Here is a 63,959-nt window from a genome sequence, read left to right as displayed (position 1 = left end):
ATATATATATATATATATATATATATATATATATAGGGTTATGTTACAAGTCACCCTTTGGTGGTGTCTTTTATCAAGTCACGCCTCAAGGTGTGATTTTCACTTTTTAGTTATAACTTTGATAAAAGACACCTTCATAAAAAGTAGTTGGTGTCTTTTAACAAATGCTCATAGAGTAACTTGATAAAAGACACCTTCATAAAAGGTGTCTTCTATCATAACCCATATATATATATATACTTACTTTATATAAAGAAAGTATGTCCTCGTGAGCTTAGCTCAACTGGTAAGGACAATGCATTAATTAATAATTAAATATGCAAGGTCCGGTGTTCAAATCCCGGCCACCACAAAAAAAAAATATAAAGAAAGTATGAGATTTTGGGCTGGTTTTTTCATCATCTCAATTATACCTTTAAACAACTTTTCTATAATAATGATTGTTGTTGGTGTCATTAAAAAGATAAGTATTTAGATTATATTTTTTTTCCAGGCCACCAAAAAAAAAATATATATATAAATAAAGTATGAGATTTTGGGCTGATTTTTTCATTATCCCAATTATACCTTTAAACAACTTTTCTATAATAATGATTTTTTTTTTTTTGAAAGGCTATAATAATGATTGTTGTTGGTAACATTAAAAAGATAAGTATTTAGATCATATTTTTTTGTTATATTGTTAGTGTCATTGAAATAGATAAACATGGTAGTTTAGTTTGTTATAATTTGAAAGCAACAAACATTTATATTTTTAATTTTAAACAAAATCAAAATTTCATAAAAAAAAAAATTGTTCATAATTTTCAAATGTTAGCTCAATAAAAAGAGCAGAAAGACGGGCACACCGTCTTTTCGCTAGTACTATAAATAAAAAAAATTGACATTTGATGGATCCAACTATTTAATATATATTTCAAAACTATAGTGATGTAGAGAAAAAAAAAATTGAGAGGATCCCAATTACTAGACAAATACTACTCCCTTTATTCTTTTTTAATTGTTCTATTAAAGATTTTTTTTAGTAGCTTATTAGATGGAGCTCACACATTTAAATGTGGAGAAGTGAGGTGTCTGAGGTTCGAACCTCGGCCTCTGTATAAATTATGCAATGTCCCTACCAATTGAGTTAAGCTCACGAGGACATATTAAAGATTTTTTAAACATGCCAAGATTATTAGTAAATTTTGTTAAAAAAAAATTGAATGAAAATTTTGTTAATTTATTACCGAGCATTCACTTGTTTATCATGCATATTTTCATTTGGGTTGTACCTGGGTCAGATTTATGGCTCCCAGTCTATGTATCTCTTTTTTATTAAAAAAAAAACAATAGCGGTAATGGTCTAAAAAAATAAAAATAAAAAAATTCACTTACTAAAGACATGATGAACCCATCAAACGAAATTGGACAATTGTATCTAGGGTGCAAGAGCCAAATAAATAAATATACATATATTAGTTCGGATATCGATTTCACGCATTCAAAATCGATCACATGAAATAAATTAGAGTAAATTACACTCCTTTTCTCTTAGAGAAGTATCAATTACAATTCCCTTCTATCTTATATTAAAACATACACTCTCCTCCCTTGAAAAGTAAAAATTATACTTATATCCCCTACGAGATGGTTGAATTACCCCCTTCCTTAATAATTAAATATGCATTACACTTTAATCTATTTTAACATAAATAAATATTTTTATGATATACACTAATTTTGAACCATCATTTAAGAAAAATAAATTCATTTCATTCTTACTTAAATTTCAATGATAATTAAATTTAAATATTTTGTTATTAATTTTATAATTTATAGTATAAAATTCACTTTTAAATGACCGTACTTTACTGACTTTAGTAATTTTTCACATATTTTAATTTTATTTTGTGTTGTTAATAAAATTGTGAATAAAAATAGCGAAAAATATGCATTCAAACTTTGATTATATTAAAATAGGTCCGCAATACTATTTCACTTCGAAGTGTGTTAGATTTTTTTTTTTTGCTAGATTGTTTGAAATAAAAAAAAATTATTATGGGAGTAAAGTGTAGGTTTTAACATAAGAGGGGAGAAGAATGTAGTTCAAGTTTATCTCACGGGAGGGAAATGAAATATTTTCTAATATAAAAAAAAATTATTATGGGAGTAAAGTGTAGGTTTTAACATAAGAGGGGAGAAGAATGTAGTTCAAGTTTATCTCACGGGAGGGAAATGAAATGTTTTCTAATATATTTTGAATAAGAGGAAAAGAAAATGTATATTTTAACATAAGAGAGGAGAATAATGTAATTCAAGCATCTTTCAGTAGAGGGGAGTGTAATTTACTTTACAAATTATTATATATTTTTATTTCATATTATACTAATAATATCATTAATAATAAAGAAAATGTTATTTATAAAAAAAAATGTTGTATTCTGTTCCTTAATTTTTATATATTATTTTTCTCATTATAGTTCATATAGTTTTTTTTTTTTGACAAGATTATAGTTCATATAGTTGTTGACGGTATTTGTGTTTGAAAAAAAAATAGAATTTATGAAATAATTTTTTATTTTTTAATAGTTCATATATTTGTTTAATGGTGTTTGTGTTTAGAAAAAAATAGAATTTATGAAATGATTATTTTATTTTTTAAAAATCTCAACTTTGGATTAAGATTTTAAAAACTTTTAAAATTAAAAATAAATAAAATAAAATTTTGATTATGATTAAGATTTGAACTTACGTCCAAAAAGATTCTTTCTAACCAACTAAACTAGAAAAACATCTCTAATAATGGTATCAAAAACTTCACAACCTAAAATCCTAGCTTGGGTTGTTTGACCTCTTGGACTGACCCTAAATTCAACTGCAACAAACACATTTCATTCATCACATCCTCTCAATAGGGCAAACTAATAGCAAACAATTTTGTTTTGTGAATGAAAAAAAAACCTGGCCATGTATTTAAAGCAACATAATCCTAAACACCACCCAAGGACCTAAAAATGATGATTACACTTTATCTACTTGGACAAGAATTAGATGTCCAAAAGTCCATTAAAAAATTATCATAGAAAGCTACCAAAAAATATTGTCTAGTCCTTGTCATCACCTACTTTTCCCAAATAAATAAGCCATGTGACAATAATTTTGAGTATCCTCTTAAACTTAAGGATCATATTAGTACTTTTCAACAGAAAAAGAGGCTCATATTTGTTACAATGTAACAAAAAAAACACACAAACAATAGTAGTAGTAACAACAACAATAATAACAATGTATACTATTAGATAAAGACAACTCTATAATTAAGTACCGATTGACTACTTTTTATCGAATATTTTATTGGACAAAATTACTCTTAACAACTCAATTCTTTTTCAAGTTTAAATCTAAATTTAAGCTAAAATTATGACAAATTTGAAAACAAAACTGTCTTTCAATGAAGGTTTTACTCAAGTGGTATTTGAATTCACTTCCTCTGAAGTGTTGTTTGCTTTGTTTTCCACATATGTTTAAGCAGACCTCTAGTCATGCATTCCTTGTCTGTCAACTCAATTCCCCGGTCGTGTATTGGGGGTTGTGACAGGAAAATGGATTCTAAGAACGAACCGATAAAATCTAAGTCTCGCTAGTAGAGATTCGAATGAATTAGAATAGAATCCGATACAAAGATTGTACCAAAAAACAAAGAATCTTGTTGAAATGTTGATTCATTGCAAATGAGGCACAAGGCCAAGTTTAAATACAACCTCAAGACTAAAAGGGTAAAAAGACAGTAAAACCTCAAACTTAAAATAAGCTAATTCACTACTACTTAATTTCTGTTACAGGGGTTTTACCAATGCCTACAGTAAATTCAAAATGAGAAAATTGTCTAGAGTTCCCATACATTTAAACATATGTATCCATAGAATATGACTCACGGGTCAAGGTTTCCTCCTTTCAACCTTTTTGTTCCTTCAGATTTCTCATCAATGTTCTTCAATTCAGAATCCCTCATATGTTTACCTTTAGATAGTTCCTCAAAGCTGTTAGATTGTTCGTTCCTAGAGCTATCTTTGACTTCACTTCCCCTTTCATAAAACAAACTCCTTGTATAATCTTTGCGCTCCTGGGGCTGTTGATAATCATATGAAAAAGCCTTTGTCTCTTCTGCATATTTTCTAACTCTATCAGAAATGGTATTTGTAGTCAGCGCCATTTTAGGGAGTTCCTCAGATGAGTCTTTTTCAATATCAACTGCATCAGATTTATTATCATCCTGCTTCTCATCAACCTCATTCTGCGTAGATTTTCCATCAAGAGATTTTACTGGAATGGGTAAGGACATTCTTTGATCACAGATTTCTGCTTTGTGCTCTGGCTCTTTTTCATCATTCAAAATATCTACGTCCTCATCAGTACCCTCCAATCCCTCGCTGATGGAAGAGGTATCACTTTCACCGTCACTACTACTCTCACTCCATGATCCATCGGAACTTCTACTTCTGCTACTACTATAGCTTCCACTGTCACTTCCACTGTCGCTACTGTTACTTTCACTATCACTTCCACTAGCACTGGAGCTGCCTGCCCTACTGTCACTATAATCAAAACCTCCCTGTGGAGCAAATGTCTGATCATGAAGTCCATGTGGAGCAAATGTCTGATCATGAAACTCTTCATGGGCAGGTGTTAGGTTATGATTTTCTTCAGGCAAACTGTACAAACATATTGAATTTAAAGAGAATGAGAGGAAGAGAGAATGCAGTACTAGATTTGAATTTGATATTTAAGAAACTGATGTGAAATATACAAAGCCATGTAGCTATTAGACTATTTATACAACTAGTCAAGCTTGTATGATAAATCCATTCACAGAAAACCTTATGTGCACTGTAACGAAAAAAAAGGGTTCTAGGATAGCTTTTGAATAGCTCAATAAGCACATACATAATACACAATCAAAATAAAAAAGTGCACCTTAAATAAATTATGGGCCCAAAAAAGACACACTTGCAGTACTAGTATCCACGGTTAACTTTATGTGAAAATAAAATCGGACAGAAAAATAATAATTGTTGAGTTCTGTAAAAACTAAGCAACCTATTTAGACTTTTAACACTAGAAATAGAACTAGTTTGAACCAAGAAAGTCTTTTACAGGGCAAATGGCTGATTACAACTTCATCAATAGTTCATTTGCTTTTAAAAAATTGAAGTGTTATTGTGTTAATTGTCTTATTGTTATTGGTATTGTATATTGTGACACTGCGTAGTATAAAACTTATAGAACAGTACAGTAGAGCGGAGCAAAGGGCCACAATGGAAATTAATATTGATGGTTACTCACATCCTTCGGTCTGAACTCTGAATCAACAAGATTGCAGAACCTAGGAAATGTTACAATAAAAATGTCAAGCACAGATCTTCTCTAAATTCCAAGGACTCTAGAATCCAGGCCCTTCCACTTACTCCAGTCCTAAAATCAATCTACACCCAAGAATAGCTAATCCTATTATTTATATTCTGCCATTTCCCTTGCTTGTCCCTGATTCTATTGAGCTCCCACCACTAATCAATTCATTTAGAAGCTCCAACTAACTAAGTGCTAGGACAACTGTCAATTGCTGGGTTGTTACTGGTTAGTAACAGAAACTAACCCCCTACCATATTCCACAATAATCACCCCAATTTCACCTAGTATGCATGTTTTTGAAGGGGGTTTGTTGACGGAAATTCATAATTCTTCTCAATCAAAATGAATCGACCAACCTAGACACGAGTAATTTAACACACAGTACTTTTATTAAATAATCAAATATGTGAAGCAAAGTCCTGAGCAAAATAAAAATCATTAGTGATCATAGAAAAGATAAATGTTTCTAACATCACCGTCAAGACTTTAAAACTAAGCTTCAAAATCATTGCCCTAGCAGTTGCTTGGCATTTATACACGCTCATGCATATATTGATTGTTTCTTATTGCAAAACCCTCAAAAGTTATAAATGCGAGTGCAATATTTTGATAGACTTCCACTAGTTACCACTTACCATCTAAAAAATATATTAAGATAATTATCAGCAAATACACCATGTGTATGTTCTCATTAACACATGCCAAATGCAAGCCGTGATAAATTAACAAGAAAAAGGATAGGGATTGAGAAATTCACAAGTTGAAGACAATATTTTCAAAGACATGGTGAAAAATTTAAGAGTGTGATAACAAGTAAGGAGTGTATAACAAGTAAGGAGTGTGTGACAATACTTGTGTGGCTTGAGATTGTGTTCGGCTTCCTGTGACCGCATTTTGACAAGATTCTTAGTTGACTCTTCCAAGATACGTTGTAAGATCACTTTGCGCCAGGCACACCCAGATTCAACAGGCAAACCATTTCCATCTACACCACTTTGATGCTGTTCAAAGCTATCACATAGATCATCACCCTCAACCATGTAAATCTGAACTCCTTCCCACCAGCGTCAATAATCTGGTACGAAGAAAAAACAACCGGACTTTCAAACTACACAGAATTTCATACAAAAAGGTGAAAACATCAAACAAAAGATGGTAGATAGGAACTAACCTGCGATGGTATTCTTATATATATCTCAAATAAAAAAGTTTGTCACGTTTTTGGAAAACAATCAAATTAGGTACACCATGCAACGGTTACTTTATAATCCGATTATCATTAATATAATACTTGCAACGGTTACTTTATAATCCGATTATCATTAATATAATACTAAAAATATTTAAATCTAGATTCGGGTTCACTGTGAAGCATGTATTTGGCCGCAAATCCGCTACTAATTGAAATCCACAGTATGCACGTGTGGTGAATATTAATATTATCCTCTTTTGGGGCCACCAACCTCCACCCACGTGCGGTAAAGAGAAGGGCCGAACCCATTTTTTAGTCCATCATAAGCAACATATCTCTCGTTTACATATTTATTGCATGTTTGGATACACAATATGGTGTCAAATGTGGGTTTTTTTCTGATCAAACATGATTTTGGTAAAATTTATATTAGGTTTATATATTGGACTTAACTCATCCATACAAAACCGGCTTGTAACTTGTAAGGCAAGGGGTGCCACTCTTTATAAACTATTTTCAGACCTTATCTCCTTTCAATGTAAACCTTGGGTTTTTCCCAATACACCTCCTCACAACCTCTTTATGTTCTTGTTACTTTCAATCAGTATTGTATCGACACCAAACCTCGATTCGACTGGAATCGATTAAAAATGATTTTTTTTTAATTTACATTAGGCTAAAAAAAATTACCCTTAAGTTTTACATCAAATTTGCTTTTCAAGAGAAATGTGATGATATTAACGATATTATAAATACAGTTCTAAAACATTAGGTTTGTCATATGTAATAATAAATAAAAATTATACAAGAATAACCATTTGAACAAAACTCACTGAGAATTTTTCCCGATGACTCTCTCAAGAGTTTGAACTACCTTGTGGACTGCCTGAATGAACTCGGCCTCACGAGGATCCCTTTTTAGTGTAGCTTTAGAATTGATCCCACTGTTTTTGACATTACAGCTTCAATCATAGAAATTGTTAGGCAATACCCAAAACAATGCAACCATCTTTTATCAAGAAATTAAATAGTGCGCAGTTAAGGTGTATCAGGAAATTTAGATGCACACTGAAATTTCAAAATGGCACTAAACTAGATGAAAATTTAATATTATTCAGGAAAGAAGCAGAAAGCTTTCGGAACGTCAAAGAAGTCAATATTCAGAAACTCCATAACAGATACAGAGATTGATAGAGGAAAGAAAAATGAAAATTGAATCTATATAAGTACATTTCTTAATTGTGAATATTAGAATGCGCATCAGATATATCATATATATTTCTCTAGAGTAAGTTGAGCCAAACAAACTCTAAACAGAATAAACAGGGGCCCAAACTAAAGCCCACTGAAGCCCAAGGCTTTGCCCAAAACTAGATTCTGTCACTGACATATGCAAAGTGGTCAATAAAAATGGTAAGGAACAACGAGAGTAAGAGGGAACAAGGAAAAATGGTCGTATGCCATAGAATTATCTGGAAACACCAAATAAAATTATGTTCTCAACACATATTTGATCAAATGTTGAATGCTGCGGCGAAGCATTCTCTTACTATATGCACACACACACACACCAAATGCATCTTTTTGACATCTCAACATAACTAATTATATATTCATCATGAACATGGGACCAATAATTAAAATGATTTGGGGTAAGATAACAGTTTCTGTATTCCACAACTCAGATCAGTACCTAACTCAAATATTAGAAAAATCAGTATATAGCCATGAACATATTTGATTTAATGAAACTAGAATATTATTTGCACAAGAAGCTATTATAGCATGCTGAGATGGCCAACCTTTTATGTTAACGGGCTTGACAGCTGTAATTTTATATTTGGAGGCCGATTGAAGACAATAAGCGTCTTTATTAAGCAAATTATTATTGTGATCTTCGAGGGCATTCATCTGCATATTACAGCTACCTTCATTCCCGTTAGGATTTCTCCGATGTTTCCAGCCAAATTCTCTACAGACATAGCAGAAAATCCTTGGCATTCCGTCTTTCACATCGACACAAGCCCATTTGTAGGTGACAGCTCATTCCTCACTCCAACTTTTAACAACATTTTTCTTCCTATTCACTTGCTGAATCTGAGACATATCTCGAAGATCTTTAGAAAGCTGAGAAACCACCACCATCTGCTTGCTCTCAACATGCTCCTCTGCAAAAGATCCCCGCAATGGCACACCAATTACTGTAGTATTACCAATTGAAGTTCTCCAAGTCCAATTTCTAAATCAATCTCTTCACCAATCACAACCAAGTGATGCCTCTGTGCCTGTTGAATAGAACTCATATCATCCATTGCATAATTCATCCCTACTCCAGTGGTCGGCAGCAACATTGAGCATTACAACCCTCTCCGCAAACCTAAAATTATTCGTTTTCTGTCAATACGAATGCAACAAATAATCAATCTACCTCTTTTAGAAATCATATTAAAAAAATAAAACTCATTCACATAATAATATCAAAAGGAAAAAAGTTTGTTCCTAAACGGAAACTATGAAGCACCGACACAAACACTAGATATGACACTGATGCATCAACACACGTGGCATCGGATACACCATCAATCTGAAGTATCATTCAGCTTTATAGCATTGCTTGGCTTAATTTAGTTGGACTATCACTCTAGTAACAAATCAAAATAGTAGCATTGTCAAGGCCAATATTCCTTCTTTCAAATACATAAATGTAAACAAAAATGCACAACTTCCATCAACCCTATATTTAATGAGTACCTATTTCAATTAACAATCATTTACACCCAAAACCACAACAGAAGCTCATAATTTTTCAGCAATACACAAAGCTTAATTTCAAACTCAAATAAAGTAATGGAGTAAAAAAAAAAGTTGTGTTTTTGCCAATGACCCACAAATAATAATCAAATTTGCATAACACCCAGAAGCTTGATTTCATCATGGAGCTCAAATACCTTAAGAATTTGAAAGAAAGTGATAAACTTGAAAAACTGAAAGATTTTGAGCATCTACATCTATGTTTTGGTGTTTCGGAAATCAAAATGGAAGATTTGAAGAATGGAAAGGTGAAAGTATCATCATCACCATGTAGTGAGTGGCGCGATGGAGATTGTGTTAAGAGGTGTTCGTGTTGCATTTTGTATGGCCTTTTTTTTTGTTGGGTAAGCATCATCTCCATTAGAATTCTGCTCATCTCCCAGCGCAAAACTCTCACGTCCAACTGAATTTATTAAATTACCCATGTGTTGCTTAAGTAACGCAGCGTGAGTTAGGTCACACAGAGTTTTTTGTATAAAACTCATCAGTTAAACATGTCTAGGTTCTTTGTAAAGTGAAACATGTCTGAAGATGCACAAGATTTGGTTAAACTTCATGTTTGTTATGTAGATGTGAAAAAAATGGCTAGGTTCTTTGTAAACCTCACCGACAAGTTGGACGAGTTGAAGGCAAAACTTGACGACTTCTTTATCCATATCGGTTCAAGTCGTAGAACATGTGATGTGATAGTAAATGTGTCAGGCGTGGACTTGGGGGAGGATAAGGAAGAGGACTTCTGGAAGACCGTGTATTATCCACAACTTCTCAAAGATGACAGCGACGTTGATTACATGTTTAAGTTAATGGTTGAGAATAACACTTTACATCTTTGTGTCTGATGCGTTGAAGTGTAATATTAATGAATGTGTAATAGTCTAATGTGTTCGAATTTGTGTCCGTAATGTTGAATTTAAATGAATTTGTGTTATGTGTAATTTGGATCGTTTATGTGAGACTTTGTGATTTTGAGAATTTAAGGACAAATTGATGTAATTTGGATCGTTTATGTGTCATTATATGCGATTAAGTGATTACGCGTCATTAACGGCGAATTTGTGTAATTTGGATCGTTTATATGTGATTATGTGATTTTGAGAAAAACGATGAATTTTGGTTCCGTTATGTGATTTTTGGAATTTAAGTACAAATTTATGTAATTTGGATCGTTCATGTATCGTTAAGTGTGATTAAGTGATTACGGGTCATTACCGACGAATTTGTGTAATTTGGACTGTTTGGATCGTTTATGTGTGATTATGTGATTGTGAGAAAAAAACGATGATTTTGTGTAGTTTTGATCGTTTGCATGCGATTATGTGATTTTGTTGTTAAACCGGCGTTATTCGGTTCAACTATGAGTGTGTAAAGATTAGGGGTCATTAATGACATTGTCTACATTGAATGCACACCAGTACATCATTTAATGTTGTACTGATATATCAGAAAGCGTGAGTTAACCCATGCAGGTGTTAATCCTCAGCGTGAGTTAACTCGTTTTACACTTGCGTGACTTAAGTCACGCTGCATGAGTTGACTAACACAGAATTTTACACATGCGTTTGTTAACTCACGCAAGGGTATTTTGGTCAGTTTGGTTGGGTGGGAGTAAAACTTGTTGGGAGAAGAGCAGAATTCTCTCCATTATTCAATAAACCACCACATTGATCTGTTTAAATCGAGTTAAAGTCTTCACCATTTATGATTCTATGGTTTTCTTGTATTTCGAAAGATAAAGACACAAAAATCTTTAAAAAAATATATAATTTAATTAATGATAATGAGACTCGTGGTAGGATCTAGGAGTGGCAAAATTGATGGTTTTGATGAATATAGATTTGGATAGAAATAGATGGATAAAAAAAAATACGTTAACCCAATAAAATCCATTAAATGTATTTAAAAAAATTCAATCCAATCCATTAAAAATAAAATCCATCAAATCCATCCATTTTCATTTTTTTAATGGATGGATGTCCGATCAATCCATATATTTTTTTTAATTTCATAAAATAAAATACGTAAACGAATAATTTTTTTTATGAAAAACAACTTATCTTTATCAATTGTTTAATAACAAACGGCTTATTAAAAATAGCTTATTTTATGCAAAACAACTTTTAACGATCTCTTTTTTAAAAAAATAGTTTATTCAAAACAGCTTATCTTATGAAAAACAGCTTATTACGACCTCTTTTTAAAATACAGCTTATTTAAAACAATTTATCTTATGCGTAAGTTTTTTTTTAGGGAATCTTATGAGTAAGTTGTTTTGCATAAAATAAGTTGTTTTGAATAAGCTATTTTTTAAAAAGATATCGTAATAAGTTGTTTTGCATAAAATAAGTTTTTCTGAAGAAATAAACCATTCAAATTTTAATTTTTTAAAATTTTAATTTGTTATTTTTTTAATTGATAAAAGTGGTTTTATTCATTGGATAAAAAAATAACCAATAAAAAATGATCTATTGGATCTTTAAAATAAGTTGGATGGATTGGATCCATCATATTTTTTAATAGACGGATTGAATCTAATCCATTAAAAATTAATTATTTAACGGATAGATGAGATATATTTTATAGTGGATGGATAAGATGGATATGGATTTGATGGATCCAATTGTCACCCTAATTCACACTACATATAACGAGAATAGGGGTTTTTGGAGGAATTTGGGATGCTTTTTTTGTTTTTTTAATTATATCTTTAAACAAATTTTCTTCTAATAATGTTATATTGTTGGTGTTATTAAAAAAGATAAGAATTTTTATTATATTTGTTATAATATTGTTGTCATTGAAAAAGATAAATATGTTTTGTTGAGTTTGTTACATTTGAAATCACATATATCTATATCTATACTTTTTTTTTTTACAAAAATAAACGATATTCATTAATTCAAATTGATAAAGTACATTGAAACAATACAAATTCAAAATCACTGAAAACAAAAAGGATGAATCTGCAAACAAACTCGCAACATCTATGTTAATAGCATAAAACGACAAAGTACATGTGCATACAAATATGACTATATTCAAGTCTCTGGAATACTCATGTCTCCAGATCAACAATGTTAACGACGCCAAAGTCGTTGATCGGATCTGCACTTGCTCAAAGCAAATCTTTCAACTTGAATCAAATAATCACCGCACTAAGACGTGAAACAAAAAACACAACGTATAAAGACGGGAAATCAAAATAGAGTCGTGCAGAGACGCCGAAATCACAAAAACAAACAAAAGAAAACTGAAAATGTGTGGAAATGACTTACTCAATTAGGATAGAATGAAAAATAATTTGGATGAACGATTTTGGGTCAAAATTGACTCTAAATCAACCCTCTCCATTGGATAAGAAGAAGAGAAGGAGGCTAGTTAGAGAGTTTTTGATTTGTCTATATTTTTTTTAAGGATGATTTGTCTATATCTATACTTATAATTTAATATATATAATTTTTTATATAAAATATCGTTTGTACACGCAAATTTCTATAAAATATCGTTGATAATCTACACACGTTAACACAATAAAAAGAGCAGAATACAAACATGTTGTAATTATAATTGTTTTATCTTGGTTTTTTGGGTGTCAAACATTGATTACGTTTGAACCTTTTTAACCGGTGATATCTTATTTTTTCTTGGGAAGGGAAAAGGTAAGCAAAACCCTTGAGAATCGAGGTCCGGGAGTTGTTTTCGCTACGGGAAGGTGTTAGGCACCCATAACGACTATAGTATCCTATAGGAACCGTCTTTAATTTCTACGCGCGCGCTTTATTTTTAAATGCTATTTTGAGAATGATGTTAGGCCTAAAGGTATTCTAAGTGAAGAATTGGAGGGAGAAGAATGTTTTTGAATTTTTATTTTATTTGATTTTAAGTTTGAAAATTGGAGTTTGAAGAATGAGATTGAGAGGCCTTAAAGGCATGAGAATTTAAGAAAAGGTGAGGTGGAATTAGTTATTTTGCAAAAGGGTCAAGTATGATTAAAATTCATTGAAATTTTGATTAAGAAAATGAAAAGGGAAAATACAATGGGATTTTGGATCCCAAGGTTTATTGGAAAATTATTTGAGTGAGATTGTTCATATTTTTTGGAAAATGATTTTTCTAAGTGTAAATCCTAATCATTCATCTAAACATACAATCCTAAACATACATCCAAACATGCATATTCCAACCATATACCTAAAGTGATGTGTGTGCATGTGTCGGTGCTTGTGTCGGTGTACATCATTAGAGTCCATTGTCCTTTACATCATTGGCCTAGATACATTCTATGGTCTTGCAAGAATTTTAAAAAGCATAAGAAAAATATTACAAAAATTCCTAAGTTTTACATTCTACTTTTTTGCATGAATCTAAATTGCAAGAAAATAAAGCTATAGCCACAAGATGGAAACAAAAGGGTTAGTGAACCAAAATGCATGAAATGATGGAAATGTGGCATAAAAGAAATGGTAAAGAGCATAGAAACATTGAAAATACAAGAGGCAAATTCACATATGGCATTTCACACATCTTAGAAGCAAGAATTTCAGCCAAGTCATAGGACAAGAGAATTGCAATTAAGCACATATTTGAAGTATTTTTTAAGGCAAGAAAAGTATCAAAACATAGGGTAGAAAAATTCCATCATAACGTTCATCTAGAACCATTTTCAAGTGCAAGAAAAATTAACCAAATCACAAGTAAAAGATAGAACAAATTTACAAGGCATGGCACCTATTTTTTTGGAGCGTTTTTCATAGGCAAGAAAATCAAACAAAGTGCAAGTAAAAAAGGAATCATTATTAGCAACTTGCAAAGAAAATTGAAACTAACAAAAAGTAGTATACACATTTTTTACGTTTTCAAGAACGAGATTCAATCCCAAAAATGATCAAGGGACAATCAAAAGGAACAAAACATACGGAACTTTTATCTACATTTTAACAAAACATTTATCAAGAACTAAAAAAATAACGATATCAATTACACTTCACACATGTATTTTCCTAAGCAGTTCTAATTATGTAAAACACGTCAAGAGTTAACAAAATCATCAAGAAAAACAACTAGAAAGGTTTTAGAAATTTTACCAAGCGATTTGAGGCAAACGGAGACCTATCTGGCAAGAAGGAGGGTGCAGGTAGCAAAAAATGCAGCAAGGAACAAGAACAAAGCCCAATCCCTTGGGAATGGAAAGCGGATCCACCAATTTGATTTTTCTAAAACCTTGCAAATAGACCTGAAATTATGATCAGTTTTACGACCTCCAAGTCCAACATCAGGCACTTCATCACCAAACTCTCTCACAACCGTCAAGCGCTTCAAATCTCCAACAAGCACTCCAGGCTTCTTCACAAATCCAGTCGCCTTCTTCGTCTTCGAATTCACCTCGATCTCCGTTCCCAAAACCTTATCCCCGCCAAGATAATCCTTCACAAATGCATCCACCATCACTGTCGGATTCGCCGTCACCACTACCTTCCGTTTACACTTATCAAACACCTCGAAGCTCTCTCCATACATCCACAACATAAAACCTTGGAAGGACGGCGCGTGAAGCGAGTTCAATATCACGAACTTTGAGACCGGCGAAGATAGATAGAAAACGACGATAGAAGAAGCTTGATTTGCAGATTGACAATTCTCTCCTTTGGCGGTGCCGATACAATTTGAAGGAAGTCGTTACTGTTCCGATCTCGTTCAATTTCCGCCTCGTCTTTCACCTTCTTGCGATTCGGATTTACACTGGTTCGCCGTTGCTGTTGTATCTTCAAGCTTGGATTTCTTCTCTTGAATTTCACGGTCTAAACTTGATGTTCTTCCCCTTGAGATTTAGTTCGGTTGCTATGAGATTGGGGTGAATTGGTTTTGGAAAATTGGAATTTGGTGATTGAATTTTTGTTTATGGGCATAAGAATGAAGATGAAGGAATGTTGATGTTGTTATATGTAGAACGAAAAGGAAGATTAGATGTTAATGTTGCTGGATTTCAATTTGGTTGTGGTTGATGATGGATATGGTGATTATGGTGATTGAGTTTGAAGATTGGTGGTGGAATGTGGAAGAAGGAGGTTGTTGTGGTGGTTTTGGTGGTGGTGGGAGGTTTGTTATGGTGGTTTTGGTGGTTAAAGGTGGTGGAGGAAATTAGTTAGGGTGGTGATGGAGGTGGAGAAGGTTAGTTAGAGGTTGTTAGGGATGAAGGTGAGAGAAAAATGGGAGAGAAAATAATTAAAATGATTTTTGGAATTTTTGGGATTTTTGTGTGAAAATGATTTTTGTTATTGAACCTTGACCATGACTTTGACTTATTTATAGGTGATGTGGGAGTGCTTGGACCAATGAAATAATGCCATGTGGCACTTGACTTGTAACAAACCTTGACTTTGACTCTAACAAACTTAAAAAGGAATTAAAATGCAAATAACAAAAGTACGAGGACCAAAATGAAAATTAAAACTAAAATTGAATTAAAAAAAGTAAATTGAAAATTGACGTAAAGCGAGACGATTAAAAGCAACAAAGCAGATTAAAATGAATCAGAGATTTTAGATGAAATGACCAAAATGCCCCTGGGGACTAAAACGACTAAAAACGACTCAGATGCAATTTTAAAATGGTTTTTAACAAGGAATTAAAGCAAGAGTTTATACAAAAAAAATTAAAAGACTCAGAGACAATTTTAAGAGATTAAACGGAGTTTTAACACATGAAAAGACTAAAATGCCCCTAGGGGCAAAACTGACTCAAAATGACTCAAGTGATATTTTTGGAATGGATTTTGACATAGAATTGAAATGAGGACTTATTCAAACTACCTGAAAGGACTCAAACAAAATTTTAAAAGACTGAAGGAAATTTTGACATGGGAAATGACTAAAATGCCCTTTTTCATGAATTTTGCAAATAATATTGAAATAAAATGCAAAGAAAGGTGTAATTGATCAGAGACAGTTCAAATGACTTGAAGTGCAAGAAAAAGAAGAATTGAGTTAGTATTTTTAGGTCCAAAATTAGGGTATAACAATAATGCTACGAGTTCTCCCTACAAAAAAGTTCTCCAAAACTCTAATATTATTAGTAAATCGTTAAATTAAGAAAATAGTATTTTAAATTAAAAAATAGGAAAAAATAACTTATATATCCCAACTAATCACATCACTTCCACGTACAACACAACAAAATCCTCCTATTATCCCAATATCCCACCATTCTCATGATCAAATTATCCACAAACAACATTACTAATAAACACATGTTATACATGAGTAAATTTATAACCAACAAACTCTTCGAACGCAAACGCCTACTACATGCAATTGTTACAACAATTACATGCTTACTTTCCTCATTTCTCAATACATTAATCTTTTCTTTTTTTTCCTTATCTTTTCATGCATCATCTCATCATTCTCTCTTCCTTATATTAGAGTTGTTGTTAGTTGATTCTTATTTTTTATTTATTTTCCAGAGGCAACACTTTTGATGTATGCACACAATATTTGATGGAAAAGTTCAACAACTTCATCACTCATTCTTATCCCATGTCATTACTTTCTATAATAATCTGCCCAAAAAAATTAAAGAGAAGCAATGTACAATCTTAATCCATTTTTTTCCTCTTGAGGATTTCTTTTTCATTTTTCCATGTTCCTTTTGATTTGATTTTAATATGTTTAGTATAATCTTAATCCTACTCTTTTGCATAACTATGAAACTCTTTTTTCATTGTTCTTATTTTTTTTTTCTATCTATACATTAATTACAATGAAATTTTACAAATGTGTCATTTTTTTAAACAAAAAAAGTTAGAGGTGCCGAGGAAGGCAAATCATCCCTACTATATTAACACCTTACAAGTTCTACAATAATTTTTCTCTCCCTTTCTCTCATTCTATTAATTAAAAGGAAATGTTAACGAGTGCCCCTGTGACACTTTTTAATGACCATAAGTAGTAAATATTTATGGAAATGTGTGTAATCAATGCATTACAAATCAAAATATTTGACTTTTTTGAATGACTTGTTTTGGAATGCTTAAAAAGTGCATCGGGGGACTCGTTAACAAAACTCTTAAGTGTGTGCTCCTCCTCGAAGTCTCAGGTTCGATTCTCTCTGGTACCAATTTAGGTGGGTTAATTTAGCTTCTTCAAAAAAAAAAAACTCTTAATTAAATTATAAAAAAAATCATTTTTAGTTATAAACTTATAGCTATCTAGCCTCCACAACTCAATTATTTAATCTCACAAGTTCTACCATAACTTTTTATCATCAAAGCTCTCATTTTATTATTTTAATTTTTTAAGTTTTATAATTCTATAAATTATCACATAAATAGAAAATCATTTATCTTAATGTACTATTTAGTTGTGTGTATAATTTTTTCATTAAAATCATATCTTCAATATTATTATAATTTGTAATTTATTGTATGATACATATAGTATATTCTTATTTCCTCGTAAGATATAAAATATTAAGATGTTGCATATTTTTAATTACAAAGTTTTATTATACACAACAATAAAGATTCAAACGGGCTCCACAAATTTTATAATTTACCTTCTACCATTTAGAAAGTTGTCCTTTTATCCTATTTTCATTTCGGGTTAATTATGTTTCTAGTCCCTATAAAATAGCGACCTTGTAAGTTTAGTCCCTACTTAATTTTAATAGCATTTTTAGTCCCTAATTTTGTTTTTCTGCATTGAGTATTAGTCCCTACTCAATTCAAATTTGTTTAATTTATGCTTAAACTCTTAAATTTTTGAACAATTTTTTGCAGACATGTTTAGAACATTACTAAAAGTTCGTCCGCAAAAAATTATTGCAAAATTTGATTTCTACATCCAGATTTTATTACTTTTTATCTTTAACTTTTGTCGTTTTAAAAAATTCATATTTAATTCATTTCATGTCAGAAAATTCTAAATTTTAGTAAACGAACCTTTCATAGTGTTCTAATCTTGTCTCAAAAAAAATCGTTCAAAAATTTAAGAGTTTAAGGATAATTAATCAAACTTTGTTTTAGCAGGGACTAAAATTATAAGTAAATTTTATTTTATAGGGACTAAAAATGCTATTAAAATTAAGTAGGGACTAAACTTACAAGGTCGCTATTTTATAGGGACTAGAAACATAATTAACCCTTTCATTTCAGTACTCTACCTCTCATCTACTTCATTCATATTTTCAGTATTCAAATAATGTTAAAAAAAAATATTAAAACAATTAACTTATATTCTGACTTAAAAAAACTTATATTCTAAATTAAAAGCAAAATCAATATAACAAACATTAATGTCAATATATTCTATATTTTTTTTAGAGCAAATTGCACTCACCTCCCCTAACGTTTTATTAAAAGACACTCACATCCCCTCTAGTTTGGAAAAAACACTTACCTCCCTTAATTATTCCATGATTAAGACACTTTCCCCCTTTGACATTAACATCAGATTTTAATTTTTACTTTTCCTTCTTCATCTTCATTCACAACTATATGATTCTTTTGCACAAAATTTCAATAATCACAATCATTTATCCGTTTCTCCATTTTTTATGTATCCCTCTATCGTGTTTCCTCGATCTCTTTAGAGCTCTCAGTGAGAGAAATTTAGGTGCCTTGATGTTTTTATTTCGTTTTGATCTTCAGATTTCAAATATTTTGCTTCGGTTATATTCTTCTATGAAAAATTTATTTTCTACATTTTAATGTTCAAGTTTATTGATATTCTATGAAATTTAACACACTGCATATGAAATTGGATCAAAAAGTGCATAATTAATGGACTCATAGCAAAATTTTGTTTGTTATCCTGAATATAAAATTAACAGACAATCATCGTCACATAACAAAGCCATGAGCGGTGGTAGTGTGGATGTTTAGTATTCCAAGCAATGGGGAGAAAAAAGAAATTAGGGTCTAAATGTTTATGTTAGAGGCAAGTAGCAGGATGTTTAAAGCTTTAATCACTGTTAACAATGTAAATCAAAGGGAGGTGAATGTTTTTTCTAAACTAGAGGGGATGTGAGTGTCTTTTGATAAAACCTTAGGGGAGGTAAGTGCAATTTGCTCTTTTTTTTAAATTACAATAATTATCAATAATAAGTCAATAAAACTTATTTTGGTCAAAAAAAGTCAATAAAACTTACTCGTGTATCGTACGGATAAACGTCTAGTTATATCATATCAAACTTAGTTCCTATGTTATTGTTGGACATGATGAAACCTGTCCACCTTTGCATACTCATGTACAACGCTAGCAAGCTCAATAATATCACTTAGGCTTAAACAAACCAAATTTGTAATAACGAGTTTGAAACCAAAGGCCAAAGCTAAGAGCTTTGCTCTACAGAGGCACACTATCGTGCCTCTTTCAGAGATATATGACTCTTTCATAGAGAGACTCAAAATTGAGTTCATGATAGCACAATGTGCAAAATGGAGTTACAACCTTTTATTAGACTATTGCCTACCACATTTTATTAGACTATTGCCTACCACAAACGAATGCAGTAACACCTTTGTAACAAAATTAACAAATTGTAAAATACTACCGAGATATTTATATAAGATACAATAAGATAGAATTTGATGGTATAGTTGTGATTAAAATTGTAAAGAATAAGTGACTAATGTAAAACTATTAAAAAAAGAGCTTGATAAGCATTTTATTTGATCAGTGAAAGATATAAAATTCTTGAAAAAAAAATCTGCAACTAGTTTCACAGTTCCTTAAGTTTCTACATATATATCATTAATATTCTAATGTGTATTTGATAGTAATGAAATAGATAAATGCATCACAAAAACAATCCAAGTCTAAACTTCAATAATGCTTATGTTTACCCTCATCTATTATACAACAAAAACGGCAACATCCAGTGTTATAAAACTCCTCACATTATGACTTCCAAGGCAGCCTTACCATACATTTGCAAGAATGTTGATTTGAACATGTGACCTCCTCCTAATCACAGGTAAGTTACTCTAACCATTCCGTCACCTGTAAAGTCTCCCCTTCTCAAATCCTAATCTTTACGAACAAATGAATTAACAGGCATAACCCTGATGAAATAATGAAGATAATGTATACTGAAAACAGGAAATATCTAAATAGTTTTTCATATAAGATGACCACATTAACATGTATTTAAAAAAGAGGAAACCAAAAACTGGGAAAAAACTACAATTCCAATAACCATCTCATAGGTATATATCATGAGTATATAAACATCAAACTAACAATCTATATCTGCATTTGATTTTATGATCTTGAAATGAAATTTCTCATAAGAACACATATCAAGATCGATAAACTAATTAGAGAGGAACTAAAAGAGTAACAACAGAGTATAATATGAACAACCTCCACAGTTACAAAATAATAACATGAAGAAAAGGCACACTGAAAGTTTGATAAGAGCTTATGTTTGGTTATATCGGCAGTCTGAACTCTATTCAATCTATTGCCAAAGTAAAGCAAGTACCACACAAAAAATAACAAACATCAACAGCCTCTTCAGATAATAATCTTGTTGCCCTTGACCTGTGTGCAGAGGATATCTATGAACATGGCCACCGTGAAATGCATTAGAAAACCCATAAGGGAAACCAGCAGCTCCACCATACATGGCCCCACCGTGAAAACCATGCAACTGAAAGTTAAATAAGGATGGTATAAATCCCCCCAATCCACCAAATCCGGCAGCAAATGTGAAATTCCCAAATCTTGCAGTTGTTGCCGGTACAAATCCCCCTAATCCACCTGTGAATCCAAATCCATGTTGAGAAAAAGGATTTGATTCAGGTGGAGGTGCAGTTTCAGGTCTCTGACCGGCAGGACGATGAGGGATATTAACACCCGGAATAGATTTCGACCTCGGATCAGTTGAAGTCTTTCCTCTCCCATATAAAGGAACCAATTTCTCCTCCTCAATCATCGCTTTACAAACCGGGCATTCTCGTGACTGGGAGTGAAAGTGAAGCCATTTGTAAAGACAAGGCCAACAGAAAAGATGACCACACAAAGTAATAATAGGATCTTGTGCTAAGTCAAAACAAATGTTGCATTCAAAATTGCCAGCATCACTGTTATTATTATTACTCGAGTAAGGAGGGCTTGGGGGAGACCTGCTTGTTGATTCCCCAAACCCACTTGCCATCTGTAAAATAAAATCCCAACTTCACATTACAGCCTTGTTAGGGATAAACAGTTTAATTAAGCACTTATAACATAAACACTTATCATATAAGTTCTTATGCCTAAGCTATTTCTATAGCAAAACATCAAATAAAGTCAAATGGTTTTCATATAAGCTAACCAAGAGAGCTTACATAAATAAGCTGAAAACAACTTATGGACTTATTATACGCTGAAAACAGTTTAATTAAGCACTTATGGCATAAGCAATTATCATATAAGTACCTATGTATAAACTATTTCTATAGCAAAAGATAAAATGAAGTCATGGTTTTGATATAAGCCATCCCTCCACCTTATTAAAATAAGCTGAAAACAACTTATGCACATGCCAAATGTTGTTTTCATAAGCTATCCCAAATAGTCTCACAAGTTCTTATGCTAGTAGATAAGCTCAAATAAGTCAATCCAAACGAACCCTTGCACATAAAAACTTAATTATGTCTAAAAACATTAGATCTAAGATATCAAATTACAAAATACATACACAATATTGCTAAGTCAAAATTATTCATTTTCATACATAAGATGAAACCAGTGACTCCCTCAAAAAAAAAAAAAAAAAGATGAAACCAGTGACGAAAATTAAATTAAATTGTTAATTGAATTTAAACAAACGAACACATATACATAGCAAACAGGAAACACAAAACATAAAGCTAAGAATGTTATAAAGGAAAAAAAAGCTAATTTTTTTGTTGAAGATTTAACAAAATGGATAAGGAACAAAGACATATTGAAAATGAAATTTCCAAAAGCATAACCCTAATTCAGATTTCAATTGAAACATTTTAGACAACAAATTTGAAACAAAAATCGAAATTCGAAGAAATCAAGGTTTGTAAGTTAAGACCGTTGGAAAATCGAATTGCAAAAATAATAAAAAATAAATAAAAAATTGAGGAAAAGGGGTACCTGAAGAGAAACAAAACGGTGAAGCAATGAACGATAGATCCTTGTTGAAGTCAAAACCTCAAAACAAAAACTATTATTACAACAAGGTACTATTATTATTATTATTATTTGTGTTTATTTTTTCTTTTCACGTGGATGAAAAATAAAAATAGTAGAAATTGTGAAGGAGGGTAAAAAACAGAGTGGAAATTAATGATTGTGTGTTTAATTAAGTCTATGTTTAGGACATTGATTTTCTTTCTGGTTTGGCATAACCGCGGAATCTTAACAAGAAAATTATAAGTAGTTTTAATTAAAAAATGGAAAATGTTAACTTGTGCCCTTAAGGCACAAGTTTAGAAGACAAATGTAGAAACTTATTTTTAAAAATTGTGCATTCAATGTCTTGGAAAGTTAAAAACTTATTTTTTCAATACAACACACATGTTTTAATTCTTTTTTTAACTCCTTAACTTGTGCCATAAGGGCACAAGTTAACATGACCCTTAAAAAATTAGTGGCAGTAGTATCTTTTTAATATAAAATAAAATTATGGCTTTTGTAAAAAAAAATATAAAATTATGATATTCCAGCTGGTGTTTAGCTATTGGTTATTTGTCTGTAACTTGTAAGTATATTGGCGACGCGTTAAACCATTTGACTGGAAAATTCCAAGTACGATTACGGTCTACTGTAGTGTTGACATGGAAAAGTAACGTTACATGTGCAAAGGAAATTAGGGGAGTACATGGGTAAAATAAGCAAAACCGGCGGCTCAAATCTATCCAATTTATGACTTTTTTTCATTTATAATTTTTTCCATTTGTTGCGATTTGAAAAGAGATAGACACATAAAAAATAATGATGGTGGAATCCACTTAATGATAGGATCCACCACTTATTTTTTTGTATTTATCTCTCTTCAAATTGCAATAAATGAAAAAAATTATAAATGGAGAGGATTTTTACCCCCAATTTAGAGATGAAAATGAGTTGAGTAGAGCCAAATTTAATTAGTTCGGCTCAATATGAATTTGTTTGGTTGGTTTGAAACTCAACTTCAGTTTGATACAATTTTTTTATGAGCTTAAACTCGGCTTGTTTTACGTTAGTGAATAGTTTAGTTCGATTCGTTAGTTTGACTCACGCTGGTTTTAAGTTTAAGAACTGTCTACTTCGACTCATTAGCTCGACTCACATAATTCAAATATAAAAGATTTTTAAATTTGGGTTAAATATGTTTGTGTTCCTATAAATATATCAACTTTTTGTTTTAGTCACTCTAAAATTTTTCTTCAACTTTTAATCTCTATAAAATTTTCAATCACTACTTTTGGTCCTATTTTAAAGTTAATTTTTGTATTTTTTTTAATGAAATTGTGCAGAAATGTGTAGAATATTGTACAAATCTCTCAAAAAAAATTATAATTTTTTAACAAAACATAAATTATATATGAATTTTTAACCGCAAAAAAAAAACATATTTAATTCATGTTTTGTTAAAAAATTCTAATTTTTTTGGAGATATTCTTATAATATTATAAATTTTTCTGCAAAATTTTATCAAAAATATGAATTCTACATATGAGTTTACTTTAAAGAAAGAACCAAAAGTGAAGATGGAAAACTTTTGGGAGACTAAAAGTTGAAGAATTTTTTTTACAAAAACTAAAATGAAAAGTTAATATATTTATAAGGACCAAAAACATATTTAAACCTTTAAATTTTTTACCCATATTTCTTTTAATTGCACCGTAAGATGAAAGCAAGAAACACACTCATAAATTAATTGGCATTTGAGCCAATAATTAATGAGCAAACTAAATGAAAACATTTCACTAAATATTTAAGGGAATGTTAACGAGTGCTTTTAAAGTATTGGTTAGAATATTAAGGAAAATGTTGTAGATCGCGACAAAATTCCAAGCGAAAGTATCACGACCAGCTTTGTATTGTGTACCTTGATACTGTAGCATGATGTCATCTTTTAATCCAACCATCCTTAATATATGGTAAAGTAGATCCAACGACCACCTTTTATTCACGAACTCTCGTGAAATTGCTTCTCGCTATGAATAACAATGCCCGAGTATTAAAAGTAGTAAGTTTGTATAAAAATTTGTGTAATTATTGCATTGACAACGAGAACAAGTTGCATTTCCAAGAAAAAAAATTAGTTTTCCCTCCGTTTTAAAATGAATATCGTTTAAGGTTTTTACACACATATTAAGAAATGCATTAAATAAAAGAAAGAGAGATGTTATTTTATCAAATTATCCTAATCAACTATTGGTTTGTTTTTATTAAAGAAAAAAGGGTGGGCCATGCTAACCCGTGCCCCCGGGGCAATGGTTAAACATACAAAAAATGAATTTATTACCATAAAAGGAAACTTTGTTGACTTATTTATGTTACACAATTTTCAATGCAATAATTACTATATAATTTTCTTTTTAGTAATCTTAACCAGTGTGCCTCGGGGCACCGGTTAGCATTACACAAGAAAAAAATAATACTTTGAAAGTAGTGTATATAATATTAATTAAGGGGTACAATTGAAAAGAAAATGTTATTATTGCATTGGAAATTGAAAGTGACATTCATTTTTTTTTGCTAAAACGACACTCATTTTGAAACGGATGGAGTAAAATTCTTAAACAATGTCTTTAAGACACTTGTTGGCAAAACTCAATATTTAATACTCCAAAGTACAAATGCTAGCCGGCGTTGCTGCTTTTATATACTTCATTCGTCCTTTTATCTAAGCACCTATTTGACTTTATTTTTGTCCTAAGTGTAAACCCCTTTTCAAATTACTAGATGCATTTTTTTTTTCCTAAACATACATATAATTAATACTACTAACTTGTCTTGAAATATGAAAAGTCAAATTTAATACACATACAAACAAAGGACAATTTGGTAATATTAACACACAAAACATATACATTAATTATATTGACAACTTTCCTTAAGAAATGTGAAAAATGAAAAGGGATCTTACATACAGAGACAGAGGGAGTATAAGTTTCACATGTGTTTGCTTTCAATTCTAGAGGGCCAAAAGTAATTAAAGAAGTTGTAGAATTGATTTATGATGTTTGGATGATTTCAAGCATAATTGATTTTGCTTGTGTTGGAACATGTGTGAAAATTGAGTAAAAAGATTAAACACAAATTCCCATGTTGGGTAGAACTAGTGTTGTGTGAATTGAAAAAAGTGGTAGTCCCACATCGGATGGAACACACACATTAGTAGTGTTTATATAGTGGGGGTGTACCTCTAATAGGGGTACATAATTATGTGAACGAAGTAAGCACTAGAGAAAAAATATATATTGATATATATTTTATTATTTGAAAATGATAAATTAAATAATTAATTTAATCATTATTAGAAAGTGTTTTCTTAGTCCCCAAGTTTTGCTAAAATATTGTGGAACGCAATCTAGAATATTTTGGAACACAATCTGAAATATTTTGCTAGGCAATCTAATATATTTTAGTGCATGATCTGAAATATATTTTGGTACATAATATAATATATTTTTGTACTCAATATAATATATCTTGGTACTCAATTGAGATATTTTTGTACTAGATCTAATATGTGAATTACTTAATCACAAAGTAATGTATTACTTGTTCCCAAAGTTTCTCTTATTAGTTGTGAATTTTCTCTATAAATAGAGAGCTCACACAGTGCATTCTACACACCAAAGAGTTTCATTGAGTTGTCGGGAACTCTTTCTCTCTTCTCCCTTTCTTGACTTGTGTTGACCAGTCTTTCTTCTCTTCTTCTCCTTTTTCTGTCCCTTCGGATTTAAGAGTGTTCTTAAGACCATAGTCCCTTTTCGGTTTAATGTCCCTTCGGAATTAAGAATGGTCTTAAAAACATAGTCCCTTCGATAATATAAGTCCCTTCGAAATAAAGAGTACTATTAAGATCATAGTCCCTTTTTGGAATAATAATGTCCCGTCGAATTAAGAATGAATGATCTTAACGGTATATAAAATATTTCAATATTTTTCTATTTGAGGAGAAATGGTGGTATCACCATATTTGAGTGGTCGTAGTGCCACATTGATGTTTTGGAGAAATTAAAGTTAGAATGGTGATAACACCATATTTGAGTGGTCTCAGCACCATAACAGAGTGATAACAATACCATATTAAAGTGGTTTCAGTATTAAAAGAATGGTCTTGGTACCATATTGGAGGTGTAATTCTCGAACGGTTTTCTATAGTGCAGTAGTCAACCGCACAGTTGTAGCTGAGCTTGTTTTATCCTGGAGGCGGCGTGGTTGATAGTCTGCCTTGCACAATTTTGGGCAGTGCCACGAAACGTCTTAAAGAGAGCGACTGGTCGTGACTCAACCTAGTAACAACTTCGGTAGATAATAGAATTTGGAAATCCAAATACAATAGTTTGGAAATCCAAAAACAACAGCTTGTATATTATTTATTCTACTTGAAGCTGCAAATTGTAGCTTTTGCCTTCTACATTTGATTTTAGCCTTAAATTCATTGCCAAATCCACTTTTACATAAATTATTTTACATTAAAGTAAACTCACTTTATCAAAAATTAATTTTACATAATCAATTCACTCAAAATCAATTCTTGTAAAAGCTGAACCAAACATATACTTTCTTTTTATGTTTTTCACGAACCTCCATGTGGGACATTTTGTTTGAAAACTTAAACTAAAATAGGCGTTAGTCCAAAAACAATTTTGTTTGAGAATTGTTGTTTTAATAATTGTATTTGATCCCCTAAAAAAATTGTTATTTGTTAAGATGTCAATTAAAAAATATAAAAAGTTAAGGAAACCAACTCAACATATATTAAAAAAATGGCTTAAATATTTTTTTTTTGAAGGAAAAAATGGCTTAAATATGTAAATTGTCCTTGTAATTTTGCATGTTTTTGATTTTCGTCTTTGTATCTTTCTTTTTTTCTTTCTAAAACAACCCTTGTAAGTTAATAACTTTTTGCTTTTCATCCCTCCCGTCAAACTCTTTTACACAAACTCCTTGCTGGCTAACGGCGTGTGACGTGACAAGTGCTGATTTGGCTAAACACGCTTATATGGACCGACATATGATCTCTGACTATATTATAGGGACCAAAATAAAAAACTAAAAGATACAAAGGGAAGAAATTAAGAAAAACCTAAATAACAAAATTTGAAATTTAGGTGGCCTTCGAGATGATCCCTGACTATATTACAGGGACCAAAACAAAAAACGAAACGTTACATAGGGACGAAATTAAAAATCACAAAGTTACAAAATTTGAAATTAAAAACCCTTATTGTTTCCCCCCCCCCCCCCCCCCCCCCCCGTCTCTCTCTCTCTCTCTCTGCCATATTCTTATTTTTCTACGCCCCTGAAATCACATGTCCTGCTAACAATGTCTTCATCATCCCATTAAGTCTTTTTCTCCAGTTGAATTTCACAGCTTCTACATCATCATACAAAATCGAGAACAAGCTTCCTTTTTTCATGTATTGATTCAAAAACATGATTCTTTTGTGCAAGCAGAATCCATAAAGCTTAACAATATTTATTTGCTTTATTTACGATAATATTCTCACTTCATTTCTGAAAGTCGCATCAAAAGATGACACCTCTGCTTCATAGCTGTGAAGTTTTTTTAAGGCGACAACTTTGCCACATGGTAATTGAGTCTTGTTTACACTTCCATATGCTCCTGTCCCGATGCAATATCTAATGTCTAAGTGTTGTGCTGCTTTAATAATGTTAACATATGCTATTTTTCATCATAATTCGATATGCAAAACAAATTTCCATTATTTGTTGTCGTTGTGTGTGCTTACTTGTTAATGGAATTATGACAAAGTTTGAAGTACATGAGAAGTGAGAAGGCTGAGATTACACAACAAATGATCCCGAAAGAATGCTTAAATATGACTCGAAAACCAAGACAGACGTCTCAGGTAGGGATGACAATGGGTACCCTATGGGTAGGGTACTACAATGCCCTTCCCCATACCCGAGCCCATACCCTCGTGGGCAATAATTTTAGTGTCCTTCCCCATACCCTATGAGTACCTTAATGCCCATACCCGCACCCATTACCTGCACTTTAACTATGAAAAGACAATAAAAATATAACAATTGAAATAAAGTTATGGTTCAAAATTTTTCAAATCAACTCATAAAATAGTACAAATCGTAATATTTAACAAAATAAAAAAAAACATCCAAAGTATCCTTCAAATATTGTATACAAACAGGAGGGATCAGTTATTATATTAAGTAGTTTTTAGGTTTAGGCTTAGACTTAAATAGCTAAATAATTAATTAATTATACACCAAAAATAAATAAATTATTTATCATATTATATAAATATATAAATATGTATATGCGGGTTGCGGGGCTGGGAAGTATAGTACCCATACCCATTTAAATTAGCGGGTAATACCCGGACCCAAACCGGACCCATGAAAGCGGAGTTTTTCCCTACCTATTGTGGGTATTTTTTGTGAGTACCCATCGAGCCTGTGTCTAATTGTCATCCCTGTCTCACCCGCCTCAGGCCAACGCTCCATTGGACGCCTCGCGGGCCATATGAGGCAACGTAGAATCAGTAAAAAACTTCTCTACTCGGGCGCCTCGTGCCTGTGGCAGCGTCCCACAAGATTTTCAGACTTCCAACCATTGTTTTGATGAGATTTTAAGGCACTCACAACAAAAACTACAAAAGATAGAGAATCACTAGATAATTTTAGCATTTCTTTCACACATGTCATACATAGCCCGTTATATTTAAGTTTGACTTGAACAACTATTTTTATTTTTTATTTTTTTTATAATGATAATGATACTGATGATATTTTTTTAGTTTTGGAGTTTGGACTGTCGGCTCAACTCATCAATAAAAAAAAAAAATATATATATATATATATATATATATATATATAAATAAATAAATAAAAAAAACGAGTATGTAATGCGCCATGCTAAGCTAACGCGTTGAACGCGTGACTTTATCATGCATTGTGCCCCATGACTTGAGGGTAATTGCCCAATCAATACGACAATATATAACATTCATAGTCATAAACGGTGACCCCAAAAATATTTCACTTCTCACAAGTCTTCATGTACCCACATACATCACAACACATTATAATACTAATAGCTAAACTTTACCACGTTTGTTTCATTTTCATATCAATCAATATCAACAACTACCTACCCATAATTTCCACACTCCAAATTCTTACCATTCAAAACAAGACAAACCCACTTTCAACTCAAGCTTAACAAATTAACTAACATACACACAAACACACATTCCTTACTCATTTCATAGTTTTATTTTGCAAACAACATTTGATTGCAAAGAACATCCTACCAAATAGTCTTCCAAATGATATTCCAACTGACACAGAGCCTAAAATATTGGTTAATAGACCATCCATCCATAGTTTGGTTCCGATGGAGTCCGAGCCAATCATGGGGCGCCACATGGCCATTCCTCGTCATAGCCATCGCCGCTTATATAACAGCTGCACTCACCCTCCACATCATCCTTAAGATCTTCAAACGCAGCCAGGCTGTCCGTCTGGGGCCTATTCCGGCAATCCACTACCTCATGATGTCACTAATCTCCATCACAATTTTCTCCGGCATGCTATTCTCCGCGGCTGCAGAACTCCATGACACACGGTGGCTACTCCGGAGAACTAAAACTACCCCTTTTGAATGGTTCCTTTGTTTCCCACTTGGTATGCGTCCATCTGGTCGTGTTTTCTTCTGGTCTTATATTTTCTACCTCTCAAGGTTTCTTCATTTGTTTCGAACCTTCTTTGTCATTCTCCGTCAACGGAAACTCTCATTTTTCAGGCTATTCAACAACTCCATTCTCTTGATCAGTTCTTTTCTATGGCTTGAATTTTCACAGTCTTTTCAGGTTCTTGGGATTTTGCTCTCGACTTTGGTTTATTGTTTGGTTTATGGCTATAGATTTTGGATTGAAATTGGGTTGCCAAGTAAGAATTTTTATTTCACAGTGAATTGTCAAATGATTTTGTTGGGTTGTAATTTGGTTTGTCATTTTGGTGTGCTTTGGTTGCATTTTTGGAGAGGTGGGTGTAATGGAATTGGAGCTTGGGTTTTCAATTCTGTGTTGAATGCTGCTATTCTTTTCCTCTTTTTGAAGTCCTATGTCAATGTTCATTGCCAAAAGAAGAACAATAGCACCTATAGTAGTACATCTGATCAAAGTTTTAAATTGCAGTAACAATTGAGTTCATATCACAGTACAATCTTTGATATTACATAGGATTGTGTTTGAATTCAGCTGGATATACGGCCTCAATAGCTTTGATGTCCTCGTCTAAATTTTGGCCGCAAAATCTATGGATGACTGGTCTAGCGGAATGAGTTAGTCTCTCAAGATGTGGCGAATTAAAATTCGAAATTCATCCGGGATAGGTGTCATATTTAGTGTCTCTAATATGATTAGTTCTATTTAAGGAAATTTGTGAAAAGCTTTATTGCTGAGGCAAAGACTTAGGTCCCCCTTGCTGCAAATTTTGGTCTTCGGTTTTGATACTTAAGTTTGATTAGGTACACCTTTGTCTCTTTAAAAATCTTGAGACAGAGAATAGGATGCATAACGTATTTCACACACACACATATATATATATATATATATATATATATATATATATATATATATATATATATATATATATATATACTCCCTCCGTTTTAAAATGAGTGTCGTTTTAGGTGTTTACACAAATATTAAGAAATGCAATGATTAAAAGAAAGAGAACGGTTATTTTACCAAACTATCCTTATTAACTATTGGTTAGTTTTAAAAGTAATACTTTGGAAGTAGTGTGCAGAGTATTAATTGGAGGGTACAATTGAAAAGAAAAAGTTATTATTGCATTGGAAACTGAAAGTGACATCCATTTTGAAACAAATTTTTTTAGCTAAAGCGATACTCATTTTGAAACGGAGGGAGTACTTTATAAAACTTTAATCGGTGACTTCCTAATTAAAAATATACAAATATGCAGTGCAGTTAAAAAGTAAACTTTCTGTCAAAAAAGTTAAGTAAACTGCAAAAAATATGAACATGGTTTATTTTGTGCGTGAAAAACAATAAAACAATAAGGACACAACTTGCTACTTAATTAAATTCTTTTTATTGCTTTTTTTTGTAGTGTTACAAAGTAACGAGGGAAAAAGAAAAAGAAAAAAGAGGGGGAGCCAAAGTTAAGTTCCAAGCTTATCTCTCATAATGAGAGATTCCATGCCTGGCGGAGGGCAGTTCCATTGAGTAGAGCACCTTGCATGTGATCCTTCCTTAGCCATAAAATCTGCACACGTATTTTGTTCCCTAAGGACATGCACCAATGTTGTATTACCATTTCCATTTAAAGCATCTCTAATATGAAGGATGTCAGTAGCATAAATGTGCAAGGTATGATCACGACCATCAGTAAGCAGGTCAACTGCTTCCAAACAATCACTCTCACAAATAATGTTGGCATAGCCTTTTAGACTACAAAAATCAAGACCTATCTGGATAGCACGTAACTCAGCTAATAATGCATCACCTCCAGCTTCATAATGAGAAAAACCAGCTATCCAATCTCCATCGTGGTTGCGAATAACACCACCAGCACCTAAACAATCAAAATCTTCTAGAAAGCTCCCATCAATATTGAGTTTAAGTGTACCTTCCGGAGGGGGGATCCAATGAGCTAAGAGGCGTGATAAGTGTGGGTCCAAACCAAGATTGGGGTAGTAAGAAATGCATTCATCATGTAACAAAAAGGTCTTTCGCACCACATCTTGAATACGCCAATGTTGATCCTCAAAAATAGTATTGTTTCTCCAACACCAAGCATACCATACTCCTGTAATAAACAAAATAGCGGAAGTACCCTTTGTCATCTCATGAAGCCAAACCTTGACATCAAGTTTAGAGAAAAATTGTTATAACGCCCCATATTTAAGCGGAGCCAAAGCTCTTTAGAGTGCGGACAATCACGTAAACAATGAAGAATATCCTCTATAGGTGAAGAGCAACGGGTGCAGCTTGGAGAAGCTACCATGTTGCAATGATGCCGACGGGCATTAATAGGGAGAACATTATGAAAGCAAAGCCATAGAAAGTGCTGAAGTTTTGCTGGTACTTTAAGGCGCCAAAGCCAATTCATGTTACAATTCACATTCCAATCTCTATTTTGTTGAAGAAGCCAATAGTATCCACTCGAGCAAGTATATTCACCTTTCTTTGCATGTCTCCAAGTCCACGCATCTGGAAGTCGTACATCCAAGTTATTAAGAGCTGGAAGCTGATGAATATATTGAACAATATCGGTTGGTATCATAGTGGCAAGATTTTGCAAGTTCCACATACCATCCTCCCACACATCCTTCAAACACATAACTGAATCACTGATGTTAACAAATGGGACCAATTGACAGAGGGGACCGAGTTGTGTCCAGTCAATATTCCAAATCGATGAGTCTCTGGAGCCTACACGAAAACTATATCCTGCAGCAAAATTTGTAATCGCATGTTGAATACCGCGCCAAGTGATTGATGGTTTATTATGTTTCTTATTCATCCATAAAGACGTGTTGCCCATGTATTTATGGGAAAGAACTTTCACCCACAATTTATCTTTATGATGAGCATGCTCCACACTAACTTACCAAGCAGAGCTAAATTAGTAAGTCTAGCTTCACGAACACCTAGGCCGCCAAAGCGTTTGGGGGTTGTAACCATATTCCAATTAACATGATTCCAAGTTCGGGAGTGGCCATCGCCCCCCCCCCCCCCCCCAAGGAAATTCTTTTTATTGCTATGTGTACGTATAAGATTTACTATAATATTTCAAATTGGTTTGTAATATTTGATGATTAAATTTAAATTTCAATCCAAATTGTTTTCTTTGATATTTCGATATTGTTATTATAGTTTCTCACATTAAATTACAACTGCTAAATATGGATTTTGAAATGGATTCCAAAACGGTGGTAGATAGTGTTTATGAAGTAAGCAACGGTGTCTCAAATTATATGGTCATTATCAATGATTGTAGACAGTGGCGGAGCCAGGAATTTTATAGAGCCTGGGCAAAAAGTTTATCGCAAATTCATATGTGACATAAATAAATCGAAATAAAAGAGGTTCGTCATTTTTTCAACAAAAGTACAATTTTAAATAAGAAAGGTGAAATATAACCTGCCAATAGCGTGCTAAATAAAATTAGGAGGTAAATGTCCTTTCCACGACCTCTTTCGAGTGAATGTTCGAATAATATTAACATCATCAAGCGACTTGAATATCTCCCGCTCTGTGTAACATATCATCAAGTCATTCAACCACACATTGTTGATCTTGTTGCGTAATTTAGTCTTGATAATCTTCATTGCTTAAAAAGCTCTTTCAACGGAAGTTGTCGACACCGACAATATCAAAGCCAATTCAATGAGTTTGTAGACCAATGAAATTAATCAGCACCAATGAAATTCAATCTCAAAGCATTGTACAAAATGAAAGTATTACCGATCCTTTAGCAATAATTATTCTGAATTAGGGTTTGAGAAATCAAAATTGGGGATTATCAACAATTCTAAATTGGGGTTTGGAATTTGAATATTCAACTCATTCACCCATTAACAAATAACAAACATCATTAACAAAATAGAACAAATAACAAAGGAAATAACATAGAATTAGAACAAACCTGGAGGAGAGTGGAGAGGAAAAGGAATGAAAATGGAGGCAGTCTGAGAGTTGAGAGAGGGAGTCAGGGAGAAGCAAAGGAAAGTAAAACAAAGACCGGGAGAGGGAGAGTCGCTTGCAGTTGTAGAAAAGAAGAAGAGTATACGCGCTGAAAAAATAGAAACAAAACACTAAATTCTATCTTTTTTTTTTACGTAGGAAAAATGGCATTGGGCTGGGCTTCTAAAAAGTGGTTAAAATGTGAGTAATTGACAAATATTAAATTATGAAAAATATTAAATTATGTTCCAGCCACCCTTCTCATTCTTATGTGGGACCTCAAGATTTTGTCATTTGAAAAATGTGTTTCGTTGGATTGAGGAGTGTGGTTGATGCTTATAAACCATCCTTATACCACGAATCTAGTGGGATTTTTTGGCGTACTAGAGCAGTAGCCCCTAGTCAAGGTAAAGGGCCTGTCAACCATCGTTTGTGGATTAAACCTAGTTTTCTCATACAACAACAATGTTGCGGATAAGACCTAAAGACGGTGGTCGGAGTTGCTCGGATGTGGTGGAGGGCGAAGGCTACTCAATGGAGGGGATGGTGTCCTGCGAGGATTTCAACGTTCAAGCGAGTGAGAATTTGAGAAGGGTCTAGAGGTTTAACTAAATGGTGAAATGCACATGTTATTTGCGTTTGAAGTGGTTATGCAGTTGCGATGTATCCGACGTAAATCACAGGTCGTCATCTTATCGTCATCGGAGGGTCATGATTTAATTACATGATTTTAATTAGTTCCTTGTGTTGCTGAACAAATCATGCTTTGTATAGTTGGTGGTAGATCATTTATGAGTTGGGTTGTGTTTCATATGCGGATTATACATTAACCCAGTTCCAAACGGTACAAAGAAGGTGAGGATGTTGTTGTTCATATGGATATAAGGGCAAATACTTGTAAAAAGGAAAAAGAATATTTGTATCAAGTTTTGTATCAAGTTTTTTGAAGATGTAGATCGATAGAGGCCGATTTATAAAACAAGGAATAAGAATATGCAAATGGAAGTTCAATCATACAATACCCGCTTAAGGGGGTTATAAAATCTAGTTAAATTTATGAGCTTTTTATTTTAATTTTAATTTTAATTTTTCTTTCTCAAGTTAGGTTTATGTCCCTAATTTTCCGATTGTTTTCCGTTGATAAATTTTTAGCTTATAAAAAAAGTCATATAATTTATTGTTTCAAAATTTATCCAAATAAGACCACGAGTGTTATTACCCAAATATACATGCTTGGATTGAGCTTATTTTGAGCTTATGAAATAATACATAAAGACATGTTTATTTGCGTAAGCTATTTTACATAAGCTCTAAAATAAGCTAATCCAAACAGGGCCATAATAAGAATGCTCTTAGGGTAACTATAGTACAATGTAGCTCGTGAAGGAAGAGTGTTATGTTGATTTGGTTATTGATTTGACTTTCTTAAATGGAATCATTCAACACTATTAATTTTTGCTCCTCTATGTAACTTCTTATGTTACCTTTCTGTTATCTTTCATTCAGTGTACTTGATCCATTAGAGATCTTCTTTCACATCAATATTATTGAAACTTTCCACAACAAATTTTAAGTACATTACACGGTGGTGTTCTTTGCACTCATTGTGCATGGAGCTTCCTCTTTGTTGATTATATATACTCCCTCCGTTTCAAAATGAGTGTCGCTTTAGGCTTTGACACACAGATTAAGAAATAGAATGAAATAATCATTGGATATAACGCTTTTACTAAACTACCCTTACTTTATAAGAAAAAGACAAAATTAAAGTTGCATTGAAAATTGTGTGAGAGAAAAGTTGAAGAGGGTAAAGTTGGAAGAAAAAAATTAAAGTTGTATTGGAAATGTAAAGCGACACTCATTTTGAAACAAATTTTTTTTGCTAAAGCGACACTCATTTTGAAACGGAGGGAGTATAACATTTTGATTGTGCAAAAAAAAGTAGAAAAGAAAAATCCTACTTAATTAAACCATAAGACGGTGGTAGTGTAGGTGGCGGAAGACTTTTGCAACAAATGAATTGTTTGTTCCATATGAATCGAGAGATTAGAGTTTTGTCACTCTTATTGTGAAACTAATAAGTGTGAGCTTGTGTTGTCCAATACGGTTTATAATGATGGGGATTTTTTTTCATTATTTATGAGTTTTGTTCAACTTAAACTTAATTGATATTGTTATAATGTCTATTCCTCGATTAATTAACATGTACACCCTCCGGTCACTATTATAAGCAAAAATATACTTTTTAGGTTCATTCAATAAATGATGTATGTGGTCCATTAAATAGACCACATACATCATTTATTGAATGAACCTAAAAAGTGAAATTTTGCTTATAATAGTGACCAGAGGGTGTAATTTCTTTTGTTTTGAGTTTTTTGCCCTCTTGATTTCCAAAATACAATTGGTCTCATTATATTAGTACGTAGTATTTGTTTTCCAAACATCCAATAGCAATCTTTTTTTTTTAACAAGATCCAATGGCAATCCTTGATAGGAACTTGTGTCAACAAATTGTACTTAATGATATGGGAAACATCATAACTACAATGAGATCAGACATTAGTGTCCCGTAACAAATCGATATTCCTTGTTTGGAGGCTGATGGGGAAGCTTCCTCGAATTATTCCTAATTAACAGGAACATTCCACCATTGTACTTGCTCTTTCTAGAAGTAAAAGCAAAGTGCGTGGTTGGTGGGTCATAGGACTTGTCAACTGTTTTGTGCTACACTCCACCTAATAATAATAAATTAGGGAATATCCCTATAAAAAAAAAAGATTAAGGAATTCTTTATACTTATGTTTTATTGAATATTTTTATCTGATAAACATAATTAATCATTTTAATTTTCAAACCACATTAATTCTTTCAAAAAAAAAAAAAAATCAAATCACATACGTATTTCCTATTTTATTTAGTTAAATTTTTTTGCAGTATTATTTAAAAAAAAAAAACTCATCCGTTTTTTATATGAAACATTAAATTTGGATTTTATAAAAGGGTATACTTGTTAATGTCTCTATGTACAAGAATAACATAGAGTTCAAAGGGTCATACATAGCAATGTCATGTCTCATAGGTCCATGAATGTTGTGTTTACGAGTATTGTCATCCAAAAAGGTCTAGAGCGCATCTTGTTGCCCACTTACCCTCCATTCATATGTAAGTAATTCTTGATATATATAAAACTTTAATCGAACAATATTAAAGATTTTTACATGAACTTCAGTATATACAAAGACATTCTTTGTAAGCACAATATATACAAACGGTCCTACTAACATGCTTCCGCACAACACGAGTCATTTGAGAGTGAAACTCATAGTTGATCAAAAAAGGTATGATATTTCACGTATATAGTGGATTGATGAAGAAAAAAGAGCTTTGTGAATGATGATGTTTGGCAAATCAGACACATATGATGTTTGATGTGTACATACTTCGATGTACAAATCAATATACGATCGAGGTGAATGTGAGATTTATGACGAGACATTGTTTAATAGATGGTGTGAAAGACTCATAAAGCCTAAAAGATGTGGGATGGGGCTAGCCAAAAAGTCCACATCATAGCAATACCCTTAACTCGATCAAATGCTAATAGGGAGTGACTCGAGACGAGGAGTCAACTATAGTCGCTTTTGGTGTATTAAAACGCGAGGTTAGTTAAGACTACCAAGATTGCTATATAGTCGGTTTTGGGAGCAATGAACTTCTTATTGTGTTTTAAACTTATGTTAGTATATTGTCGAAAATACAACTTTAGAAATTACATTTTGATGTCTTTTTGTATGTATGATCTTGTGATACGCTTTATTATGAACAAAATTATCAATTAAAATAAATCATCCACACCAACGCGCACCCACCCTGCCGCAGCAGTAATACTAAAAAAGATAAAAACTTGTGGGACAAGAATACAAAAGACAAAGGGATGTAGATCCGAAGTGGACCCAACTCGTAGGCAACTTGGCATGGCATGATCTCCTATGTCTTATCCAATATACTGAGTACAAAATTTGGCAGTCTAAGAAAGAGCAGTACTACTGTACATCTCGTTGAGGTACACCGCTGGTGATTTCAACCCCAATCAATCAAATTACAACGAAACCAAACCAAACCAAACTCCTGTTTCATTCATTTCATTCACTCATTTCTCAATATTCAATCATTCATTCATTCATTCGTAACCCTCAAAAGAAAATCTCCCTCTCAAGGTCAGTTCATATTATTAGTCAACAACTAGTATACTCATCTATTCATATGTTAATTCGATCTAACTCAATTTTTTATATTTCTCAACTTTATGCGTTAATTCAATTTCATTTCTATATGTTTTGTTTCAGGATTTTAGACCTTACTTTAGTGTATTATTATTATTATTATTATTATTATTGTTACGAATTCAATTATACACCACGATTCAAATTTTCTCAATTCTGATTTACTACTTTTTCAAGCTTCATGAACAAGATTTCAGATTCCAAAACGTGCTTATTCACGAATAACTATATTTTCCTTAATAGATGAAAATTCATGTCAGCATAACTGGATCTTTATTTCAGATTAATTCTACTGTTATTTCATAAGTGATTGAATATATATTTTTAATCATTTTTGCCATTTTCTGCTTGTGACATTTTTAATTGCTACTACATTTAAATTAATTTCATTTAATCAGTTTTGGTGTTTTTGTTTAATTGGAAACTTTAGGATTTGAATCATATATAGCCATGCAGTCGTTGATCTTAGTCGTTTGATGAGATCAGATGGTTTGTATTCGCTTCTTTTAAATCCGATTTAATGAAGTAAGAATACAAAGTCATCTAATCTTCATCCCACGTTCAAGATCTCTTGATGTGTGCAGCGAATGCAGTTTTTTCCTTGTGTGACTGCAGAGTCCATGTTCGAAATTTTACTATGTTGATCATCGATAATTTGACATGTCAATTTCACTGAGAAATTTATGTGCATAGATATATTAGACTAATAATAAGTTGGATTATACTGTTTTCAAGTTTTTATACTACTGGGTGATCGATCGATTGTTCAGAAGTTCAAAGGAATCAATACTTATTACTTACTGTCTTGTTCCTCTGCTACTTTAGAGTGTCGATGCTGAATATCTGAAAATCATTCCTTTGCACGACAAGTAACTTCATTGTATGCTACAATTGAAATTCGTCAAAATAATAAATCCGTTCTTAACATGTAATTTCAAATTGCTGCAAATCTGAAAAACTAGTGCTGAAAGAGCATGTTCTCGGAACTCAAAGGGTATTTGAAACTATGAAGTAAGAACCGACTTAATGTCTCGCTCGCCCCTCAGTGCCAAAACATTAAAACTCATTAAATCGAATCACTTAGTTTTTAGATTGTATTTTCTCCTTCATTTTCTATTTCAATCTTTGTCTGATTGCCCGACTTGTATAGCAATGCATTTATGTATCTGGGAGAAGCTTTTCGGAAACATTAGATTAGATTCTTCATTTCTCATTTAGCTTATTGCAAATAAATGAGGATTTATGCTATTGCTGTTATACTTGTCCAGAATTTTGGTAATCACCAAATAACATTTAAGTACGTTATTGCAGAAGGGAGGTTTTCGACCAGTTCATTGAAGAAGATGGAAGTTTGCACACCTCTCAAATCCGATAGTAGGTTAAAGCACCGCTCTATGACCCCTCTTAGGTTTTTAAGGGGTGTGATATGTTTGGTGGTGTTTCTTTCAACAGCTTTTATGTGTATAGTATATCTTTCGCCGCTTGCAGTTGTAGGATTGCGGCTTATCAGTATTCGTTATAGTAGGAAGGCAGTATCATTCTTCTTTGGACTTTGGTTATCTATGTGGCCCTTTCTATTCGAAAAGATAAACAAAACTAAAGTTGTCTTTTCTGGGGATAGTATTCCGATGAGGGAACGTGTGTTACTTATCGCCAATCACAGAACTGAGGTTGATTGGATGTACTTGTGGGATCTTGCTCTTAGAAAGGGAAGACTAGGATTTATAAAATATATCCTTAAGAGCAGCTTAATGAAACTACCGATTTTTGGTTGGGGATTTCAGATTCTGGAATTCATTGCAGTGGAGAGGAAATGGGAGATAGATGAGCAAATATTGCAACAAAATCTTTCAACATTTCAGGATCCGAAAGATCCTTTATGGCTATCTCTTTTTCCCGAAGGAACCGATTATACGTACTACCTCGAATCCTTCTCAGCTCGGATCTCATCTTTTCATTTCTAAGTGTTTTTATTATCATTGATAATGTATTAAATTCATTTTAATTCCACAAATTATTTTATTTGACATTTTGTTTGTATCCATTATGAGCAATATTTTGACTAGCTTCCCAAAATACGCGCATCGTGTTATACCGACAAATAGACAATATATTATTCACTTCAGTGGCACATTTGACATATTATTTGCTTTTTATGCAGTGAACAGAAGTGTAAAAGTAGTCAAAAATTTGCTGCTGAAGTTGGACTTCCTGTGCTGACAAATGTATTACTTCCAAAAACAAAGGGGTTTCACACTTGCTTGGAAACTCTACAAGGCTCATTGGATGCAGGTTTGTTTTATAATTCCTTTTAATTTTTTTAATATTTGATACTCGGTCAATTCATAATGACTTTATGGTAGATATTTATGAAGTTATGCAATCTCTGTTACCAAAATGCAATGGACTTGGCTTTTGAAAATTATGATAAATATGATTGAATTTCAGTTCCAAACGTATGTTCGGATCCAAACGTATGTTTGGATCCAAATATATCTTTGCAGTTTCTCAATTGTAAACAAGCATACAAGTACTTCACTTTTTCTCCTTGCTTTGAATTTACCCTGTAGGATGCTCTGTGTTTTTTGCTTTAGGGGTGGATTTCTTTAGGTGTACTTATAGCTTACATTATGTGATCGAAATCGGCAGTAAGAAATTCCACGCATTCAGCACGCCGGTCGTTGTTCGATCAAAATCGGAAGGTTCAAATTTCAAGCTCGGCATTTTAATTTGAAAATAAAAAAAAATCAAAATCTGCATTCAAACCTGGACCGTTTGATCTCGATCCAACGACCACCAATATGCTAACTGGATGCATGTAATTACTTTCTGCAGTCAATCCGAATTTGTGTATATTCCATATCATTCCCTAGGGAAGCAGAATGCTAGTTCACAAAACCAAGTTTGCTTTCACTAGGTGTTCAACAATATTTTGACATGGCAGTTTACATAATGTTCCAACTTTCCCCTTGTCTCTTTTCTTTTCTAAATTTGTTCAACGTTTAAAGTATGTTAAACTTTATCTCTCAATCACGTGCAGTATATGACGTGACAATTGCATACAAGAATCAATGTCCTTCCTTTCTAGACAATGTTTTTGGTCTTGATCCTTCAGAAGTCCACTTGCATATTCGGCGTATTCCTGTAGAGGAGATTCCAATTTCTGAAACTAAAGCTGCTTCTTGGCTAATGGATGCATTCCAAATCAAGGACCAATTGCTTTCTGATTTCAAGGTTCAAGGCCATTTCCCTAACCAACAAAATGAAGTGGAATTCTCGACATTCAAGTGCCTATTCACTTTTACCGTGATAGTTTGTTTTACCGCCTTGTTTACTTATTTTACCTTGTTTTCTCACATCGGGTTCAAGTTATATGTAGGTCTATCTTGTGCATATCTTTCTATTGCAACGCGCTACAAAATTCAATTGATGCCTTTAACAGATTATGTACATGCATTCTATAACAGCAAGAAACAAAAGAATGCATAGTGTTCTCAATTTTAAAGGTCAAATGTACAATTTTGGTCTTGAACTTGATATTGAAGTGTACATTATTTGCTTAATTTGATTCTTTTCATAGTTTTGTTCAGACAGTGCCAGGAAATCAAATGCACAATGTTACAAACTGGTATTTTGTTACTCGAAACCTTGCTTAGACTTCTGATATCAATGCATTGAAACTCATTCTCAGGTCTTGTTAATTTCATTCTTTATAACGACTAACTTGTAGTTTCGATGGGTATCTAATATCTCTCTGCAATGACTCAAGAACTCCCAACTCATTACAAATTAATTTTGAACCTAAGATAGCATCAACTATTATCTTACTATTAAATTCAAAAATAACTTGATCATATTCATGAGCCAGAGCTCTGTGTAGGGGGTAAGAAGGCTAATGCTCCAGCATCAGGCACCACGTTTTGATAGATGAAATGTGTAGTGTGAAACAATACCAAATTTCTAGAGTTGTTTGGGAAGCATATTCCTATACCAATACTTGATGTGGCACTGATAATTGTTGAATCTACATTACATTTCAGCTTGTTGATTTCCGGTGTTTGGTCTAGCTGATAAATGGAGTGGAATGAATGATACCTTGATCATAGACATGCACAGCTGCATTGTTAATCCATCTAAATATTTAACTTCGACAACACAAGTGAGTAGGGAGATATGATTTGCAACAAGCTTGCAGCCTTGTTTTTCCGACATAGCAACATTAAATCCCTCAATATCTAGAAAGTTGAAACCTCCAAGTTTCTTTTTGGTTGAAATTTTATCCCACTGATTGTAAAACGAATTTAACACGAATTGTATTCGTTTCACTTATTTGGTAAGTACTTCTTTATTAGCACGAGAGAGGGATCTAGCGTTCCAGGATTTTATTTTCTTCTAGATGTGGTCCTTTAGACAACCAAATATTTCCTTTTTATTCCTACCGATGGTCGCCTCAAATATTTACCTTGACCGATCGCCTCAGATACACTCCGGATGAAAGAGATTTGATTACAAAGCCGACATGATGCTAAAAGAGGTAGTTTATTTTTGACAATTAATTGATTAATTGCTAGTTTCCTTTTAAGTTTCCAAAATTTAGTCGAGCTTGTGAGTATGTAGAGGTATGGGGATAGCGAATCTCCATGATGCAAACTACATTGTACGGTTCATTTTATGCAAAGAACAGCAAAACCAAGCTTATAGAGTACAACCTGAAGATAGAGTTGTGGGCATATAGTTATCATCTTTTTTTTTTTTTGGTTACATATATAGTTATCATCTTTAGATAGGAGTACAAATGAAGAAAATCATTAATAACCAGATCAAGTTCACCATGACTAGATGAGAATAGAGAGTGAAAATATTCTATGTTGGAACTTGCAATGACCCTCTTGGATCCATGAGCCTGTAATCCTTTGAGCGACACTTGTGGATTTTTACTTCTTTTTCATCGCATTAGCTATGCGATGAAATAATCTACTATTTGCATCATATCATCCTTCAACCAAAACAAAATTGCTTGTTGTCGTTAGTACCTGTCTTCCTGCATTAATTTACTTCTTTTTCATCGCATTAGCTATGCGATGAAATAATCTACTATTTGCATCATATCATCCTTCAACCAAAACAAAATTGCTTGTTGTCGTTAGTACCTGTCTTCCTGCATTAAGACACAAGAAAGCAAATGTTTGTGTTAGTTCGTAAAAGGTTTAAGTATTCAAACTTTTGTGGCATGTATATTGGTATCCTTCAAGTTGGAAATTAATTAGAAGACTATCTTGTATTGATGCACGAAAATCTTCATATAACCACGAGGGAACTGTTGTTCAGTCCCACTTTGTTTATCATTTGGTAAAAGTAGATCATTAAAGCCACCCATGGCAATGGTACGCACCATGGGTAAGGGACAAAGATGCAAGAGAACAAAAGAGAGACCGTGGCTGACAACGTTCGGAAGGATCATTATGCACTACAAACTAGTCTCATATCGACTAAGAAAATAGAATGATAGTGTTTATAACCTTTAAAGTGACTTATAACTATAACAAAAATTGCTAGGATTCATCAAAGAATCCTTAATTGAAATAATAAGTGAAATAATAAGTTATGAATTCTTCGTGCTAGGGCTTGTTTGTTTTTATTATTATTATAATTATAATTTCATCCTCATCCAAGTCCCAATTTAATTCCTGGACAAAATAAAAACAACTCAGAAGTTAATTTTTGTTTTAAGGGAAAAGAAACTCATACATCAATAATTAATTATGGAGATTATATCATTATATAATAAGACTCTATTTGCTTGCATCTTAAACTTAGAAGTATGTTCTCGTGAGCTTAGCTCAGTTGATAATGACAATATATAATATATGCAAGGTCCGGAATTCAACCTCCACCACAAAAAATTGCTAGGATTCATCGAAGAATCTTAATTGAAATAAGTTATTCAATGAATTCGTAGTAGTGTTTGTTTGTTTTTATTATAATTATAATTTTATCCAAGTCCCAATTTAATTCCTGGACAAAATAAAATGAATTCTTTGTATTTATTTTGTTTTTATTATAATTATAATTTTATCCAACTCCCAATTTAATTCCTGGACAAAATAAAAACAACTGAGAAGTTTTTGTTTTAAGGGAAAAGAAACTCATAAATCAATAATTAATTATGGAGATTATATCATTATATAATAAGACTCTATTTGCTTGCATCTTAAACTTAGAAGTATGTCCTCGTGAGCTTAGCTCAGTTGATAAGGACAATATATAGTATATGCAAGGTCCGGAATTCAACCCCCACCACAAAAAATTGCTAGGATTCATCGAAGAATCTTAATTGAAGTAAGTTATTCAATGAATTCGTAGTAGTGTTTGTTTGTTTGTTTTTATTATAATTATAATTTTATCCAAGTCCCAATTTAATTCCTGGACAAAATAAAATGAATTCTTTGTATTTATTTTGTTTTTATTATAATTATAATTTTATCCAAGTCCCAAATTAATTTCTGGACAAAATAAAAACAACTCAGAAGTTTTTGTTTTAAGGGAAAAGAAACTCATACATCAATAATTAATTATGGAGATTATATCATTATATAATAAGACTCTATTTGCTTGCATCTTAAACTTAAAAGTATGTTCTCGTGAGCTTAGCTCAGTTGATAAGGACAATATATAGTATATGCAAGGTCCGGAATTCAACCCCCACCACCACAAAAAACTCAAAAGTATCTTGATGCACGTAAATTGTGAAGAGTATAGTCGGCCGGCCACACTGCAAATTATGTTCTCTTTCTAAAGAATAAATAAACCTACGACTCTATTCTTTTCAGAAGGAGCGGTTGAAACCGATTTGGTGATAAATTTCACTAATTTATTTGAATAAACTAGAGTTTCGCCATGGAGAATGGTATTTTTTCAAAATTTTATATATTCAATGTTTTTTAATTATAACATTTTTTAAAAAAATGTTATAATTAAAAAAACATATTATTACCATTTTGCATTCAGCCAAGCTTTCCATTAGCATAAATGGGAAAGCAGTGGGTTTCTTCAATTGTACAAGGGGAGTGAGACAGGGTGACCCTCTCTCACCCCTTCTCTTCTGTATAGCTGAGGAAGTTCTAAGCAGGGGCATTGAGGCCATGATTCTTGAGGGTAAATTAACTCAAATAAGGGCTACTAGAAACTTATACATACCTAGCCATTGTTTGTATGCAGATGACATCCTCATATTCTGCAAAGGGACACTTGCTAATGTCAAAAACATAATGAAGCTTTTTGAAGATTATGGCAAGTATTCTGGCCAAGTTGTGAATGCACAAAAAAGCAAATTTTATTCTGGAGCTCTCACTCTCTTTAGAATACACACTATAACCTCTATCACTGGTTTTAGGCATGGAAGTCTCCCTTTCAGCTACTTGGGAATTCTTTTATTTAAAGGCAAGCCTAAATCTATACATCTCAGACCTGTGGTGGACAAAATTCAAATTAAGCTTAATGCTTGGAAGGGCAGGTTGCTCACTATAATGGGAAGAGTGCAGTTGGTTAATGCTGTTATTAGTAGTATGCTCACCTACTCTTTTCATGTATATAAATGGCCAACCAGTTTACTTGCAGAAGTCTCTAAGGCTATGAGGAATTTCATCTGGAGTGGGAATAGCTCTCAGCCCAAAATATGCACTGTATCTTGGAGGAAGGTGTGCCAACCCAAAGAACATGGTGGTCTTGCAGTGAGGGACCCTGCTATGGTTAACAAAGCATCTCTGATTTTCCTCACTTGGAAGCTTATCACTTCAAAAGAAAAATGGGCCCATATTTGCAGAGAAAGGTTTCTTACTGGTTCAAAACCTAAACAACACTATGTCAATTCTTCTGTTTGGCCAGGACTGAAAACTCACATACAATTTATCTTTGAGCACTCTACATGGTCTGTAGGGAATGGCAGAAGTATAAGTTTTTATACGGATAGATGGCTAGACTACATTATTGCTGACCATTGGCAAATTCCTGACAACATCTTGCCTGTTATTGATTTAAAGGTTTCTGACTTCATAGTGAATGGTTCGTGGTGCCTCCCACCATACATTCATTAGAAAGACCCGGTTTTGGCTGAAAAAATCCAGCGTATCACTCTTCCTGTGGAAGACATTCCTGACATGATGCAGTGGCATATGGCCACAGATGGAGCATTAACCAACAAAATTGCTTTTTCTTGTCTAGTTGGGCAAGGGCAAAGAGTTAATTGGGCTTATTTACTCTGGAACTCATACATTCCTCCCACCAGGGCCTTTATCACTTGGAGACTGATTCACAATAGACTCCCTACTGATGAGAACCTTCAGAAAAGAGGGTGTATTATTGTGTCCATATGTTGCTTCTGCCAGCAACATGCAGAAACTTCTCAGCACATATTCTTTGAATGCAGGGTTACTTCTAGATTGTGGGAGTGGCTATGCAAGGGTTCTGACATGATCTTAGATTGCTCCAGCTGTATCACTCTCCTTTTGGGACCTGTCGGCAGAGGTAGTCAGCTGGCCCAACATGGTTTAAACTCAGCAATCATTCACACTATATGGCTCATATGGACTGAAAGGAATCAAAGGTGCTTTCATGATAAGAAAAAGACCATGCCTTCTCTGTTCAATTGTATGTTGTCTGAAGTTAGACTCAGTTATCAATTGGTGCTGGCTAAAGGAAACTTTACCATGCATGATTACAAAATCTCTAGGCTATTCAACATTCCTCTTCAGACAAAAAGAGTTGATATAAGACAGAAAGTCCACTAGTATCCACCCCCCTAATGTGGTTAAAATCAATTGTGATGGCTCCTCTATAGGGGTTTCTCCTTGTGGTGCTATTGGAATAGTCTTTAGAGACTCCAGGGCCAAATTTTTGGGCGCTATAGCCAGCAATATAGGGCATGCTTCAGCTATAAAGGCAGAATTCTCTGCTTGTATGATGGCCATTGAGAAGGCTATGGAACTGCGTTTATCTCATATATGCATCGAAACTGACTCCATCCAAGTTGCTAATGCCTTCAATAAAGACTTCGCGGTACCTTGGCAAATGCGAGCTAGATGGTTTAACTGCATGTTTTTCTGCAAGAGTATTACTTGTACCTGTGAGCATGTGTTTAGAGAAGGTAATTTTGTTGTTGACGCTCTAGCCAAGAATGGCCAAGGTTTGGCCATGTTCTCTTCTCAATGGTGGCCCTTCCCACCTATGTTTTTGCTCCCTCTCCTTGATAGAGATAGATTAGGTTTATCTTTCTCAAGGTTGTCTTAGTTTTTGCTTGGTTTTGCTTTTGTACCTTTTTTGACTCTCTGATGTAATTGGTTCAGGCCATCTCCTGGTTCATATTGGATTTTTTTAGCTTAATAAAAAAAAACTAAAAAGAATAAAAAAAAACTTTTTCTTAGAGGTATTAAAAAAATTAAAAATTAATTGTTGATTTCTTAAATAGTCAATAATTAATTATGAACAATTGTTCAATACTTAATTATTTTTTGCTTATATCATATTTTTTTTTCTTTGGTTTGAAAGTTATAACTTTTAAAAATGAATTATTGATTTTTTTAAAAACTTGATATTCGATCCAATGGTCAGCTTTATGATTGAATTTATCTTTTTGATATGGTAGTAAGAATAATTAAAGTGTTATGTCATTGTTAAGCTTATCTGATGTAAGCAAGATGGGTCCATAGCTCAGTGATATGGCATTTGACACTAGATTAAGTAGATTAAGAGGTGGTCATCGGTTCGAATCTGGCTGAGCCCTATCATAAATCTATTTTACATGGTGTTTGTTTTTTATTTTGAATTATTTCTACAAACAATATGTAAAACCAAAGTGTAGGTCTCATGTTAATAATCATAGAATACAAAGTACTACCTCTATCGGACATCTCTCTCCTGTCAAACCCTAGTCATCACATTTCTTCTTCTTCTTCTTGATGGCCTGAAATCACCCATCTCAATTGTTTTTCTTTCTCTTAGTTAAAAGAGTGATCTTCAGATATTTTCAGCCTTCTTTTGTATGTTTTTGTGAATTCTTCGTCTTAACACGTCGTTGTTTGTTTTGGTATTTTTTTATTTCCCGTCTTGGTGCAGTGTTTATTTGGTTGAGGTTAAAATATTAGGTATGATCAAGTTTTGATCTAATTAATGACTTTGACATCGTCATCGATATAGATCCAGATGTCGAGTATTTCAAACATTTGAATATAATAATAGTCTTTGATATGTACTTTGTGAGTTTGTTCATAAACTCGTTATTTTTTTAGCGCAACATGGAATTTATACTATAACGATATACTCGATCATCTTGAATAAATTAATATCGTTTATTTTTATAAGAAAGAAAGTATTACATCCATCCTTGAAAAAAGTTATTAACATAGATGTGGTATTTTTTTAATAACAAATGTTAATTGTTATGTTAGTTTTCTTCTTAAGAGAAAGTGAACCTTCTTTTAATTGCTCAAATCCTTTAATTCTTTGAGCAATGATAGGTTGACTATCCCATGTGACATACACTCATTGTACATCCAAACATAAAAGTTACATGTGGCGACGTGACCCCCACACACTAACCAATTTTGTCTCTCACTCTCTCTTCTCCCTAGTGCCACATGAGGGTGTACAAGGATGATACAAAAAAAAGGGTGTCAACTTATAATTAATCTCATTCTTTAGTTCAAACACTTGAGTCTACCTAATCACTATAAGATGTATAATTAAGCACAATAGAAAAACACACTACGATTACGGTAGTGTCCGTCTTTCCACTCTATTGTTTATATAAATTAAATATTAAACATTTTTTAATCTGTTGAAGAAGAAAAACCATACGTTTATTAGTTTATTTTTTTTGACAAGACGTTTATAAGTTTAATTTATAATTAAAGTATATCACTAAAATTACATTCGAGAATATAAATCATCAATATAAATACGTTACATGTCCAAACAAGGCAAGCAAAAACATAGTCCAAACAAGGCAAGCAAAAAAAATAAAATCCAAACAAGGCATGCAATCGTGATGGATACAACGATTCGTTGTGATTGACACGTCCCATAGAAAGATGACCCACATTCTTAAATTTCTCACATAAAGATTGGTCACATTTATTTAACCATTCTTGCTACTATAAATTCAGTTCCATGTAGCCCTATTTTTTCACCCCTCAACTATCATATTCATATCCCACAAAAAAAATATAAAAAAAAAACTTTCATATTCCAGTCTTTCTTTCTTTCATCCCCAACTTCCCAACCGTCGTTCTTTCCTTTCTACTTATCTCAAGAGAATCATGGCCTTGAATCCAAATCCGAAAACCTTTCTTCTCTTCAACATGTTCCTCTTATTAGGTAAACAACATTTACCTAGTCTTTTTAAAAATCATTTTAATTTTTTTATTTTTATAATTAATAGCTTATGCATGAATATATTTTTTGCAGGCAATTTAGCATCTGCTACGGTGTTTACCATACACAACCAATGCAGTTACACCATTTGGCCGGGAACTCTTTCAGGCAACGGGGCTGCAATTCTCGGTCAAGGTGGTTTTTTGCTAGCCCCCGGTACATCAGTTAGTTTGACTGCACCATCGGGTTGGTCAGGACGCTTCTGGGCTCGGACTGGTTGCGAATTTGACGGTGCAGGCAATGGTAAATGTGTCACAGGAGATTGTTCCGGTGGACTAAACTGTATCGGAGGAGGTACCCCACCGGTAACATTGGCAGAATTCACTATTGGATCAGCCGGTAATGGTGGCAAGGACTTCTACGATGTGAGCTTGGTCGACGGTTACAATGTAGGCATGGGTGTACGGGCTAGAGGAGGCACCGGTGATTGTCAATATGCGGGGTGTGTTGCGGACTTGAATGGTGGATGTCCGGCAGAGCTTAGGGTGAACAGTGCAGGTTCGGTGGTGGCGTGTAAGAGCGCGTGTTTGGCGTTCAATACGGAGGAGTTTTGTTGCACCGGCCAACATGCCACGCCACAAACATGTTCGACCACACATTATTCCGAGATATTTAAGAAAGCTTGCCCAACTGCTTACAGTTATGCTTATGATGATGCTTCAAGCACTTGCACGTGTTCTGGTTCCGATTACCATATCACGTTTTGCCCCAATGGATCATCATGATCATAGTCGTTAGTTAATGTGTCATATTTTATTCGATGAAAGATGCCACAAATTTGCTACAAGATCATCACTTCATTGGTGATTTTGGAATTAGGGAGCGTATAATCTATATCTTATGTTGTTTGCTTTACTTTAGTTTTCCTCTCTTGTTTTACTTTTTTATTGACTAGTTGTAATTGAAAAATAAAGGAAGTTTCTTATAGACACATTAGTTGTTAGTGAATCATTGGTTACATCAAACTCTTTCAACCTTCCTCAGGAGACCAGTAAAAATAATACAACATGCAGGTTCAGTACTAGGTTGTAGCTCTTTTGTTCAGCACAATCGTCTTTTTTTATATTATTATTATATTATTCATGAACATTGGCTCTTTTTATGTTCTATGTTAATGTATACAAGACTTACAAGTGCAATAGAATCCATAAAGACCATAACCATAGCATAATCATCTTTGCATGGCATTCATAAAATCAAACATCATGAGACAACATGTGAAGATGTAACAATATATGCTGATCCAATTTTAAACTTAATGAATGCCCTTATTGAATAAATGATCTTTCCTCCCAGCAGATACTGTGGTAGTTTGTGTATCAAATAACTCTAAGGGTGGTGTTGTACTCACAAATAAAGTTCTATATGAAGATCTACTAAAACCAAATTATTCATCATCCTTCTCAATTCCATTTTATTTTATGATATTTTTCTTAATTTTTTTTGTTACCTGTTTATTCATTCATTGATTTATGTAGAGAAGAAATTTTCTGTTAAATTGGTTCAAAGTGATTGGTAAGTTGGTAAGTTTGTAACCTTGAACCAACAGTTCATCATAATAGTGAGGAAAACACCAGATCAAATCATAAACAAAATCACAACAAATTAAAACCATGAACTAACGAAAAATAAAAAAGACATCAATATATACAGCAAGAATAATGAAGCATAGCATAGATAGAACAAAAAAAAAAAAGGAATGAAGCATAGAAATGTTTCTTTCCTCTATGATGGCCTTCGGCCAAAGCTCTAACATGTCATCTTCCTCCATTCTTTCATTTTTTCTTCCTTCACCTCATCTACCAACCACTTCCAAATACTCCTACTTTTCTATACAAAAGGCTCTCTTTGAAAGGGAAAAATGTAGCCTCCTCATCTCACTTTTTTGCTACCAATTTTGGATGTGTAAGCAATCCCTAAACCTATGATTGATGTATGCCGCTATTTTTCCCTATAATAACACTCTGAAAGTTACAACCCAACCCCTCCTACCCCAAAAAGAGAAAATATAATTGAAGTTAAAGCTGCCTGCTTCTAACTAATATTTCATTTGAGTAACTATTTCTCAAAGAAAAACTGCTTCTAAATCGATTAAACCATGACGATTGCTTCTCACCAAAACCGGTACACCGACCCTCCCCCTTGCTGCTGAAAATGGTTTGGTCACTGCAGTCCAGTGAAGCTCCACACGCTAGATTATACGACTGACATGCAGAATGACATACTCGTAGTCTGTTGTCTCCGTCACACTTCTGGATTGAGATCTGGAAATTAAGTACCAAGCACTTCAGACAAATAGTCAACATTACCACTTATGCTAAAGAAAGAAAAAAAAAACTGACGACAGGTGTGCGCAATTTCAACAAATTAGGGGAAAGTGTTCATTGGTGTGTTGTGAACTTGGAAAATTGTAATTTCTCCTTCAAAAAGATAATTGTAGTTTTATATTTCGAGCATCCTCAAGTAGTAGTGACAGAATCAGTAATAGCATCTTGAGAAGTCGGGATTTTCTCATGGGTAATGGAACAATCATGTAATATATTATCTTAAAACCAACTAAATTTGATTTGTACTGTTGTTTTATCAGATTAGAAGGTCAATGCAACGAATAGAAATTTCAAGTCGAGTTTGAATAAAAATAAATATAATAAAGGAAAAAGAAAAATCTAAAAAATAAATTTGACATGGAAAGAAATGTTTACCCAGCAAGCAAGCCGTTTAGCTGCCTCTTCACATAAGGTGTTGCCAAATATATTGAAAAATTTCCTAGCGCCACCAGGGAACAATCGGTGGTAGTTGGGCATGACAACCACTTCTTCTAGCTTAAGCAGCATGCTATGTTCTCTCGGTGCACAATGCTGCCCAGAAACATCATTCCCTAGCACATTTTTGCAAACTGAAAGAGTTGAGAGGAGAGTGGAGCTGTTCTGGCAAGTGTATTTCCCATAGTCAGAACAGCGGAATTTGCAAATTCCATTATCACAAACCCCACCATGAAGGCCGCATTGCTCATCACAAACAGCTGCGTGTGATATCAGAACAAACCAATAAATTATGATCAGGACAGTTGTTATTTTTAACTACAGGATATTTTAAAAGTATAATGCAAAGGTAAGAAACTAATGACTCCCTCCCACCAGAAACCCACAAAGAAGGTAAAAACACAGAATAATGGGGCAAAGATCGGGACCGATAAACGGACCCATCTATATAGATTACATTGAAATAGTATTTTAAGGAATACATAGTCTAGAATAAAACTTTACCAGTGGAACAGTCAATGCCAGTGTAACCAGCTTTACATTCACATATTCCATTGTTGAGACATAAGCCATTGCCAGTGCAATTGCTGGGGCAGGAACCTGGAATAAGTTAAGAGAACACGCACTGATTAAGGCAAAACTGAAAATAATAATCTGATGGAAAACTGAAGCAAAAGGAACTCTGAAATTAAAATATAAGTTTGGAATATGAAGACTCACGTCTACTGCAATCATGACCATGAAATCCAAGAAAGCAGTGGCACCTTCCATCAACACAATCTCCATTGAAATTACATGCTCTGGGACATCTCCCTGAGTCAACTACCATGCCTGTGTTACAAAGCTCATGATATGCAGGGCAGATTAATTCACCTATTGAAATCATAAAGAAAAGTAAGATTTCCATTAATTGGGAATTTAACTTCACTGGGAAGAGAAACAAAATAACATTATAATAACCATGAAATCCCGGGAACTGGATGGATCCGCCAGCTTGAGGACACATTCTCCACATACCATCCACGGCAACCTGTATGTAGCACAGAGCTTCATTCAGCAACTACCATGATGGAGGGAAAAACAAGACGCGTAATAAACTATTCAAATACAAGCTAAAGAAGTATAAAATTTAATTTTGTGTCCTATATATTTCTTAAACAATTAGCTCGTGTAGGGAGAGGTTGACAAGGGACACTTGTTATGCCTTTAAAAAATCCTAAGGTTGTGTAATAAAGTATAATTTAGAAATTTTATGTATAGAAGTTATTTTTGTTTGATTACAGTTATAAAATGGATTTTTGTTTTAGAGAGACAAGAGACAATTTTACAACTCTTTAAGAGGCAACATAAAATAGTTATTCAAAATAATTAGAAATTTATGTTTTCACAGATTGCGTTTTTTTTCTTTTCAAAAACATAAACATACACACTATAAATATTCAAAAGTGATTTAAAAAAACTTAAACAAATGCTCTATAAACTTATTTCCTGCTTAGTTTCAATTTAGTTCAATTTCAATTCCTTAGTGTCAATAGAAATTATTGTTCCATGAGACTGTCATTCAATCACAATCTTTGAGATAGAATTGTGTCATGCTCCATGCCATCCAAAAAAAGTATTGCCAGTCAAAAAGATGACTTTCGCAATAAGAGGACCAGAGTATTATCAAGCAAAGAGACAGATTTATTTTGTGCACACGTACGTAACTTACAATTAAAGAAATAAACAAAAGTCGCTCTAGAAATTCAAATCATCAAATTCGAAAAAAGGCAACCTAGTGTTGCAAGAATAAAATGATATAAAGCATTTTGGAAACAGAAACATTTCTCTTATATTGGCACTCTAAATCTAAGCTATACCTCTAAAGTGTTGTTGATACACCTGTGCTGATAACAACCATTTCCTTGGGTCGTAAAACCTCGTACAAATCCTGTGCGCACTAATGATGAGGCCATACACCTGCAGTGAATGGGGATAGTTCACAATTCTGCACCTTGGCATTTTATATAAAAACATAACACAGAATAGATTATAAGTAGGAAGTGACAGACTGACCTAGAGTTGCTTCCTCGGACTTCACCTAGCATTGTATCAGGTGCACTGTTGGTGTCTGTACATATACCATCAGTGTATGCAACTAAATAAGTGCAATAATCAGCGAATAAAGATGGTCCTCCTGAAACAACCAGCAAAAGGTGAGATTCAATACAACCAGCCCGTCATAAAGCATCAAGAACCATTTACAAAAACCATCAACAAGAAGAAAAATTAATTGCCTGTGGTAAGTCAATAATATAAGCAGTTACAAACAAACCATAATACAACAGCTTAGAAACTGCAATTACTTGACAGTCAATCATAATTATTACAAAGAATCTAGTCAAAGCAACATTAGCATTGCCTTAAATCTGGGAAAGGAAGACATCAAAGTACGTACCTTTATTAGCTTGTGGAAAATATTGAGCCCACCGAGGAAGGTCTCTGCTATAGGTTTGAATGGGACAGTAACCCTGTGCTTCTCTGTTATACGTACAGCCTGAAAACTCTTTTGTGTTGCAATGATAGGCTCCCTTCCAGAGATTGCAAGGGGAGGTAACAAACTCAATACCCTGGTTGCGTCCCCAATCAAGACGGTCTGCCATGCTATAATTGGCTTTGTACCATCCGCTATCCTCTAAGAGAGCTAGTGTCATTTTTGAAACTACGGATCTTGTATCCACTGAACCAGTCATGATCTCATTCATCAGAAGCCTTTTTTCCCAATGAGAGCCTATTAAGCCAATTAACAAACTTAGTTGATCATTTATGTTGGTTGGTAGTAAAAGTATGTGATTATTTATTTCATTATCCCATTTTGCTTATAATATATAACTTTTAAACAATCAAACTAACATAGCGCATACTTTATAAACATCATACTGCAACAGTCAGGATTCATTAGTCTAGGTACAAGTATGGGTTGGACCTAAGCACTATGATATTATCACTACAAACAAACAAAAAAAGTGGGGACGGCGGTTTTGCTAAAAGAACTCCATGAGCTTTGTGTGCTAAAATTGTAAATAGAGAAAGGGGCATTAAAAACAGAGAGGGGGAGGGGTAGGCATTTATTTATATCAAGAAAGAAAAGTTATGAAATTAAAAACCTGATGTGCCACTCTCGCCGCCATCTTCCAGCTCTAAACCAGTAAAATTTCCTGAGAACGCCTGCAATAAATCACTCATCAATAATTCTTTGAATTGAAGCTTTTCACTAAGGACACTGCAAATATGTAAATTAAAAAACTGATAATGAAATCATACAAAAATGTTCTCGAGGAAATACCGCATAATGATGCCGCGAATGCATGACAACACGTGGTAGCACCACACGTGTTACTGCTCGCCCAATCTTTTCATCCATAACTTGTTCAGTAACCTGCAAAAACAAGAAATGATGAGCTTCCTAAATGCGAGCACACAGATGCCTGATACGAATAAGAGTGGTTAAAAACAAGCAGAATAGTTATACAAATAGGACAAGATATAACACAAATGTGTCACTCAGTTAAATGCCTGGAATTTTGCAATATTCTCCTAATTCCTAAATGTCCTGCATTATCCCTATTCCTCAATACACAAGTCAAAGACATTTTAGCCAAACACCATTCACCAGAATCATCATATGTATCTCCACAAATACATACAGGAATTGTTCTCAACTTTAATGTATTTCAAACTTTATGTCTAAGTGACCTATAAAGCTAACTAAAATAATGAGAACAACAAACAAAAAGCTCTTACATCTTGATAGGAGGAATTAGTCATGCTTTAGTAAGTTAAAGGGTTAATTATGTTTCTAGTCCCTATAAAATAGCGACCTTGTAAGTTTAGTCCCTACTTAATTTTAATAGCATTTTTAGTCCCTATAAAAAAAAATTTACTTATAATTTTAGTCCCTGCTAAAACAAAGTTTGATTAATTATCCTTAAACTCCTAAATTTTTGAACGATTTTTTTGAGACAAGATTAGAACACTATGAAAGGTTCGTTTACTAAAATTTAGAATTTTCTGACATGAAATGAATTAAATATGAATTTTTTAAAACGACAAAAGTTAAAGATAAAAAGTAATAAAATCTGGATGTAGAAATCAAATTTTGCGATAATTTTTTGCGGACGAACTTTTAGTAATGTTCTAAACATGTCTGCAAAAAATTGTTCAAAAATTTAAGAGTTTAAGCATAAATTAAACAAATTTGAATTGAGTAGGGACTAATACTCAATGCAGAAAAACAAAATTAGGGACTAAAAATGCTATTAAAATTAAGTAGGGACTAAACTTACAAGGTCGCTATTTTATAGGGACTAGAAACATAATTAACCCTAAGTTAAAATCCTAAACATGGAACAAAGTATTCTTAAAAAAAAAAAAAAAAAAAACTATTTATGATGTTATTTAAGTAGAATATATTTTTCCATTGTGAAAAAAAGGGATCTCACAACAGGAAGGATAAACTTTACCTTATTGCGAAGTCTTTTCCTTTCATCTCTAAAATGAGTGAAGGCATGAGGATCAAAACCAAGAACATGGATAACCTGAAAAGGATTACATACCATGAACAACGCCACAAAATAACCACCTATGTTTCCAATCTTGATTCCCCTATAGACATAAACAAATCTAACCTCGTGTTTCAGAGTAGCTGAAAGCGAAGCCTCTTCTTCAGCTGTCAAGTGACGAGGAGCGACATTAACATGTCCTTCACAGAAAATAAATAATTAAACTACTTAAGTATTCCAAATGCTAGATAAAGAGAAACATTTAAAACAGCACATCTATATTTTATAGGATAACCTACCAGCTATAGCACGTCCCCATTGATCTCGTTCACATGCCACTGCCCAAGCAAGTGTGGTCCAAATTGCAGCAGGTCTTGTAGTAACCAAAAGAACTAAGTCGGCATCAGAGACTCCCTCTGAAGAAGTGATGAACAAATCAGTTACAACTCTGAGCATTAGTTTTGTTAAGAACAAAATTGTCTACAAAAGGAATGCAATAAATGAATCATGCCTTCAACATATTCGCGAGGAATCTGCACACCACCATCTTGTCCACATGCAGAATATCCACTCAATCGCAAGTTCCCATTGACAGGCTCAACAGCCAATGCTCTCCTAAACCATTCAGCTGTCTGACCTAATGCCTGCATTAAGTTTCTACCATTAGTAAATATCTCTATTCCACCTTTAGGCAAATAGAAGTACTGTAACTATTATCAGTATAGCATTAAAACGCCAAACTTCATTAGGATAAAATCTGTTGTCAATGCGGAAATGCGGCGCGGCGCGGTCAACTCAATAATTGGCGCGGTGCGGGAGCGGGGTGCGTAGCGGGCGCTATTTCGGTGGTGTGGTCACTAATAAATTTAATACTAGATACCAAACTATTCAAAAATAAATACTAAAATACCTTAAACATTACTCAAAATTTCATGAAGTGTTCATATTATGAAATAAAAGGGATAGCAAAATCGAAAATGGCTAATACCAATTATATACAACTAGTACAAGTTGTTTTTTTTACTATTTATAGGTTCGCTTTGGCCGCTTTACACTTTTGACACACGCCGACGTGGCCTGGTGCGGTGGTCCTGATTTTTCCGCTATAGCTGTCGGCGCGGCCGCTATTGACAACAGAGATAAATTATTGACCAAATCAAGTGGAGCCTTGATGCAATAGTTGTAATTGTCTCCACAGATTTGAAGTTTATGTATGAGTCATGAAACCAACAAGATAAGCCACCTACTATAGACCCGCATTACATAGTGGTCCAAGCCTTCCAATGGACTCATCATATAGACAGATCGTTATAGCAACACTAGTCCAGTTTATATTATTGACCTAATGAAACAATTATAGCAACACTAGTCTAGTTTATATTATTGACATAATGAAACAAATCAAAATTAAATAAACAAATTTACCTTACGAAGGCGATGTTTTTTATCCTCTCCTGGTATATCTTCAGAAGTGCAGTTATACCAACAATCACCAAGGATTGGAGGATTAGCAAGAGGGTTACAATAAGGCAAACCAGGAAGAGAAGTAATCGGAGGGTCCCCAAGCTGTTCGCGCAAGATAAGATTGATGATTAATTATAGTACATACATATGAGAGAGAATACCAATGTTAAGGTTAAACATATAAACTCTAGATTATTATTTTTCTATTCATACTAAACACTCGCCTTAACCATGTCACCAACATTTTGACAATCCCTGTCAGGAGAGAGACCAACAGCATCATAACTTAGATATATCCTAATAGGTTTCTTTTCATCCTTTGAGGGCTTTGATGATGTTGAAACACCAAGTAACGCCCTAGCTTTATGCTGAAGCGGCTTCGATCTACCAGGCTCATAAACTTGTGGGGTAACCGAATACACCTGGCGACCAGGTCGCTTTCTCTGTTCAAGTATCTGATCATGTATGCAAGAGTGTGAGGCAACTTTCTCAACCCTCCCTTCCAATCCACCCGACTGAAATCTTCGTTCTTCCACCTTCGCATTGTAGGCTTCCAACCATGCCAATATCAATACAGTCTGAAATAAGGTTTTTAACAGTAGAGATCCAACATTAGAAACCATATTGTCTACCTATACTGTCACAAGCAATAAGTAATGTACTATCATTTATATAAATATAAAAATTAAACCAAGCTTCTAAAATTTTGCCTTTGATTAATGAGTATCAAAATAGCAAATTTTTATAAGAAGCTATGAAATCTTTAATCATTATCATTATAATTAATTATACTTAATATCTTCCTATTTTTTAGCTCATGAATGAGCCTTCAGCCAAATCATTAAACATTCTAAAACAATTGGGGTCCAAATTAAATGACTTTTAGGCGGGAAAATCACGATGATTTATATTACGCTTTCTCATCTTATCTTATTTATTATAAAACACGCAAAATTACATTTTTTGGTGGTGTCCGAACCCCAGACCTTGCATATATTATGCATTGTCCTTACCAACTGAGCTAAACTCACGGGGACACACGCAAAATTACATTGAAGTTATTGAATTCCATTCCAATCTTCACAAAGAGGTAAAAGAAATATAAGATTGCATTCGTCAAAGAGGTGTCAGCTTAGTGGTTAGAGTTTAATTTTGAGACCGAGTTCGAGTCTCTGTAATTTGGTCATTAGTGTCACTCTATTATTAATAAAATTTCCCCTTCAGAAATTTAAAAATAAATAAATACACAAGATTGCATTCAAAAATAGAATGTTAATTAATAATAATAATAATAATTTTAGAATCTTCAGCTAAAAATTACTAAACAAGCAATAATTCAGCAAATTACGCACAAAAAAAATTAATAATCCATAAAAGCTAGAACAACGTTGATTAAACAAAAAACAAAGTAAGAAAAAAGTTATATAAAAAAAAGTGTTGAAGTAGCAGAGTTTGTTTATACCTGGAAAACGACGATGACGAGTGAAAGGTTGAAACGAAGAACGAAGTCCATTGGAATGGCGAAGACTGAGAGATATATAAACGGCAGTGGTTCCATCAAACCGCCGGCGAGTTTTTCGCCGGCGACGGGAACCGATGCATTTGGTGAAGCTTTTGATTGTAACAAACTAACTAACGGTAATAACAGTTAAGTTGGGAATTTGAAAGAATGAAGAATGTTTCAAGAAGAAGAAGAAGGAGAAGAATAAAGAAGTTTGGTTAATGGTTTAATTAAAGAATGATTAAGATTAAAGAAAGAGGTTAAAATTGGCGCGTCGACGTTGTTGGAAATAGTTGAAAGGTTGATTAATAGTACTAATCTCTTTTTTTCTCTGTGTAATTAAACTTAAACTGAATGAGGGAAAAATAAGATAGTGACATCCAGAGAAGAGATGAAGGTCGGAAATTTATATTATTGGGTTCGGTACAGAGTGGTTGGAATTCGATTTTGCTATTACACTACTATACTTTTTATTTTATTTTTTTGTAAAATACTAGTATATGGTTTCTTTTTCTGTATAATAATAAAGTTTAATATATATGGTCTTAAAAAAAAAGTTTAAAATATATGGTCTTCAAAAAAATAATTTAAAATATATGGTTTCTTTTTCTGTTTAATAAATTTTTTAAACTAGATATTATTGGAAAATAACTAAGTATGTTCCTTTTTTTAAAATATAATGTCTTTATGAGTATAAAAAAAAAACGCTTTTGTTATATACATACATCTAACTAAATCATACTATCATGTAAATATTTTAGGAAACTGATTTTGAGAGTGACAATATGATGTGATTTTCAGCATGTGTAAAACATTACACCATCGTTGGATAAAAATTAATCTTTTCTTCAAATTATTAAATATGAGAGTTTAATGAACTAAAACCATAAAATGTTAATAAATGTCATTAAGAATATTGAAATTAAATATAAAAGTATGTGAACAAATTAATAAGGGCCCCTGTTAACAAACAGATATAGAAGTCTTAAAACAAAACAAACAAATATAGAAGTATTTGATTGAAAGTGGTGCTTTTAACCATTTTTCACATAGAAAGTAGGATTATGATACATTAATTTCCAACATCTTATTTTTAGAAATATAAAGTATGAGTATGATTTTTTTTTTTGACAAAAATAAAGTATGAGTATGATTAAAAAGAAAGTAATAAATTCAAAATCATTGAGATTTGAGACTTTTTAAATTCGGATTTTGTTAATGAGTGTTCCAATGACACTTTTAAACATTCTAAAATAAATTTGTAAAAAAAAACATTCTAAAATAAAAAATTATTTTAAAAAAATAATCAAATATTTCAATTTCTAATGCATTGATTATACATATTTTCATAAATATTTACTATCCTTAAAGAGTTCCTCTGGAACACTCGTTAACATTTTTTTGTGTGGTGGCCAGGGTTTGAACCCCAAACCTTGCACATATTATGCATTGTCCCTATCAACTGAGTTAAACTCACGAGAATACACTCGTTAACATTTACTATAATTTGAGACGGGGAATAATTGAGATTCCTTCAAATATATATATATATATATATATATACACATATACATATACTGATATGTATATATTAATTGATATTTTAATAAAAATAAAAAAATATTGTCAAAAAAGATAAAATTAAATAAATATTGGGATTCTTCAAATATATATATATATATATATATACACATATACATATACTGATATGTATATATTAATTGATATTTTAATAAAAATAAAAAAATATTGTCAAAAAAGATAAAATTAAATAAATATTGGGATTGAGATTTCCACAGTGGATATTCTTTTTTATTTTATTTTTATATATATCCTTATATTATTTTTTTATATCAAAATAGTGTATTAGGTAATTTTTTTTTGGTAGTGTAGTGTATTAGGTAATTTAATAAAAAGACAGGATTCGTTGACACCAGGTGTAACAGATTCGATGACACCAAATCTCAACCATCGATTTTATTTAATCAAATCTTTGAGACTTTTTAAATATACAATAATTTGTCTCTTAACTCGGTTGGTATGGACAATGTATAATATATGCAAGGTTCGGGGTTCAAACCCCGACCACCACAAAAAAAAATATACAATAATTTGGGACGGATGATGGGACGGATGAAGTAATTGAGAGATTCCTTCAACAAAAAAAATACACTGATATAGTACATACTAATTGATATTTTAATAAAAATAAATAAATATTATCAATAAAATGAATAAATAAATAAATATTGGGATTGATATTTCCAATGGATATTCTTTTTTATTTTTTATATATCCTTATATTAGTTTTTTTTTATAAAAATAGTATATTAGGTAATTTGTCGTTAAAAAATAATATTGAAGAGCACTTCCCTTAAAAATAAAATTGAAGAGCACTTAAAGAGACCTCATAATGTAACAATGTTAAATATATAGAAGAAGAGTTTTATGAGTCATTCTATATTTATCTGACTCGGGATATTTTTTTGAGGGAATCTGTCTCCAGATATTAGTCTTTGCAATTGCGTGTAAAAATATACAATTTACACCAAAATAAAAAAGAGAATAATAATAATTGTATCAAATTAGCTATTGATAATTTTTCACTATCACTAGATATTTGACCCGTGCCCCGCATAGGTTTATTGTAAAGGGATTGACATACGAATAAGGATATAGCCAACAGGATAGGAATGAAATTGGTGCGATGCATTTTTTAGAATTAAATAAGTGTACAAAAAAAAGGCAAGAGAATTGGAATGAAATTGGTGCGATGCATTTTTTTAGATGGAATTTATTAGGTTAAATTACTGCTAACCTAATACAGCAAATGAGCGGAAAAATATAAGGTTAAATTGTTACATACCTAACAAAATTAATAAATAAGGATACATGAAAATGCAATGTGATTATAGATATACACACGCCACCGATAAATTGGTCCAAGGGATAAAAAGTGTGTATTCCTTAAGGATGCGTTTAATTTGTTAAGAGATAAACACCGAATATAAACACAAGGCAAAGCAATGGTAAATCATAAGGCATAACAATTCATGACAGAATTTTAGGGTGTTGAACATCAACATTGCAATGACGCAATTTGGTCCAAGCTTTGTAAATCCAAGAAGTGACGTCGCTAAAGATGAGGAGTTAAATTTCTCGACATAAATCACCCATTTGATATTTTGCATGATAACATGGTTAAAAGAACCCCTAAATCAAATTAATAGACTTGTGATTTTCGTGGACCTATTTGAATGTGAACGTCCCTAAAATATAATTAAGGGTAAAATATGCTTTTCGTCCCTGTAATTATAGGCCATTTGAATTTTCGTCCCTGAGCTTACTAATCCTCCCATTTCGTCCCTGTAAAAGTTAATCACTTGAAATTTCGTCCCTCGCCCCTTTTAATCACTGCCACGTCAGCAAATTACCAAAATGGCATGTGAAATGACGAAAATACCCCTGACTTATTTTTTTTCCTTAAAAAAAATTTCAAAATTTTGAAAATTCTTTTTTTAAATTAAAAAAATCTGAAAAAATAATTAAAAATCATAAAAAATTTCGGAAAAAAAATGTTAAAATTAAAACTGAAAAAACTGAAATTTTTCGGAGAAAAAATCGTAAAAAAAAATTCGGGAAAAAGCTGGGAATAAAATTTTGAAGGAAAAAAAACAAAAAAAAAATAAGCCAGGGGTATTTTC

The 63,959-nt window shown here is 32.8% G+C and overlaps 5 protein-coding genes, 1 long non-coding RNA gene and 1 pseudogene across 16 annotated transcripts; 4 read left to right on the top strand and 3 right to left on the bottom strand.

The window, feature by feature from the left end:
* Positions 1–3,688: 3,688 nt before the first annotated feature.
* Positions 3,689–9,781, bottom strand: LOC146951924 (uncharacterized). Of its 9 annotated transcripts, XM_085756466.1 has the most exons (6): positions 9,532–9,781; positions 9,109–9,224; positions 8,386–8,977; positions 7,417–7,545; positions 6,244–6,466; positions 3,689–4,694 (listed from the first exon to the last, which is right to left on the bottom strand). In XM_085756466.1, the coding sequence occupies exons 5-6, from the start codon at positions 6,429–6,431 to the stop codon at positions 3,914–3,916; spliced, it is 969 nt and encodes a 322-aa protein (XP_085612592.1). In that variant the 5' UTR covers positions 6,432–6,466; positions 7,417–7,545; positions 8,386–8,977; positions 9,109–9,224; positions 9,532–9,781; the 3' UTR covers positions 3,689–3,913. The 9 variants fall into 9 exon arrangements, with proteins under 9 accessions (XP_085612592.1, XP_085612579.1, XP_085612609.1 ...); XM_085756453.1 differs by lacking the exon at positions 9,109–9,224; XM_085756483.1 differs by lacking the exon at positions 9,109–9,224 and having other exon boundaries at positions 7,458–7,545.
* A 10,780-nt stretch (positions 9,782–20,561) lies between these two features.
* On the bottom strand, positions 20,562–22,568 carry LOC146951923 (uncharacterized). Of its 2 annotated transcripts, none has more exons than XM_085756444.1 (2): positions 22,504–22,568; positions 20,562–21,569 (listed from the first exon to the last, which is right to left on the bottom strand). In XM_085756444.1, exon 2 carries the CDS (start codon positions 21,548–21,550, stop codon positions 20,852–20,854), a length of 699 nt encoding a protein of 232 aa, XP_085612570.1. In that variant the 5' UTR covers positions 21,551–21,569; positions 22,504–22,568; the 3' UTR covers positions 20,562–20,851. The 2 variants fall into 2 exon arrangements, with proteins under 2 accessions (XP_085612570.1, XP_085612565.1); XM_085756439.1 differs by having other exon boundaries at positions 20,562–21,550.
* Positions 22,569–29,584: 7,016 nt separating this feature from the next.
* On the top strand, positions 29,585–31,110 carry LOC146951922 (fatty acid elongase 3-like pseudogene; annotated as a pseudogene). The gene has a single exon (XR_015032712.1). The product of XR_015032712.1 is annotated as a fatty acid elongase 3-like pseudogene (transcript).
* A 7,188-nt stretch (positions 31,111–38,298) lies between these two features.
* On the top strand, positions 38,299–42,185 carry LPAT4 (lysophosphatidyl acyltransferase 4). Its single transcript, XM_085756567.1, has 4 exons — positions 38,299–38,494; positions 39,872–40,475; positions 40,722–40,852; positions 41,601–42,185. The coding sequence occupies exons 2-4, from the start codon at positions 39,904–39,906 to the stop codon at positions 42,047–42,049; spliced, it is 1,152 nt and encodes a 383-aa protein (XP_085612693.1). The 5' UTR covers positions 38,299–38,494; positions 39,872–39,903; the 3' UTR covers positions 42,050–42,185.
* Positions 41,129–41,524, top strand: LOC146951921 (uncharacterized). The gene is made up of 2 exons (XR_015032760.1): positions 41,129–41,262; positions 41,396–41,524. It is a non-coding gene; the product is annotated as an uncharacterized LOC146951921 (long non-coding RNA).
* Positions 42,186–49,739: 7,554 nt separating the features above from the next.
* Positions 49,740–51,011, top strand: LOC146951919 (pathogenesis-related thaumatin-like protein 3.5). Its single transcript, XM_085756557.1, has 2 exons — positions 49,740–49,930; positions 50,021–51,011. The coding sequence occupies exons 1-2, from the start codon at positions 49,873–49,875 to the stop codon at positions 50,710–50,712; spliced, it is 750 nt and encodes a 249-aa protein (XP_085612683.1). The 5' UTR covers positions 49,740–49,872; the 3' UTR covers positions 50,713–51,011.
* A 595-nt stretch (positions 51,012–51,606) lies between these two features.
* LOC146951918 (uncharacterized) lies at positions 51,607–60,633 on the bottom strand. The gene is made up of 17 exons (XM_085756543.1): positions 60,217–60,633; positions 58,979–59,332; positions 58,716–58,856; positions 57,802–57,934; positions 57,590–57,706; positions 57,417–57,490; positions 57,252–57,326; positions 56,075–56,167; positions 55,896–55,956; positions 55,187–55,519; positions 54,805–54,925; positions 54,609–54,708; positions 53,710–53,779; positions 53,470–53,622; positions 53,254–53,349; positions 52,690–53,009; positions 51,607–52,251 (listed from the first exon to the last, which is right to left on the bottom strand). The coding sequence occupies exons 1-17, from the start codon at positions 60,310–60,312 to the stop codon at positions 52,006–52,008; spliced, it is 2,583 nt and encodes an 860-aa protein (XP_085612669.1). The 5' UTR covers positions 60,313–60,633; the 3' UTR covers positions 51,607–52,005.
* Between the last annotated feature and the right edge of the window lie 3,326 nt (positions 60,634–63,959).

The sequence above is a fragment of the Medicago sativa genome, chromosome 1, assembly GCF_051527215.1.
Source record: "Medicago sativa cultivar Bolivia chromosome 1, Bolivia_mono, whole genome shotgun sequence".
Taxonomy (NCBI): domain Eukaryota; kingdom Viridiplantae; phylum Streptophyta; class Magnoliopsida; order Fabales; family Fabaceae; genus Medicago; species Medicago sativa.
This window is presented reverse-complemented; position numbering and strand designations above follow the sequence as displayed.

Bases quoted from the DNA above. Each gene is read 5' to 3' on its own strand.
- LOC146951924 (XM_085756466.1), bottom strand. From the start codon at position 6,431: ATGGTTGAGGGTGATGATCTATGTGATAGCTTTGAACAGCATCAAAGT. The intron at 4,695-6,243 runs GTATTGTCACAC...ATGTTTGTACAG, and splicing joins CACAATCTCAAGCCACACAA to TTTGCCTGAAGAAAATCATA.
- LOC146951923 (XM_085756444.1), bottom strand. From the start codon at position 21,550: ATGGCAAGTGGGTTTGGGGAATCAACAAGCAGGTCTCCCCCAAGCCCT.
- LPAT4 (XM_085756567.1), top strand. From the start codon at position 39,904: ATGGAAGTTTGCACACCTCTCAAATCCGATAGTAGGTTAAAGCACCGC. The intron at 40,476-40,721 runs GTACTACCTCGA...CTTTTTATGCAG, and splicing joins CCCGAAGGAACCGATTATAC to TGAACAGAAGTGTAAAAGTA. The intron at 40,853-41,600 runs GTTTGTTTTATA...AATCACGTGCAG, and splicing joins ACAAGGCTCATTGGATGCAG to TATATGACGTGACAATTGCA.
- LOC146951919 (XM_085756557.1), top strand. From the start codon at position 49,873: ATGGCCTTGAATCCAAATCCGAAAACCTTTCTTCTCTTCAACATGTTC. The intron at 49,931-50,020 runs GTAAACAACATT...TATTTTTTGCAG, and splicing joins CAACATGTTCCTCTTATTAG to GCAATTTAGCATCTGCTACG.
- LOC146951918 (XM_085756543.1), bottom strand. From the start codon at position 60,312: ATGGAACCACTGCCGTTTATATATCTCTCAGTCTTCGCCATTCCAATG. The intron at 53,780-54,608 runs GTATAGCTTAGA...TGCTACATACAG, and splicing joins GTATCAACAACACTTTAGAG to GTTGCCGTGGATGGTATGTG. The intron at 53,350-53,469 runs GTGAGTCTTCAT...AACTTATTCCAG, and splicing joins TGGTCATGATTGCAGTAGAC to GTTCCTGCCCCAGCAATTGC.